At 38.9% G+C, this 72089-nt stretch overlaps 1 protein-coding gene across 1 annotated transcript; it reads right to left on the bottom strand.

The window, feature by feature from the left end:
- Nucleotides 1-33112: 33112 nt before the first annotated feature.
- Nucleotides 33113-57909, bottom strand: GORAB (golgin, RAB6 interacting). Its single transcript, XM_043485575.1, has 5 exons — nucleotides 57732-57909; nucleotides 49729-50077; nucleotides 47446-47547; nucleotides 44736-44876; nucleotides 33113-34872 (listed from the first exon to the last, which is right to left on the bottom strand). Exons 1-5 carry the CDS (start codon nucleotides 57865-57867, stop codon nucleotides 34413-34415), a joined length of 1188 nt encoding a protein of 395 aa, XP_043341510.1. The 5' UTR covers nucleotides 57868-57909; the 3' UTR covers nucleotides 33113-34412.
- Between the last annotated feature and the right edge of the window lie 14180 nt (nucleotides 57910-72089).

Below are 72089 nucleotides of genomic sequence, written 5' to 3' on the forward strand. Positions count from 1 at the left end.
CCTGTGTCAGTGATGCTTGTCTTTCACCTTGTAAGCTATGTCAATGTTGCAATATTATTAAAAAGAAGCAGAACAAAACACCAAAGGATTTTAATTTTTCCCTCTTTCCTCATGTTTCTACTTCTTCATGTCCCACCTACACTGGTATTAAGTTGATTTGCTCCAGGATCCTTGTGAGTGTATGTCTTCATTCTAAGTTTTTCTCTCCCCTCTGCCGGACGACCCTGTGGTATTGACAAAGTCTGTGTTTCAGCCTTTTCTGATTTGCTTGTTTGTATTTTCCCTGCCTGAGGTTGGACTGAACTGTAGGGCTTTCTACAGGAGAGGTAGGAGTTTGGATAAGTGAGCAGTTTAAGCAGATTTTATGACCAGCCAGTGTAATAAAATGCATTCAGGGGTCACCCGAGAAACTTTAATCAGCACCAGGGGTCACTGGATAGCACTTCTAGACAGGGGAGACAGAAATGAGGAACAGAGATTCAAAAGAGAGGACGAAGAGTTGGGGGAGGGGGCTAGGGATCGAAGGTTCTCAAATTATCAGAAATAACTGGTTTTTTTTTCTTTAAATCAATGTGTTTCGCAATCAGAATTGGTAAGAAGAGCCGTAATTGCCCAGCGGAAACTAGGGATCTGCTGCAAATTTAGATGAGAATTTTACCCAAAGACTTCATTTTTTTCCCTTGTGCAGTTTTGCATGAAAGTTTGGCCTTATGATTGGTCTCGGGATGGATATCAGATATCTCACCCTGAAGGGAGAAACATTCCCACCAAATCCTTCTCCCCTGAAATGGGGGGAAAAAATTCTGTATCCAATAATCAGAGCCTGGGCAGACAAATTGGCACCACTTTTTTTTTTTTTTTTTTTCTCTCCAGCCTCCCTTTTATTTTCTGCTAGAAATAAGACTGCAGACTTGAGTCACAATTCACAAATATTTGGTAGTATTATGTTGCAAGGAACTTCGGGGAAAAAACCCAGAAGAAGGTAATTCTTAAAAGCTTTGCCCTCACTCATGCAAACAAACTTTATGCTTCTCAATAAATCTCCTGTTTTGTAAGTGGCCATTAAAATAACAGATCATTTGATTAAAATTCTGTTTTCTTTTCACAACGGTCATTTGGAGTTTTGAGGAACCTCCAAATGTGGTCTTGGCCATGATGTCATTAGCATTTTATTAATGCATTCAAAAGGTTAAAAGCTCTTACTTTTTATAGGGCTTTTAAAAGCAAACATTTGATTGTCTCTTGCATAAACTGACTATGAACCCATTAAAATGTGACAACAACTTCAGAACTGACCCTGTTTAAGGGTAAAAAATTTGATCAAGGATTTGCCACATTTTTAATTGCTTTGAATGAGATGGAAACTGAAGTGAGGCCAATATTTGGGAATGGAAAGAATTAAATCCAGTCCAACACCTTTCCATATAATCATGATATTTTTTAAATTAGGATTTTTTTTCCTTTTAGAGTTGAATGATTCTTTATGGCACAAAAATAGTTTATAGTTTGAAAGGTTTATTTTTTCCTCTTTAGTCATAATGCAGTCAGTTTGTCATTAAAAATAAGACGGAAACATTTTTCAAAAAATATGTTTCAGGTGTCCTAGCCTAAAAAAAAAATATGCTCAGGGCAGCAACCATAAATCTACCTTTGTTGTTTATTTGGATGCAAAGGCACATGTGTTTGTGCAGATCTGAAATGATGTTACCCAAAGTTGAGCTTCTTACTTATCAATTAGGCACTTTGGGGAACTATGCTGTGATCCACAATAAAATAACAAAATCAGTGGTGCTACAGCCATTTACTGTTATTTTCCATTTTGTCTCATTCTCATCACATATATTTTTAGGTTGGAATACCCTCATTTCATTGAATGATATTTCGTATACAAAAGAGAAAATTTTTGCTCCTCCTTTGTCCTCTAACTGAAAAAGTACATGCTCCATTCTTATTTTTTCCTACTTTTACGTCACTGATTGTGAATATTGTTTTATTCCTTTATTTTTTTAGTGATTGATCACATTTCTCACTCTAGTACATTGTTTTTATTTTTTTTCAAAGTAGTAAGGTCTTTATTTTTCCCTCCTTCACAAATGAACTACTGAGAAAGCCTCCCTGGGCCTTTCTTTTTTAATTGCTTCTGTGTTCTGAGGCACTGGGAGAGCTGCATAACTAGCAGAAGCCGATCAGCAGATAAGCTTGCATAACACGCACTTAATTATACAAACAAGTCTTTCTGGAGAAAGTCTTCTGACAATTACCTCCCGAAGTAAATATACCTCGATGACTGTCAATAGTAATAAAACCCTCACAATCATTTCTTAAAGCTTTTATTGTTTGCCTATAATTAGCATGCTGATGTGATTAAAGCTACATTTGGCTTTTGATAAACCCCAGACTCCTACAGATAACATTTCCAGTGGTTCAAAGCTGCTTTCATTAGAAGCGATATTTATCTGATTTGTAACCAATCAATTGGAAATAAAACTTTCCTGTGGCATGCCGTTAAAACAGCCGGCAGCAGCCCTGGTTTCCCAAAGCCCCTCTCCTCATCTATGTCCTTGAGTGAGATGGATTCCATATGGTTAGGCTCAGGAGAAGGCAAAAGGGATTGGAAAGGTAGGGAATGCAGCTCTAAGAAGTGCCCCTCCAGACCTCCTGCCTTATTTCTACTTGCTGCTATTCGAAGGCACGCTAACTGCTGTAACCAATTTTCTTGAAAAATATACTTTTGTGTGGCAGCAGAAAAACCTGAAGAATTGGGGTTGGTTAAGGTTATTTTGCGATGTTTACTCTGCCTCTGTATTTTTAAGTTTATATTGGATTCTGTTATTAGACCCTTTCAATTCTGATTTTAACTTTGTCCCCTTTGCCCTCCTCTAAAATTATTTCTCCCTCTGTTTCCATATTATTCTTCTTGTTTTCTCTTTTCTTTTTTGTGTATGTGTGTTTGTTTTCCACAATAACATTCAGTTTGCAACCACTTTAAATTTCTTTGTTCAAAATTACAAAGCACTAAATTTTGAAGTTTTGAAAAATAGACAAATAATGACTTTCAGAAGTTTATCTGACCCAGCAAACACGCTGAGTATGTTCTAAATGTTCATAAGCAATGGAGGAACATGGAGCTGAGAGTATTTATACATTATTGCTGCAGTGATATCTTCCATCTCAGTTTCTGTATAATTTCTCCTCTGCACTAAACTACTCATGTATTTATCCTTGTTCTCAATAGAAAGAGGAAAAAGAAAGAAAGGATAATGCACCTTCAAAATCTATGTTTATTTAAAGCATTTCTTCCCTCTTATTCTCCACACTTCCCAAACATTTCATATTTTTAGAAATAAAATAGAGAAAGGAAAATATTTTCTATAATGGAGCCAGTGTTGACATGCAAACTTTTATGGATTTAGAGTCATGGCTCATTAAAATATTTAAATATATGGTAAACATGTGCATAAATGCTATATATGCCATGCTTTTCAAATTTTAAAGTGATTGTACATTAAAAAAATATTTTATTGCTATTAAAATGAAAACATGAAATCTATGTCTGTGAAACCATTTACACCAATCTGGACATGTTCAAAGGCTTTCAATTTTTATTTAATTATATGGTTTCTCAGTGCCCATTTCAAGTGTTTTCTTGAACAATGTGTTTAATTAATAACTTTATAAATGATTCTACACAATTCCAACCTTATTTAAGCACGTGGGTGTCTCTGCATAGATAATTCAAGTACACTGTCTTGAAAACACTGATTCTTCTAATCTTAAAATGACCTGACTTATGACATTTAATGTCTTGAAAAGGAATGCCATTTCATGTATATATTACCTATAGGCAGTTGCATTTTAAAACTGAGAAAATAGGAAGAGGAACTTTTCCTGTACAATGAATAACAAGACTGGGTATGATAAGCATGTCTCTACTGGTCTGGCATTTATGAATATGCTTTATAGTCAGGAGAATTTTTGGAGAATGGAAGGCTCAGGGAAAAGGTTAGTGGCATGGCATGCGCCTTTTGAAAGCAACTTTTATCAAAAAGTTTAAACACTTTCTTTACCATTTATTTTAGAAAATATTTTAGAAATCATTAAAAACTCATTTTAAATAAGTCAACTATAAAGTGCTTCTTCATTTTAAATACATTTCCTCATTTCTTCATCTCCTAATTAACAGACATTAAGTCAGTCTGTTGGCAAATATATTATGCTACCAAAACACAAAATATTTATTCTCATCTTGATTTTGGATCTTTTATTTAACATAAGAATATTAATCACATGTTCTTTGGATACAATTTTTGTTTTTGTTAAAAAAAACAGTAAGTATATTTTATATTTTAGAAGCTGAAGCTGTATTTCAGCAACCATATGATCACTAAAATAACAGAGAGGCTCAGAGCATTCTGGGTTTGAGTGGTGACTTTAAAATATACTCTGTGCATAACTGAAACCACAGTGACAATATTTCAAGTGATAGAAAGAAAAATGGTTTGCAGATTTACAAAGAGAAATCATGTACTTCTGCAAAGTTTTATTCTCGGAGGAATTGTTAGGCATATGGATTAATAAGACTGAGATAATATCACATTAAATAACTAAAGGTAGAGGGGAAAGTCTCACTTAACTGGATTTTTGAAAATTGGTGCTTGAATGTATGTTTGCACATGTGTGTTATGAGTTTGTGTATAATAAAGACACACAGGTGACCATGGCATGAAGATTTAACTGTTTATGTATCTTCAAATTTCCTTCTCTTGCATTACTGTGTATATTATGTATAAATTTTCAATTATTTTACTGATAAACATACACTTATCTAGCCATTGACTATTGCTACACAATAAAAAAAAATCAGAATGAAAACTGAAAAATCGCAGTTGTATCCCTTTACAATGCCAAAGATCTGAGTGTCTGAAAATCATCAAGGAATTGGTGAAATGGTTTCAGTTTTTACCCAAGTTTTCGGCAGCATGTAGACATGGCCACAGGCTGTGTTCCCTCTCTGATGAGGGTGCTTGTCGTTGGTAGATACAGGATATTTTCAAAGTACTTGGTAGAGCAACTACAAAGGTGATTGAAATGACATTCTCCAGGCTGCATACTTGAAAAGGGTAAGGTTTGATCATTTTCTCTTGCACACAGCCAAGCCAAGTCATTCCAATTCACATCTCTCATTTCATACTTAAGATGATTTTCTTTCACATCCGTCTTTGCATTTGGATGTGTTGATTATTTTTGTTTCCTGAAATGAACATGATTTTTTTTTTAATTCTATACATGACAGAGATTTAAATTTTGTTCACATACCCTACGCACACCATGAACACATGCCTTGATGCTTCTATGTCTCCTTAAAAAAACTGTTGCTAGAGAGGGAAAGAATCTTCTTATTTCAAGTTTTACCTAAAGACAGAGTGGGCTTCATGCGTCTCAGTTAAGTCATTCAAAGAAGCTGTGTCCATGAATTTGGTAATAGTTAGACAGGAACAAATAGTCCAATTTCCACTGTTTCATTAAACTACAAGGCTGACTTGAGTTTAAAAAAAACCTCTCAATTTATTAAAGGCATTGACATGTCTTTCTTTCTTCTTACATTCCTGACCCAAAGCACGCCTATGAGTGTGTTCTGCTATTGTGTCCTTTTCAATGTCTGGCCACACAGTGCTAGAAACAGTAACACCAGCTAAATCCACTCCAGCTCCCTAGACAAAAAGAACAAGGACAAAGATGTGCCCTGACAGTGTGTTTCAGTTTATATTCTGTGTATTCATGATGCTTTTTAAAACTTACTCCATATTCATATAAAACTTGTTTGCTTACATTTAGATGAAAAACAGCATCTTTTCAGTTCTGTATGTGGCTGCATGGCTAGTGTGATTCTACTTTTCATTTTCCCACAACTTGAAACATATTGTGATGAAACCAGTCTTTTAAAAAGGGGTTCCAATGTAATGGAGCTCTGTAAGTAAGTGAATACAGTAACCCTTACACTTTGGGACTCAAGAAACTAGTTCTTAAAAGCAAAAGCAATTTGGAGGATTCCTCAGCAGGAAGTCCCCGGCACAAAATGGCGTCGCTGGGCAAGTCCGTCACGAGGAAGGTGGTGGGGGAGCTGCACACTCTCACAGAGAAGCGAATCAGGGACAGAATGTACTTGCCTCCGTGAACATGTCTCTGTGCCCCTCCTTGTACGGCTCTTTACATGTTGTGTGAAGGCCTGATGGAGGTGGACAGGCTGGGTTCTAGAGACCCTCCTATTTGCCCTGGCCGGAGTAATTATTGCAGAGTCACTTCAGAGCCCAGGAGAAAGAACACTTAAAAAAAAAAAACAGTTTTAAAAAGAAAGGAAAGAAGAAGGAGAAGAGGGAGGGGAAAAAAAAAAAGAAAGAACAGGCACTCTCTGCTCCAACGGAAGCTATGCCAAGAAGCAACTAACTAAAAACAGACAGAGCAGAGAGGAGAAATGAGGAAAGAATAAAATGGTTTGGAGTCAGGCTGACAAATGCACAAGAGAAAAATTCACATGGCTTCAGAGCAGTTCTTGGCGTCTGTCTCAGAAATTTATGCATGTGTATAGTTTTTCATTTTTATTTCTGGAAGAATATTTTGCAATTTCTTTTTACTGAAAAAAGATGAGTTATTTTCATTCTCCTAGCATAGTGGAGAGAACACCTCTATCTTCCCTCCAAAAGCCTACCTCCTCTAGCTTAACAGTTTAAAAAAATGCCTGTGTGTGTGTGTGTGTGTGTGTGTGTGTGTGTGCACGCACACACACACACACAGGTGGGTAGGTGCTGAATCACTAGATGACTTCCTACTGTGTCTAACCAAATAGAGTGCTAAAACCCAAATGTCTGAGCCTACTATCTTTCAGCTAGTATCCTGACACCCCCTTATGAGGAGAGAGAGGCCCATTGGCTTGTTTCAAAAGAAGGCAGGGTGTAACTCAGGCCCATTTGACTTTCCATTACTGTGAATAGTCCAAGCAGCCCGAGGGCTGAGGTCTGCAAGTGTTTGGCTTATTAGATCTAATCCATTGATGGCTTGTGTGGTAATGAATGTCTGAAATGCTTGTCTATGATTAGGAATTTTTAATGCTGTCCTCATGGGCTCTGCTGAGCTTTCCTGCTTGTAAACGGAGGCTTAACACACTACAATCACCCGTGGAACTGTGTGAGCTGGCAACACCCAGAGAGAAAACTTGCCATTGTGATGCTAATTTCCCTCACCTTTGACCAGAAGTGGTAATTATATATAATTTGTAGAAACTGTTCCTCTAGAGTGAGAAAGCCTGAGGGAAACACAGAAGTGTGCTTAAACTAAATGGAATACTTCACAGATAAGAAATACAAATGTAGTTAGAACCGGCTTGTTCCTCCTTTCTGTCCCAGGATCAAAACTGGGGAATTCGGATGCCTGTGAAAATCAGAGCCCATCCTATGGGTATTCTTATTTGGATTTCTCTCTACAAGGCTTCTCTGGTGGCTCAGAGGTAAAGAATCCGCCTGCCCATGCAGAATATGTGGGTTCGATCCCTGAGTTGGGAATATCCCCTGGAGGAGGGGCACAGCAACCCACTCCAGTATTCTTGCCTGGAAAATTCCATGGACAGAGGAGCCTGGTGGGCTACAGTCCATGGGATCACAAAAGAATTAGACAGACATGACTTAGTGACTAAACAACAACAACCGCACAGCTACCAACTTGATCAGAGACCCACAGAACAACTGCCAGGGCTTTTGTTCTTTTGTTTTCTTCTAGAGCAGACATGTTCTAAAGGTACTGATAGTGATTAATCGTGAATGATTGTCCAAAAGGGTGGCATTCAAGCATCTATTTTCCGTTCTTCCTTGCCACTCTACTCTCCCCATTTCCCCGACATCAACCTTAAACTAGTTGTATTGTGATAGACACACCTGCAAAGTCACTCTGGAGAAGTGTGTGTGTGTGACTCCCACCTCTAGGGTGGCCACCGGTGTTGCCCCAAGAACACTGGAGTAGCATCCTCTAAGAGAAGTCTCCTGAAGTATGTTTCAACTTATGGGTCCCAATTTCCAGTATTTCTTTTCATCAGAAGTGAGCTCATCAAAAGAGTGAGTGTTTCAGTGGTGCAGTAAGAAGCAGTGCCCAAGCAGACTGTGATGATGTGGATAGTGGTGATGACCCATAGGTGGAGCAGGTAATCCCCTTTCCAGGTAAATGGTGGTGGTTGGGATATATGTATTTTAACCACAGTCAATTTAGGAGCCAGAGTGTTGGTCTTTTAGTATTGATTGAAAGACTATTTCTATCTGTTTCTACTACTGATTGAAAGTGGCAGATAAGTGAAAGTCAAATCCAGACACTTCCATGTAGTGGAAATAGCACAAGCTTTAAAGTTGGACAGGTCTGGACTCATATTTTAATACACTACATGTTAACTGTGTACCTTTGATTTCCCAGATCCTCAGTATCCTCAGTCTTTAATATGAACACCACCTCGAGGGATTTGTAAGATGGGATGCAGAAAATAGTTGTTGCACTTCAGGAACAAACAGAAAACAGGGGGAAAAAAATAAAAAACAAAACCCTCAACATTCAATAAAAGTTAGTTATTTCCCCCTAAAAATGTAACAAAATCACGGTTTTAGAAGTGAACCATTTTTGTTGCAAATAACTATGAAGTCTAGCGATTTAGTCTTTAACAAATGATGACCTTGCTATATCATGATAGATTAGAGTAGCTGAGAAGTTAAAGGAGATATGACGCCTTAAATATTTAATATTCTGTGTTATCCATCTTTAGTACCAAATATCCATAGGCAGTTTTCTTATGCTGTAATACTCATATTTTTTTAATATTGTGAGAGCTATAGATTTATTCTTTAATTTTTTCACATAACAATTTTATGAAGTCATTATTCCTATTTTACAAATAAAAAAGAGAATTAAGTCTCAAAATGCTAAAATTTTTGCCACAATGCAAATAGTGGAGATGAGATTGTAACCCAGTTCTGTGTGTATATGTGCTAAGTCACTTCAGTCATATCTGACTCTTTATAACACAATGGACTGTAGCCCTCCAGGCTCCTATGTCCATGGGATTCTCCAGGCAAGAATACTGGAGTGGGTTGCTGTGCCCCTCCTCCAAGGGATCTTCCCAACCCAGGGATTGAACCCGTGTCTCATGTCTCCTGCCTTGGCAGGCAGGTTCTTTACCAATAGTGCCACCTGGGAAGCCCAATCCAGTTCTACTTGGCTCTAAATACCAAGCTCTTAACCACTGTGTATACTACCTTATACAGAATTTAACCATAGCATCACTGCAGATAATCATTTAGATTCTGCTCAGACACCCTGATGACTCAAAATTCACTTTTCCATCTAGGTAATTCATTCCACTTTTTAATAGTTCCATTTTCCTGTGCTAATTACTTTGAATCTGATGATCATCACTGTGAAGCTGAGAGGGACATTCAAACAATTACATGAAAATAAATGTAATACAGGGTAAAAAAGAAAAGAAGTCATTTTTCATTTGTTGAAATATTTTCATGACCAACATTTTAGAACTCTGCTTGCTGTATATGGATATTAAGAATCTGAAATGTGGCTAACTTAACATGGCTAGTCCAAACTGAGATGCACCGTGAGTGCATAATATATGCTCGATTTCACATAAGATTTCTCATGAATTGCTTACACATCAAAATGATAATATTTTGGACATTAATTAAACAGATGCATTATTAAAATTATTTTTACCCATTTCCCTTTACTTTTGAAAATGTGGCTACTGGAAAATTTTAAATTACATATGCATAGACTTACATCAGTAGCTTGCATTACATTTCTGTTGGACAGCAATTGTTCTGTACCCTCAAGTGGGAAGGTATCAGATGTTTAAAATATAGCAAATCCACACTTGCTGCCCCAAACAGTCAGAGAACAGAGGGAGGTGGGAGCAGGGTGCAGGATGATGGACGGCACAGATGTATGCCTATGGCCAATTCATATTGGTGTATGGCAAAAACCATCACAATATTGTAAAGTAATTATTCTCCAATTAAAATAAATAAAAAAGAAAAGCAAATGCTTATTTATCTTCCACTCAACGCTGTTTTAATGCCCTGAGTACAGGGTACTTTGTAAGCACGGTGTGTGCATGTGTGCGAAGTCACTTCAGTCGTGTCCAGCTGTTTGTGACCCTATGGATTGTAATCTGCCAGGCTCCTCTGTCCCTGGGATTTCCCAGGCAAGAATACTGGAGTGGGTTGCCATGCTCTCCTCCAGGGGATCTTCCCAACCCAGGGATCGACCTTGCATCTCTTATGTCTCCTGCATTGGTAGGCAGGTTCTTTACCACTAGTGCCACCTGGGAAGCCCCCTTGTAGGTACAGAGAGATCATTTTTCTTTTGGCATGTAATTAGTACTAAGCTGAATATCCCTCAATCAGCCTTAAATTTGACAAAAGTTATTTCTTTATTTACACCAGAAATATTGGTCTTTGTGTTATAGAGAAATGTAAGGCCTCAGTTCTTAAAATCTATGGAGTTAGCATTGGAAAAATTGGGTCATTGGTCCACAGCTTTGCTAGGTGTGTGTAAGTGGGTATGGAAGGAAGGTGTGGAGCAGAGAACAGATGGAGAGCTCTCCTAAACAGATGCTATGAAGAACAGAATGGTCTTTTCAGATTCTGAGTGCTCCACTTGAACACAATAGAATATTACCCAGGGTAACCAACCATGCTGAAGACCTGTGTTGGCTCTGATAACTCTTCCCTGGGAAATCAAATGGTATTATTTTCAACCGCCCCACCTAGAAATGGTTTGTTCAGGTTATAGAGAGGAGGCTTCGGCTGACTTCCAGCCTGGAGGAAGGACTTCTTCCCATCAGCCTGCCTGTCTCCCTCCCACCTGCCCTCCCGCCTGCCTGCCTGGGATTGCAGCTGAGCCATATTTAGCCTCTAACGCTAGATGTTTTAGTGCCTGGCTCTTTTTAACTGGCATATGTTAAGAGCTTTGAATTAACAGGTGCATAAAAACTGTCAAAAAACACTTAAATCTCAAGACAGACTGTCAGTCGTATTAAAAAATATGGTGTTACATAACCATGCACTCTCAACACGTCCAGCATATAACAGCTTGGAAAGTCCTTTCTCCCTCCAAGCAATCCAGCAATGTTAATCCATCCCATGAACAAAAGGCTATGGTCCTTTAACCTCCTGATGGAGGACGGTGTGTGTGTGTTTGTGCACACAAACACGTATGTACTGGAGACATCAGAGTCATGCACAAAGTTTTCCCTTCTGCAACTGAATCTTCTTTCAGTTTCCAAGATCCCCATATATAAACTAATCCAACTGAAAGGAAAAAGAACTCCCAGAGCTCTGGCACAGTTAAAGTTGTTCCTTTTAAGGAAAATAAGCAGTTTCTCATGTAATATGGTGAAATTTAAATTAAAATTATCACAGGATGGCCAAGAGAGAAACTGCATCACTTTAAGCCATGTGAATTATGTGTAAAATACAATAATTGGTTAAAACAGGTAGAATCAAATAATATCCAGTTAAAGCAGAGGGTAGTGTTTGCTTCCATGATGTTAAGTTGCTTTATTATATTTGTAAAGGCAATAGTTATGTATCATAACTCTAAAATTGGCATGAAAGAACCTGGCATTTCTGAGTTAAGTACTTTCTTGCACATAATAGGTACCATAAAAACATTTTAATTTAGTCAGATTAAAAGTTTATATTACCTTGGCTTCATATTTTGTAGTGACATCTTACATTCAGCATTAGCCCTCATCTGCCAAAGAGCTGGGTGACCATAACCAAGTCAGTTACTTTTTCAAAGCCTCATTTATCAATACTTTTTAATCGTAAAATCAAGGTGATTGGGAGTAGGGGTAGGGGAGGACATCTCTTTGACATTCATTTGGTTTCTGAAAAGAGTAAAATCCTATGATTTATAACATTTTTCTTGAGATAAGTGTTATTTCCAGATACCCATGTGTAGAATCCTAGGGCCACTCTACTGAAGCAATGAGGCAGGGTATGATTTGTTTCTTTTTCTGTTTTTTCTATGTTCTGGCATTTAAATCGTTTATGTTTTTGTTTATTCATTTTTAACATGCATTCCAGAAGGCTGTCACAGATCAGCCTTCCCAGAAAATAGAATCTGGGATGGAGATGTGTGTGCCAGAGTTTATTGGCGAGTGTGCGAGATGAGGACTGTAAGTGGTCAAGGGAGCAGGCCTGGGCAGGGAGAAAGGCTGGGTGTGACACAGACACAGCAAAGACTTGAACTGATCCTGTGGGGAGTTCTGGCCCCAGTTTTTCCCAACTGAGGCATGGGGACCAGTTGTACCCCCATAACTCCTGGTCTTTGGTTGCAGGCTGCCTCCCAAAAGGGGGGCACAAATATAGGCCGGGCCACTCTCTCTCACCTCTGGCAACTCCTGGAGAGAGATTCTCCAGTGAGGTGATCCATTAGCAACTAATGCTCCCATAGTTCGGGGGAGGGGTGCCTCAGTCCTGAAGGGGTCATCCTGAAGGGTCATGGCACCACCATGACCATTACCAAGACAAATAGAGGATCTGTTCTCTTGGGTTCTTACTGTAGTTTCTCTCTGACTAGATATATGACCTTAGACAAGATGCTTAATTTTTGTGTTTCTTAACCCGTACTTTGCATGCATGCTCAGTCAACTTAGTTGTGTCTGACTCTTTGAGACCCCATGGACTGTAGCCTGCCAGGCTTCTCTGTCCATGAGATTATCCAGGCAAGAACACTGGAGTGGGTTGCCAATTCCTCCTCCAGGGGATCTTTCCCATCCAGGGATCAAACCCACATCTCTTGGGGCTCCTGCACTGGCAAGTGGGTTCTTTACCATTGAGCCAGCCAGGAAGCCCAACCTATACTTTGCTTACTCCAAAATTGTGGATAATAACAGAAATGGATAAAGTTATTATGAAGACTAAAAGAAATAAACATTCCAAGCATCTAGCCGAGTGAAAGTGAGTTTCACCTTCCTTTTTTATCAAACGATAATCCTTTTTCATTTCTAAGGATAATTTCACACAATAAGGAAGGTCTAACAAATAGCAGCTTGTCCTTGAGGTTAATCAAGAGATGAAAATGTCATCCTGTCATAAACTGCCTTGTTTCAGGAGGAGTGCTGACATTTTGGATCAGGGTTGTGCTTTCTGCCCCTGGAAGATGTCACTCTTATCAGAAAAATGCAATCAAATGGTGCAATCCCTTTACCCCACCACCACCTCCTCCCATCTCAACACCATCACAACCTGGGATTAGCATTACTCAGCAGTAACTGTTAATACATTTGTTGTTTTTGTTGTTTAGTCACTAAGTCATGTCTGACTCTTCTGCAACCGTGTGCCAGTTTCCTGTGTCCATGGGATTCTCCAGGCAAGCATACCTGGAGTGGGTTGCCATTTCCTTCTCCAGGTGATCTTCCCAACCCAGGAACTGAACCTGTGTCTCCTACGTTGCAGGCAGATTCTTTACCGCTGAGCCACCAGTTAATACATTAGGGATTGAGATAGGAAGTGTCCTCCAGAAAGGCTATTTATGCCCTACTTATACATTCATTTGAGGGGCTATCATGAAGGACCCTGCCAAATTCCTCCGACATCAGTTTATCAAGCTGCATAGGGTTTGGGTAGGATAGAAGGAAGGTAGACAGAAGCAGTTAGTTATTTTGCCAAATCCCCTTTAAAATATGAAACCAAGCCAAGAGCAGATAGCATGCACAGTTCCCAACACTGTTTTCCTCTTGGGAAATGTTAACATTCTTGTTATTGTTTTATCCTTATTGATTGGCAAGGACAAGTTCCCTTCTGTAATGAGAGTAGAGGAGAAAGCTTTTTTTGCCAAAAAGAGCTACATTCTAAGAAAGATCAAAGTGTGGGTGTTTCATCTGATAGACGTTTCCTCTCTGTTTGGATGCTCGGCCTTGTGGCCTGTGTTGAAATTCCTGTGTGCTTGTCAAATAGTCAGAACTTGTTTCTCTTTCTTGTTCACTCTTCCCTTCTTCTCTGACTACAGAGGTTTCCTCCTGGCTTTTCCACTGCTCCTCACCACCCCGTCTGATGTAGCTACCCCAGCAGGCCAAAGAAGGAGATGCAATGCCATAAAATCAAACCCCATTGGTAAACATTTTCATTTCGGAAAAGCCAAAACACAATTATTAATTCGGAAGTTGAAGTGCCAAGTCCAGGAAGGAAATTCCTGAAAAGGGACCTGGCTCTGGCATTGATAATCTCTTTAGCTGGGAGATATTTTTATCTTTGAATATGGAACAGGAAGATCATTTTCTCTAAACATTAGAATGAGATCAAATCATGACCAGCCTGCCAGCAACTTATAATAGAAAAGAAAATTACTTGAGTCCTAACCATGGGGAAGTTAAAACCATAACAATAAAACAAACTAAACAGACTCAAACAAACAAAAACCACTTTTCATTCCACTGTGTGAGCTAAACAATCCCATCCCTCAGGGTGAATTGGTTTTTATTTTAGTTTATTTATATTTGGGCATCCATTTTGCCGCTCTTCAAAGGAAGCTGAGGTGTCTTAGGAATGGAAATTAGGTTTCCTAGGTTATTTATATTAGCAGTTTTCGTTGTGCTATGTTGATGATTATATAAGACATGAGGTACTTCTTTTCTTCATCTTTAAAGAAAGTATGTAACAAGTCCCAGAGAAATAGTATTCAATTAAAACTATATTCATATTAGCCCTTAGAAGTGACCAGACAACACCATGACATCAAGCTTTCTTGTCTCAATCTTTAAAATTATATACTCAAAGCTAAATGCTCCTTAGAATATATCTCTGGGCAAAACGAGATAGAGAACTTGGCCCTTGAAAAGATACTAGGTTCTAAGTGTAGAGCTTCTTATCATTAGTCCTCTATTTATAATGAAAGGCAGCTTCCAGATACTCTCAAATTATGCTTGGGAAATTACTAGTAATTATTAAGCTTAAGAAACAAAGTGACTACAGGAAAGAAAAAAATCAATAAGACAGGGCAGAATCAATGACTATTTTCCTTAAAATTTTAATTATCTATGTCACAATTTCTAAGTCCGAGAACAACTGAAGGGTCTGCCCAGTTGATCAGCATAAATGTCACCAAAAAGGGCAGTATAACTATAATTGTCATTATAAACATATTCCCCATAACTTAGTTAAAATAGCTCAAAAGTCCATACCAGCTAGACTCATCCAATTTCTGTTTTGGGATCTTATGATTTTTTCCCCTTTAATTCTTTCTTTGAGTAGATAGAGTAAGGATGATTATTTTAAGATAAAAATAATGAATAATAACAAAATAATTTCAGAATATCTACATGACAGAAGGTTTAAGATTCAACATGTATGTTGTCAGTAGAGCAACTACTACTGCTTTATTCTAGTTGATATTCAACTGTGAAAGATATTTGTATATATATTATTATGGATATGCACAAGTAAAAATTGGATATTGTGCATTGCTGTTTATTTATTGTCCCTTCTTTCACCTATCCCTTCCCCACATATCAGTATACTTTCTTTTATTCAATCTGGAGATCAAATTTTGTTGATTTTCACTGATATATCTCCAGTATCATAACCCTTATTATATGGTAGGTATTCATGAATTATATGTTCAAAGAATGAAATCTCTCAAAGGAGATCACTCTAGTGGATTAAATCTCTTAGTTTAAATCTTGATTAAACCTCTTGAAATCATCTCCTCTTCTGAGAAATCTAAACAGGCTTTAGTCTTCCACCACACCCTAAACTATATGAAGCACATAATTTTGAGACCTAACATTTATTCATCTTTGTTCATTTACCCTGAAGAGTACATCTGTTAATCAGACAAAAAAAGAAACCATATATAATCATAAGGTGGGGGCAATTATATAACTTTCCATAGGAAAAAAAATATGCACAGCTTCTTTGAGCGTGTAGCAGGGCATTATTCCTCCTCCTCATCAATGTGATTATCCCCATCTTCATCATCCACTGTGGGCTCACAAACACTGCAGGGAGAAGTAGGGACAGAGGCAAAGGGTATGCCCAGAAGAAAACTTCAGGAGACAGTAGCATGTCCTTAAAAAAGCACCAGAGTAGGAATCAGGAGACTGGGGTCTTTGATAAATTCCATAACCTCTTGATCCTCCATTTCCTCAGCTATAAAACAGAAATCACATTTGATTTGTCAGTCTTAACTGATTGTTAGGATTATCCAAGGAAATCAGTATCTGAGACCTCTGAAGTTCTGTATGGCTATAAACAGCTATAATTTTTCATGTAACAATCTATTTAAGAGATAGCAGGGCATTAGAATCAGACAGACATAAGTTTAAATCCTGAGTCCTTTATACCAGAACTATGTGATTTTGGATGGGTTACTTAATTTTTCTGAACTTCTTTTCATTTTTTTCTATGTGGCTAATATTAGAATGGATATAACAATAAATTAACTGCCATGTTGCTAGACATAGCACTTGGGTACCTTGTTCATGTAAGCTTGATTTTGAAATGTGATAATTTTAAATGAACATATACATGTGGAGGATTTCAAGAGTTTGACAAATTAAACCTTGTCATTTATTTAGTAAATAAATGGAAACTTTGGTGCACTATATAAAATATATCATGCAAAATGATGAGCTGGATGAAGCACAAGCTGGAATCAAGATTGCCAGGAGAAATATCAATAGCCTCAGATATGTAGATGACACCACCCGTATGGCAGAAAGTGAAGAGGAACTGAAGAACCTCTTAAGGAAAGTAAAAGAAGAAAGTGAAAAAGTTGGCTTAAAACTCAACATTCAAAAAACTAAGATCATGGGATCCGGTCTCATCACTTCATGGCAAATAGATGGGGAAACAACAGAAATAGTGACAGACTTTGTTTTCTTGGGCTCCAAAATCACTGCAGATGGTGACTGCAGCCATGAAATTAAAAGACGCTTGCTCCTTGGAAGAAAAGCTATGACCAACCTAGACAGCATATTAAAAAGCAGAGACGTTACTTTGCCAACAAAGGTCCATCCAGTCAAAGCTATGGTTTTTCCAGTAGTCACATATGGATGTGAGAGCTGGACCTTAAAGAAAGCTGAGCACTGAAGAATTGATGCTTTTGAACTGTGGTGTTGGTGAAGACTCTTGAGAGTCCCTTGGACTGCAAGGAGATGAAACCAGTCAATCGTAAAGGAAATCAGTCCTGAATATTCATTGGAAGCTAAAATTGCAATACTTTGGCCACCTGATATGAAGAACTGACTTACTAGAATAGACCCTGTTGCTGGGAAGGATTGAAGGTGGGAGGAGAAGAGAACAACAGAGGATGAGATGGTTGGATGGATCACTGACTTGATGGACATGAGTTTGAGTGAGTTCTGGGAGTTGGTGATGGACAGGGAAGCCTGGCGTGCTGCAGTCCAAGTGGTTGCAAAGAATCGAACATGACTGAGCGACTGAACTGAACTGAATTGAACTGATGCTGAAGCTCCAATACTTTGGCCACCTGATGCAAAGAACTGACTCTTTGGAAAAGACCCTGATGCTGGGAAAGATTGAAGGCAGGAGGAGAAGGGGATGACAGAGGTTGAGATGGTTGAATGGCATCACTGACTCAATGGACATGAGTTTGAGCAAGCTCCAGGAGTTGGTGATGGACAGGGAAGCCTGGTGTACTGCAGTCCATGGGGTCACAAAGAGCTGGACATGACTGAGCAATTGAACTGACTGATCTAAAATATATAGTGCAGAATAAATTAATTTTCTGAAGATGAGGCCATAATCTGTTTTCCTCCTAGTGATGTGACTCAGGAGAACTCAAGAAATTTCAACCAATTAACTACCTTGATTGTATGATGCTCACAAACAACATAATTGTTTTACATCAGATCTCAGAACTCAGTAACTAACTTGAGCAGGAGTTGCTATGGAATATTAAAATAACATCAGTCAACTGGAAAAATGAATTACCTGTGATGAGTTACAAATAATAAAAGTAAGAAGATTTTACTTATAAAAATGTTTATGAATGGCATATAACATATGGGGAGATAATTTAAATCAAATTTTAAAAATAGATGAAAGACTGAAAATAGACACACATACTCCCAAGACCACTGAATTTGGTGAACAAAAACTTTCAAACCTATTTGACCAGTTTACCATGTAGGAAAGAGGACAAAATAACCCTGTTGTCTTTTTTTCAGTGTTATGGTTCTGTTCCTGATGCAACTTGAAGAAGAAAGTCATTTGCTAATGGAAATAAAGCATTGATCAATGATGAGACCATTGTTAATCAGATAGCAATAAAGAAAAAAGAATCATGAGAAAAATATACTAAGGTCAAAACTCATGATTTAATAGGAAAACAAATATGAGGATCCATGGATAAACAAGAGTCACCTGAAAAGATGGGTAGCTAGAATCTCCTGGACCAAAAGACTAGAGGTCAAAGAGTAAGAGAAGGAGAGAGATGAGGCTTGTGTGTCCCATCTTGGAAGCCCCCCCAGAACAGCAGTGTGGGGCGCCAGCTACCAGGTGATAGCTGATGTCAGCTCTTGGACACGATGCTGGAATCTAGGACTTCCATGACCCACTGTCTGAAGAAAAGCTTTCCTGTGTCCTTTTCTACCTGGTCCTGGCCCCCTTGTTAAGACACGTGCAGTCACCTGTGACCTGTACTCTGGACTTGAGTCATTCTAGACTCTTCTATTCTCTTTTGAGGCTGAGTACAGCCTGTTTTTTTTCTTTCCACTTTCCTGGTTGGGAAAAAAAATGTGAATAGAAGAGAAATAAGAACGGGTGGATAATGTGGAAGGGCATTAGACCTACTTGTAATCACAGGTGCCTTGTTAGGACTGATTTATGTTTGGCCAACTTAGAAAATGTTTTTACCAACACAATCCAGTCCTAATTCATAGGGCTATGTAGTCCTTCACCCTCAATTGGACTTAAACTACTAACATGATTTAAACTCTGAAATGCACACATTGCCCAAGGCAAGGATTTAAAGTGAGAGTCAAGTTTGCAGTCTTCTACAAAGTATACTTTCTCACCCCCTGTCACTTCTCTAGTTACCAGATCTTTTCCAACCTGTCTGGACCTTCTGGGGCTCAGGCATAAATCAGAAGAAATGTAGTTGGAAATGGCTTCCTTTTCTTCAAAGCAACGTGTACCCACCTCAATGGCGCATTAGAAATCCATAATAGTGCATGTGGTTTCCATTATGCCAAGGGAAAGCCTGTCTTAACTGCTCTAAACTGTCTCTCCAGTGTATGACTTCAGAGCCCAGGCTGATTTAAAAAACTGTGGAGAAGTCCTTGGGTTAAAATCAGGAAGAGATCTTCTAGGATCATAGATCTAGGTTCTTATTCTGAGAGACACAGGGAGTGTCTCTGATGTATGTATGGTGGCTTGGCATGCTCTTTGAAGAAGAGAGTATACTATGAGATTTCTGGACTCTAAATACCACTAGCCTTTTGGGACTTTAAAACTCTTCTGAAGCTGTTCCCAGCCTGAGCCAGAATGATCACGAGAGGCCTGGGAACAAACATAAGACACGCAGCCTTGAGGCAACAGCAAAATGCTCATGGCATTTCCCCCAACACACACACTTTTTTTTCTCTCTTTCTTTATCTTCCTTCCTCTCTACCTTCCTCTTTCCTTCTCTCTTCCCCTTCCTTCTTTCCTCTTACAATACTTTTGTTGTTGTTTTTTTGACTTTCATGGTATATTTCTTGGCATGCTGGACAGGTGGAAAAGGTTAATACATGGTACATATTTGTCAAATGTCTTCTGGCTCTCATGATTTTTTCCAAGATGGTTATTATTTTTAATCTGTTACTGCTTCCATCAGTGGAGAGTAGCACTGAAGTCCATATACAAATGGGTTAACCACCATTACAAATGGATCATTATGGGCCATTGAGAGTCATCTAATAAATAGGGAGACCAAGAACTGAGAAGCAAACTGAGGAGAGCTCCTTCAGTGAGTATACCAAGAGATACAGTCACAAGCCTTGTCCACCAGGCTAGTGGAGGAGAGAAAAATTGTTGAGAGCCAATGCTTATTGCACACTGATTATTCATTCACTTAATAAACATTATTTGAGCACCGTCTCTGTGCTTGGAAGTCTTCTGGGTGCCAGAGACAAAGCAAGGAACAAAAGAGACAAAGATCTGACTTACTTTGTAGTATAAGGGACCAGTTGGGCTTTCCTGGTGGCTGAGATAGTAAAGAATATACCTGTTCAATGCAAGAAACCCAGGTTCGATCCCTGAGTTGGGAAGATCCCCTGGAAAAGGGAATGGCTACCCACTCAGTATTCTTGCCTGGAGAATTCCATGGACAAGGGAGTCTGGCGGGCTACAGTCCATGGCGTTGCAAAAAGTCAGATATGTCTGAGTGACTTTCACTTTCACTCCATATATGTGACTCTATCTGATGTTCCTAAGAACTCTGTAAGAGAGATATTATTTCCAGATTACACACGAGTAAACAAAACTTCAGAGAGGTCAGATTACCAGTTTATTAGGGAAAGATCCCAAATCTCCAACTAAGTCTATTTGATTCCAAAGCCTGTGCACTTTCTATGTTCCCTCCTGGCTTTCAGAGGCGAATGAAATCATATGAGATATAGCAGGGTTAGTACCAACTAGGCTAAGAACCAACTGAGAATAATCTAGATGAGAGAGACCTGGGAAAGCCTGGAGCAGCCCATGAGAATTTCATAGACGCATCCAGTCTGAAGGATGGGAAGACAGAGCTTAGGTGAGAGAAAAGAGAGGAAACAGAGGACATGAAGGTACAGAGGCACATGTGTGCATGACCTTGTTTCAGAAGAGTAGAAATGGCCTAAATGAAATGAAAGAGTCTCATTGGGAAGAGTTTGGAAACAAAGCTAAAGAGACAGAGCCACAGTGTACGTCCTCTAGCTCCATTACTGCTAAAAGATTTTTTACCTTTTCAAAGTTATCATTTCTTTGTCAGTGAGATAGGGGGAAATCATAGACAGTTTTTTAGGTGACTTCAACAATGACCAACTAATAGGAACATTTATTAATTTCTGGACAAAGGGTTAGCCCATGATTAGACTCCTATCCAGGACATATTTTTTAATACCCACTCAGATTCTTCCTTGAGAGGGCTTGGTGTTCATATAACTGGATACATGCGTATTTAGCCAATAAAACTGGTTGAAGAATGTGAGAAATTTATCTACTACATGAAGTCATTGTTTCATATTTGTCTGAAGCTCCCAGTGGACTCTGAACACCAGATTTTCATTCCCCTCTGCTTTCCACATTGCTCTTTCCCATGAGGAGATTCTTTTGATATCAGCATGGGGTATATGGAATTCTTTGGGGGTGAAAGGTGTTCTTTCTATTATAGTAACTTTTTATTTAACCAGTTCATTTCCATGTAAAAGCTGCTATGGATGCAATAAAATTAGAAGGGGCATATCAGATTTGCTTTTTAATTTTACTCTGGTAGGGCAAAGTTGCTGAGCAAATTTGTTGAGCAGCTGGAATGGCTAAGGTCACACTAACTTTGAAAAAAGAAGGTCCTGACATCAACATACCCAAAGATCTGAATAATTCTGGGCTGCCTCCAATTCTGAAATCTTTTTCTTCAGGATGTTCATTTCTCCTTTCTTTCTCCCACACTGGTCTCTGGCTTTTCCCCTTTTCCTAATGAACCCAATACTATGTGGATGTTTTAATTTTACCTGCTCTAATGCAAACAGTTCCTATGGTATAAACTTTAGGTCAACTTTATCAAGTATTATGTGCTTGGTCAGCTCAGGAAAAAAAAAAATCACTTTCTTCTGCCCAGATTTCGTGTAATTGCATGAATTCTCTGATTTAGCTATTTAGTTGGCTCTGCAAATCTATCCCAAGGTGCATTGACTGCAGAGATGGAAGGGAATTCATTATATACTCCCTGCTGAAATGGTGACCTGCAAATAATGATGCGGAAATCAACCTTGATCGCTGTGCTTTCCCTTTCGTCTAATTTCTTCTGAACTTTAGACTGTAACTTGTTTTTGGCTGGATAGCCCCAGGACATACTGGAATCTGACCAAGGGGGTGCCGAGACCTAGATTTTCACACCATGAAGCTGGTAACAGTTTTGACTTCAATGCCTTGAAAAGTAGGTGATTTCAATTGCCCTGTTTCCTTTCAGGGGAAAACGCTTTCTTTGCACCTAAACAATCTTCCGGTGCTTTTGACTGACAGGCATATTGTTATGATTATGACTGGACTTCTTGACTCCTGCAGGGATAGCATTTAAAACTGCCTGAGACTGGCACAAATCAAAATATTCATCAACTTAAACTATGTCAGCTAAAATGGAAAAGCCAAAATTGTAGTGTTTTATATCATGTCAGAAGTCCATGAACACGGTGCAAAACCGCTTAACTCTTTCCCTGCCCAAAGAAAATTGTAGCATGTAATAGAAGGTATCTGGATTTTTTTTTCAAAAATACATCTATCATATTAATGCCTTATATTTCTCCTCTTGTAATACCCATTGATTTGGGAAGGAGGGGGCTTATTGATTCAATTAACTCTTTCCTTTGTTCCCATTCATTGATTCATTTAATTCTTCAGTGGATGCTTTGGAATCCTATATTCTGTAGGACACGGTGTTTGCCTTTGTTGGGAAGAGAAACCAATTCTTGCCCACAGTTGCTGGTCCAAATAGAAGACAGAGAGACTGCGTGTGTGTGTGTGTGTGTGTATGTGTGTGTGCTCAGTTGTGTCCGACTCTTCGAGATCTCATGGACTGTAACATGCCAGGCTCCTCTATGTGTGGGATTTTCCAGACAAGAACAGTAGAGTGGGTTGCTATTTCCTACTCCAGTGGATCTTCCCAACCCAGACATCGAACCCGAATCTCTAGCATCTCCTGCATTGGCGGGTGTATTCTTTACCACTGCATCACCTGGGAAGCCCCCAAACAGAAGCTAGACATACCCCTAAATGGCTATGAAATAAGCAGTCTGGTAGGTACTACATGATAGATACAGATAAGCTGCCAAGATAAAGGTGAAGTCATTCCACCCAGGGAGCAGTAAACTAGACATCTGAAGAGTTATCTGTCCAACCTCCTCTTTTTCAAGAATTTTCCTTTCTTCCATTGGAAGTGGGCACTTTGGCTGTCTTTTTGTAAAATGAGATTTTGTTCTTCTGTACAAGTACTCTCTCAGCTATTGTTGCTTGATCATTGACCACACTGATCAGTCAGTTCCCTTAGAATTCGTATATTAGAACAAGAAGATTTCAGTTTCAGCACAGTAGCAGGGAAGAATTCAGATTCAGGGCCAGAGAAAGCCATGGAGTAAACAGTGGCAACGTGAAAACAGAGAAAGATGGCTTATAATAGAAATCTAGGTCCTTGGTGCATTTGTGGAGCGTGATTACATTTCTGTCTCAGTCTTCAGCTCTTCTCCATTACTCCCAGCACCTGCATTTCATTTTCAGGGAGCCAGTGGGCAAGAAGGAGTTGATCTGTATTACTTACATCCCAAAGAACCCTCTCTAATGCAGAAGACTAAGAAAGGAGGAAGACAAAAGACCGGTTCATCATTTAACAAAGAATAAGAGAGAGAATAGGAATCTTAGTGTAGCGAGATAATATTTTTATGTATTAACAAATGTGTTTTTCCCCGTGATTTCCTGTTACCCTTGACCCTCCCCCACCGGGGCAGCTAGACTGTGAGTCATTCCTTGCCTCAAGGGAGGGTTGTCACAGCAGAACCAGAGAACAAAAGAGCCAAATGCTTGGCTTTTGAGTTTAAAAAGCTGAGCTTCAGGCTTCAGACAAAAAAGATTTGGAAGAATATTTGATCAACATGAGCCAATTTTTTTCTGCCCACGTAAAATAAAAATTCCCCTGGCTGGGAGACAAGTTTTCTAAAGCTTTTCTAAAGGGTGAGATGCTGGTGAGTCCCGGAAAGAGAATCTTGCACTCTATTCTTACGTCCTCCACAGTCAGGCTGAACCCTGACTTGAGCATGAGGTTCTGAGAACAAAGAGGCTTATGCCTTATTTCCATGTTGCAAGCCAAATGATGGCAAACTTCCAAGATCCCCTCTCCACAGCTTTGTACCAGAGACACTACCTGGAACATCTAAAGCAAAAGAGTATGGGTCGCCTCAGAGAATTTTCCACGGCCCTAGAGTGGCAAAGACACTGTGAGCCTCATATTTTCTTAGGTCCTGAGAAAGGCATAGAAGCAGTCAAGAGGGAGGCAGACAGGGAAGAATTCCACAGTCTGGTCCAAGGGATCCTGAAGATATAATCCACATGGATTGAGTTTGAAGGACAAGTGGCACCATATACAACTTAGAGGATGCCAACCTGGACGTGTAACAACCAGACCCTGAAACATGTAAAGTCAACTCTGGGAAAGTAGCTCAGCTTCCCTTCAGGTAACAATCTGAACTTGACCCACAATTCTTTCTTTGCACTCTGCACTGCATGCTTTCCCAAACAAAGGAAATGATGTAGTGGTTTAGGCATCATTTAGATTTGGCACACTAATCACCCTAAGGGATGCTGACCTTCCTCATGGCCAACTTGTATTTTGTTGTCTCATATAAAAGCAAGGCTTCCCTGGTGGCTCAGTGATAAAGAATCTGCTTGCAATGCAGGAGACCTGGGTTTAATATCTGGGTTGCGAAGATCCCCTGGAGAAGGAAATGGCAACTCACTCTAGTATTCTTGCCTGGGAAATTGCAGGGACATAAGATCCTGGTGGACTACAGTCCATGGGTTCGCAAGAGCCAGATACAACTTAGTGACCAAGTCACCATATAAAAGCAAGAATTCCTGATTCAATCTACTACTGCACCATATCAATTACTTATTTATTTATAAAAATATTTATTTATTTGGCTGCATTGGGTCTTCATTGTGGCACATGGGATCTTTGATCTTCGTTCTGGCATGTGGGATCTTTTTTTAGTTGCACCATGAAAACTTGGTTGCAGCATGTTGGATCTAGTTCCCTAACCAAGGATCAAACCCAGGTCCCCTGCATTGGGAGCTCAGAATCTTAGCTTCTGGACCACTGGGGAAGTTCCTTAATTGTTTATTGTTGCATAAAGAACCATCCCTAAAATTGAATCCATTTAAAACAATAATATTTTTATTTGCTTCTGATTCTGTGTATAGAACATAAGGACTAGCCCTCTGATCCTCGTCCAAATTGACGACACACAGAATGGGGTCAAAACAAATAACACAATTGTTTTAAGTCACTATTTTCCCTCAAAGTCTTGTTTATTGAGTCATGTTTATGTAGAGTGAGATTCATCCTTTTTAAATGCTTAGTTTTAAAAGCCATACCTGATTTAGATGATATTTAGATAACAGTGGATTTAGACTTTAGATGCTGGAATGAGTTAAGAGTTTTGGAGCTATTGGAATGGAATTTGTTGTAATAGCATCCCACTTCTTGCTGTCAAAATGTGTATTAGTCAGCTTGGGTTGCCATAACAAAATACCACAGGCTAGATGGTTCAAATGTTAAAAATGTATTTCTCATAGCCCTGGAGGCTGGAATACCAAGATCAAGGTTCCAGCTGATATGATTTCTAGTGAGCATTCTCTTCCTGGCTTGCAGATGGCCATCTTCCTGCTGTGTCCTCATGTGAAGGAGAGGAAGGAAGAGACAGCGCGAGAATATGAGGGCTTTCTGTTGTCTCTGATCAGATCAGGGTCCCATCCTTATGACCTCATTTAACCTAAGCTACCACCTAATAAGTTTCTGTAGTGTAGTGGTTATCACGTTTGTCTCACACGCAAAAGGTCCCCGGTTCAAAACCCAGGGGAAAAGCGTTTCTCTTCGGAGTTTGCATTTGGGCTTCCCTGGTGGCTCAGAGGTTAAAGCGTCTGCCTGCAATGTGGGAGACCCAGGTTTGATCCCTGGGTTGGGAAGATCCCCTGGAGAAGGAAATGGCAACCCACTCCAGCATTCTTGCCTGGGAAATCCCATGGACGGAGGAGCCTGGTGGGCTACAGTCCATGCGGTCATAAAGAGTCGGACAGGACAGAGGGACTTCACTTTCACTTTCACTTTCACCACCTAATAAGACCTGTCTCCAAACACAGTTACATTGGAGGTTAGAGTTTCAACATAACTTATTTCAGAAGGACACAGTTCAGTTCTCAGTGGAGGCACTGGGTCTTATGAGGCATTGGGAGGCTTATGTTGGCTCCCTAACATATATAAAAGAGGTTTTATAAACCTCAAAGAGGTTTTCATAAGAAATAATTGTAAATGTGACTGTGGAGTTATAAGTGATCACCACTAAGATTCAGAGAAACCTACAAAGGTTTAAGAGAATTGAATTGACAAAATCACCACCAGTTTGAACGAAAAGAGACTAAGACTTTCCAAAATGAAAAGAGACTTCCGGACCCTTAAGAACAGGAAGCAGGCTCGAGAAAGCTACTCATTTGCAAATGTGGGTCATTTCATACGGAAAATGTAAGAGATCTCAAAGTGTGGAGCTGAGAATGTGAACCAGGGAGCCACTCCCAGAGAGTAGCACTAGGCTCTCATTACATTCCCTGGTCCCAGAAGAGGGAGACCTGACAACATATCCTGGGCTTCTGTTTGCCTTTTGTTTCAGAATGCCTTCTATTTGCCTCATGTTCTTCTTCTTCTTTTTTTTTTAATTTTTAAAAAAATTTATTTATTTTAGTTGGAGGCTAATTACTTTACAATATCATAGTGGTTTTGCCATACATTGACATGAATCAGCCATGGGTGTACATGTGTTCCCCATCCTGAACCCCTCTCCCACCTCCCTCCCCATCCCATCCCTCTGGGTCATCCCAGTGCACCAGCCCTAAGCACCCCATCTCATGCATCGAAACCTGGACTGGAGATCTGTTTCACATATGATAATATACATGTTTCAATGCTATTCTCTCAAATCATCCCACTCTTGCCTTCTCCTGAAGCTGTCCTTCCTGTTTCCCCATTGTACGTTGATGTGTAGTCAGGACAGGTAACTTTTCAATTTAGTTTATAGGTCTTCAGATTGTGAGGAGCCACGCTGGGGGGATACACCTGAGAAGCCTCTCCTGTGTGGCTGAACCACACTGACTCCATTTTGTCAGCTCCATCTTAGACCTGCAGTCCTGCCCTCTCCTCTTTCTGCATGACTGAGCTTTAGCCAACTCAAAAGGAATGCACCCAAGTTAGATAAGTTCTCTATCAACTTTTACTCTTGCCCTCATCTAATACAAAAACTGGAAGAATGCATTTTGCTAACACAGATGAGATGGTTAGTGGTCATGAGACCCCCAGGAGTTGGGGGGGAGGAAAACCTCCTGGTTCCTGCCAACACAGACATACTTCTCCCTAGTAGTCAGATTCTATTTTTGGCTTTGACCCCTTTAAATTCCCCTGTATCCTTTTTGGTGGTGTGGAGGAAGGCTGTGAATGTCTCTGGATCATCATCCTCCTGATCCTGCCTGTGTAGAAGATACCCACAATAAACTTCATATTTGCACTTAGTGGAGTCGCCTGCTTCATTTCTTGGTCTCAAAGTTTCTTAGTTTGGAGGATATTATTCAATATATCAGTCTTCCCATATTCATTCATATCTGCATTTGATCAAATGATAAGATCCTGAACTCCATGCCTGAAACCAGAATGGGAGAGGATGTTTGGGGGAGGAGGTGAGTACATTTTGTATGTGGAATGATTGAAAATTATAGTAATGGGGGGTGAGGGGAACAGACTGTGTTACATTGTTTGCAAAGATGGTGACAACAGTTCCTCCCATTCCTATCTGATTGACCCTGTGCAACATACCTTTTCTGTTCCTCCCTTCAAGATGTAGAGTCAGTTTTGCCACCACTTGAATCTGGGCTAATTTAGTGACTTGCTTTGACCAGTAGAATGCAGCAGAGATGATGAGTGTGACTACTAAGTGTAGGTCTCAACAAGTATTGCAGCTTCCGCTCTTGCTATCGTGGACCCCTGGGACCTTCATGAGTATAATTTCAAGCTATCCCTCTTGAGGATAGGAGGCTAAATAGAGAAAAAAAAAGCCCAGGGTTTAGGCATTTCCAATAACCAGAATGTGAGTGAGGCATTCTTAGACTATCTAGCCCCAGGAAAGTCATCAAAATGCTGCAACCAGATGAGTGTTCCCCAGCAATAGCTGTAAACTTCTCTCCACAGCCTAGACCAAAGTACTGACATACGGAATCATGAGCAAAGAGAAGCAATCGCTGTTTTAAGACACTAACTTTTGGCTGATACATGTAGATAACTGATATATGTAGCCTGAATGACAGCCTTGGTTTCTCTTCTTGAATAGAATGTTGCATTAGCAATAGGAAGTTGGGGGAGGACAGGTTGGGGTAATTTTCCTCATCTAAGGATTATTGCAGCATGGGCAATAAAGGCTTTGGGGACTCATTCCTCAGCTCATACAGTGGGGTCTGATTTCAGAATTTCCTCAAGTCCTCTCCAGGCAGCAGCACTATTCTCACACCTGCTCTCTGCTGCTTGAAATTCCTTTAGCTGGGGGTTAAGACTTACACTACACAAATTAAAGTACATTACTTTAAAATATTCCATTCATTAAAATGCAGACACCCTGGGGAAAACTAACCTACCAACTTAAAGTTTCCCCAAGATGTAAGTAATTTTGTCTTAGTCTGTTAGGGCTGCTGTAACAGAAAATTACAGGACATTTGGTCCTGTCCAGAATGCCCATAAGATACTTGGTTCATAAGACATTTGGTTCATGCCAAAAGGTCCTTGATATTTGGTTCCATCCAAAACCATTCGGCATGGACCAAATAATGCTCATAGAAGCTTTGGACAGGACCAAATGTCTGAAAACCTAACAGAATAGTATATAGATGGGATAACTTATAAACAATAGAAATTTACTTCTCAAATTCCAGAGTCTGGGAACTGCAAGATCGAGGTGTTGGCAGATTTGAGGTCTAGTGAGGACCCGCTTCCTGGTTCAAAGATGATTTCCTGTGTCCACACATAGTGCAAGGGATTAGAGATGTTTCTGCTGTCTCTTCAGTTCAGTTCAGTTGCTCAGTCGTGTCCGACTCTTTGCGGCCACATGGACTACAGCATGCCAGGCTTCCCTGCCTATCATCAACTCCCGGAGCTTGCACAAACTCATGTCTGTTGAGTTGGTGATGCCATCCAACCATCTCATCCTCTGTCGTCCCCTTCTCCCCTTTCTCTGCCATCTCTTACAAGGACTCAAATACCATTCATGAGGACTCTACCCTCATCACCTAATCACCTCCCGAAGGCCTTACCTCCTAATAACATCACAATGGGGCTTAAATTTCAACATAAGAATCTTGGAGGAACTGTATTCAGATTGTTCCTCAAGAATAGATTTTGAGAGAAAGAGTGAGAGTACTGGTCACCAGAAGGAGGGCCTAAGCTATCTAAGATAAACGATTGCTTGCCTAGAATTTTGTCCAGGGGATAGCCTGAGACAAAATCTACTGACATAGGGGGATGCTGAGGTTCATACATACAAAAAATCTTACCCTCTGACTTTGGTTCAGATTTGTAGCTATCTTCTGAAGTGATAAGAATCATAGAAACATGGAGAGACATCTGGCAATAAGATACCTACCTTTGTCTGCTGGGCTTTTCAGGGCATGCCAGTTTAGAAACTGTTTATCCGCCCCCGCCCCCTCCCCGCCTTATGGCTACTGAGGATGGAATAGTTCTCATCCTGCGGAGGCCTGCCTCCATCATATTGTGGGGTTCAGTTGGTCACTAGCTCTAGAGTTCTCCCTCACTCCCACTGGTAGCACAGCAGTAGAGAAGGGAAAGCTCAGATTAGAAGGCTGGACATATTTCTGGATCTACGTGATACTTGGGGCCAAGGCTATTGGTAGTTTCTGAGGGAAATGTACATGAGATAAATGAGCCAAGATAATAAAAATAACTTGTGGTTGCTTCAATTATTTTTCAGTTATAAAAATCCGGGTCTAAGCAACTGTAAGTTCTACCAGGCTGGGATTCCTTATATATGGCTATGAACTTTCAATCTGTGACTTAACTGCTTGTTTCTGCTCGGTTAAGAAAATGAGAAATGGACAATTCTGCAGGGTTTTAAATTAGATGAGGGCTCTGGTGTAAATAGTTTCAGGATGCTGGGTACGGCTAATGGCTACATGCAAAGTACACATGGCAGTATTGCCCAACAACTGAAATAACAGCTCATGAAATGACTCTTCTAACTCCCCTCATTCATTTCCTTCTCCTTTTCCCTCTATGAGCTTGATACTATACATTGCAAGGTTATTATTTCACTCCTCATATGGACCTTTGGCCTAGTGAATTATCCCTTGAGGCATGCTATAATCACTGAGAAATGTGCTCCCTGTCACGTCTTATTGCTTAATTATGGCTCTATTTTAGACACCCAGGGACATTTGGCTTGAAAAGACCTCTCTTATGTGTGTAATCTTTGAATGTACATCCATGCTGTTATCCTTGAGTTTATACGACCGTTCCATTTCCATCTTGTTCTGGCTTGGGCAATAATTATTGCCCCCTGGTTCAGCAACACCTTGAATTATTATAATAAGCTATTATATTTATGCTCTTCGCCATATAAGATACTACCAACCCTTTGTCAAAAAGATATGTACTTAAATTTCATTTTTCCAATTTTGATTTTTTCTTAACTGATAAATCTCAGTGGGCCCCCCATTTTAAATCATGTCATGCAAAAAACTTCCCCGTTTTCCAATTCACTTTTGCTCTAGTGACCACAATTTTTTTAACTCAAAATCTGGACATGTTGTCTAGCAGAGGTTTTTTGTTGTTTTTTCTGTTGTATATATATTGTTCCTCAGTGCTAAAGACAAACTAAGATACGGTAGTTTCTAAATATATTCAGAGATTGCAGAACTGGATAGACTATTTAAAATTAGAAGTACTCTAAAAATTGGGGACTTCTGGAGGATGCATCACTGGTCACTTATTTTGCTTCCCCAAAATTATACATTATGTTTTGCTACCAGCATTTGTTTTATGCAAGTAAATCTTAGACCTTCAAGCAGACTATAAGCTTAAGGACAAAAGGCACAGAATGTATACCATACCATTTATATAGTTCTACATGTATCTTACACAGTTGTTTTTTGATCAGCTGCATGAAGAGATAATGTTGTATTTTCAAGAAAAACTGGGATTAGGAGCTTGCAAAAGTGGCCTGACATTAAGGTAAAGACAGACTGGAAAATACTGTCCTGCTTCATCCCTCCAGAGAGTAGTTCAAGTCTGGCCTGGGATAGATCTATGTTGAGAAGGGGTATAATTACCCTGATCCAGAGTGGCCCCAGGTCTTGTCTGGCAGACTGAGTTATATCTATCAAGGCCTTTGGAAATGCTGACTTAGCTCCTTAGAAATACAAAACCCATAACATCATTTATAAAGGTCAGGGGGAATGGCCTGGGTCAGAATAACTTGAGTTCGTTTTGTGCCAGTGCCTCAAAAGAGGAAGTTGCTGAATACTTAAAGCTCCTTGAGAGTACTATGTTGCCAAATCCAAACAAAGAATGAGAGAAGTTTACAGCTGAGTTTTTTTACTCTGTAATTCAAATGGCAATCCAGCAATGAAATATGTTCTAGGAATTCCAATCAGAGATTTTTAACATCTGACTTGGAAACCAGCTGTGTTCTCAGTGAGTACGAAGATTTACCACCTGCAATTGTTATAATTCAGGAGAATTATGCAGACGAGAAACACTTGAAAAAACTCTTCATTTTTAAATGCAATTTTAAAAACCATGCTTTAGGGAAGCTGGATTCTCAGAAACCTATAAAATGGCTCATATATAAAGAGAGTAGGGCCTCAAGTTGCAAGAACCTTTAAATTCAGGAATTCAATTTTACTACTCTTCAAAGTATGCTTTTTAAAGATAATGAGTGAAAATTACTACAATTTTCTAAACACTATCTTTTAAATAGAACAAGTGAGATAACAAAGCAGTTAACTCTGAAATTACATATCACATTATTAAGAGCCTTGGTAACAGCTAACTGAGCCGTGGAAGGAAAAGGAGTTCACCACCAGAGGAACAGTTCTATGAAGCACCCCAGTAAACTCATGGCAGTAATTTTGAGCCAACAGTTTCATTCATAGAAAATAACAATTATTGTGGATTTCTGAATTCATATATCAAAAGCCTTTCAAATGTATTTTATGATTTTAAAAGATACCAGGGCTATCCTGGAAAAGCCAGTGAATGTGGTCCTCATACCAATAAGCCCCCATTCTCATTCATTCGCTCTGTTCCTCTCACACATGGGAGACAGCTGCCTTGTACAAAACTGATGCAATATAACTTTGTCACTTATATCATCACCTGAGCACTTGGATACCACCCTGGGAAAGTCAAGCAAGGTAAAATAATGGTTTCAGGGACTTTTATAGACATATTTGAAAGCATTTCACATGTACAAACACAAATCCTGAATATGTTATAAAGCAAAATTTTCAAGTGGGAAGAATGCAGTGAGCTTCATGGCCTTACATACGTAAGAGATATATCACGAGTTTAAAACTGCAACTTTACCAGCACTTTAATATGAGGAAGTTGGCCAGCATACCGTAAGCAAAAGCTCTGACTCTCATATTCCTCAACTGTAAAATAAGACGATTAAACTGAGTCATCGCTGAGGTCCCATCCAATTCATTTATTTCATGGTTCTCCTTCCTCCTTGTACTTTTAAGTATGGTACAGGCTGAGAACTAGACTGTGTGTGCTCAGTCGCTCAGGCATGTCCGACTCTTTGCAATCCCATGGACTGTAGCCCGCCAGGCTCCTCTGTCCAAGGAATTCTCCAGGCAAGAATACTGGAGCGGGTTGTCATCTCCCCCTCCAGGGGATCTTCCCAACCCAGGGACTGAACCCACATCTGTTGCATCCCCTGCATGGGCAGGCGGATTCTTTACCGCTGAGCCACCTGGGAAGCCCCTACCACACGAACAAACAGGATGCATTCATTACTGCCACAGAGTGCTTAAGAATTCACACTCAACTGTTTAAACTTGTCACATTATAAATGCATTAGAATCATTTATTCATTAGAAAAATAAGTGTTTTGAACAATGAAGCTTTCAGTTTTTATGTATGTAATTCATGAATAAAAAACCAACTATCTAAGTGTTTCTGTTCAGAGAAGTCAGTAATGGAAAGCTATAAATTCAACTCAAATTACATAATATAAAAAGCTCACCTGCATTACTAGAAGGTAATATCTTTAAACAAATTCATTTTAAAATAGGATGTCCCCAACTTTTTCAGAACTTATAATGGATATAATATTACATTTGTCATTATCTTCTTTTATAATAGTTCTTTAGCCTTAAAATGTAATATTTGTACTTTCAGAATTTCTGATAAATAGATCATAATTTCATGTGATAGTTACACATTCACATATAGTACAATGTAGTGGTCAAGTATTAGTGATGGTAATTAACAAATTATTGAAGTAATAAAAAACCATCATTTAAACAATTTTAATGTTCCACGAGAGGATAATTTATATCCAACATATAAAACACATACAGGTAACTTTAAGAAAAAAATTATATATCACCTTTAAATAATCAAAAGTAGCAGTAAGATTTTCTGGATTATTTTCAGCCTGTAGAAGGGTTTTCACTGCCTAAATTTAAGCAACGTGCTGATTAGAAAAGAGACAATATATTAATAGTAGTTATATATACCGTGGTATATTTATACATATCTGTTTGTATGTGTGTGCATGTATATCAACAGCCAACTTAAGGTGTCTGGTTCTTTTTGTAAACTATAACTTCCAAGTTGTATTTTACACGAGTAAGATCCGAACAGATAATTCAATCTAGTACTTTTGTTAGTTTTGTCTCTCATTCTCTTTTCCACATGTTAGTTTTTGTGTCTCTTTATTGATTACATGAAATACAACTCTCATTTCCAACATATCTCCCAGGAGAAGTTAAATAAGTTCCATTAGGTACTGATTATCATTTTTCACTTTACATTTCTGTATTCACCTGGTCTGAAAAAACAATTAACCATGTAGTTTTTCTTCCATCCTTTTAAATTACTTGTTTTCACCCAGTAATAAGGATACAATGGAAGACCTGGATTAAAATCAAAGTGAACTATGCCCCCATATAAAAAACTATCATAATCTGAGATTTTTCTAGAACCTTCAAACATGTTACACTAAAACTAATGGATTTAAAAATTAATATTGTCTTGAAGGGGCATTTATCAGAGGTCATGGCATAATCTACAACAGAAAGTTTACTGAATACCCTATTTAATTGTAAAGAACAAACACGGACACTTCACGTGATGAGAGAAGCTGAACTGTCTTTTACTGCAGTTTCAACCTCTTGGTTTGGCCGTTCTGGATCAAGAAGGGCAATGCTATTGGAGTTTTGCCCCTGTTCGTCTACCTTTGTGGAAGCAGTCTGGTCTTGGGGCTTTTTGTCCTCTTTAGCCAACTCTAAGGTCACACTCTCCCCAGACGGCTGAAGTGACCTCTCTAAATGAACCACTTGTTTCCTTGCTTCGGCTTCTTGTTCACACAGCAGTCTCTCCACCTCCACCTCGAGCTCCAGAGTCTCCTCGTCGGCATGCACATCCAGCTGCTGCATCAGCTCCTCCAACTTCCTGGCCTTGCGGAGCTCGTTCTGCTGGATGATGGTGCAAAGGTGCTCAGTGAGCTGCTCTTTAAGCTCCGTCTTGCGCTGCAGCTCCAGCTTTGCCGTCACGTACTCTGCTTCAGCCCTGTCAAACCGCTTCCTGCAGGAGCAGACACGAACACTGGTCTATTAGCTAGCTACTGAAGGAGATAGTCAGAGGGCTAGACACAGTAACTCCAACACCAGAAAAAATGATATATGAAGAAAATATGGCTATTAATACTTTACAGACACCTGTCTACATGTTAGACCAAGTAGGGTACTGCTGCTGAAACTTCCACAACATGCACATCTGGACTCTCCTGACCTAACCACATTTTCCTGTACCCATTTCCTCTTTCCAAGGCTGTGCCTGAATGAAACCAGGTTGAAAGGTTAATTCAGTGGTGTGCTAGCTCCAGTGGGGGAAAGCCCTAATATGTAGTGTTTGTCAATTTCTGTAGTGAAAATATGATTACCATGGTCAATTTCAAGCTACTGATGTGATATCCCTGAATGCACAATTGGGAAGAGATACACAAACTCTCTCATGAACCAGGCAAAACCAGCTCTAGCATATAGTCAGTTAAATTTATGAGAGGTAAAACAGTAAGAGATGGAGAAAGCAGAAAAATCTGTATCTCTTGACTAAATGGATTAGAAAAGGGAGAAACCTTTTGGTGGAGAAAGACATGGACAGTAGCACCTATTGCTTGTGAGAACCAAAAATGTCTCCAGATATTACCAAATGTCTCCTAAGGGGCAAAACTGCCCCCAGTTGAGAAGCGCCAGATTGTTTTCACCCTGTCCACTCTGCAACAGACTACCGTGGGACTTTTACTAAGAAAAGTCAATTATTTTTATATAGAAACTCCATAGGTAGATAATGCCAGTCTTATTTGATGTAGGGTAATTCTACTGAGGATGTCAATTTACAATCTCCCTTTTTTTTTTATTTGCCTTTCCATATAATGTGTCAGTTTTCTTTTTGTCTACAAGAGGTTGATCCCTACCTACCAACTAATTATTCTATTTAGTTACTACTAAGATCATGGCATCTGGTCCCATCACTTCATGGGAAATAGATGGGGAGACAGTGGAAACAGTGTCAGACATTAATTTTCTGGGCTCCAAAATCACTGCAGATGGTGATTGCAGCCATGAAATTAAAAGCCGCTTACTCCTTGGAAGGAAAGTTATGACCAACCTAGACAGCATATTAAAAAGCAGAGCATTGCTTTGCCAAGAAAGGTTCGTCTGGTCAAGGCTATGGTTTTTCCAGTGGTCATGTATGGATGTGAGAGTTGGACTGTGAAGAAAGCTGAGTGCCGAAAAATTGGTGCTTTTGAACTGTGGTGTTGGAGAAGACTCTTGAGAGTCCCTTGGACTGCAAGGAGATCCAACCAGTCCATCCTGAAGGAGATCAGTCCTGGGTGTTCATTGGAAGGACTGATGCTGAAGCTGAAACTCCAGTACTTTGGCCACCTTGTGTGAAGAGTTGACTCATTTGAAAAGACCCTGATGCTGGGAGGGATTGGGGGAAGGAGGAGAAGGTGATGATAGAGGATGAGATGGTTGGATGGCATCACCGACTTGATGGGCATGAGTTTGAGTAAACTCTGGGAGTTTGTGATGGACAGGGAGGCCTGGCGTGCTGCGGTTCATGGGGTCGCAAAGAGTCGGACACGACTGAGCAAGTGAACTGAACTGAACTGAAGAGTTGTGAGGGCTATGCTGCCTTACCTGCTATGATTGCCTCACTTTGCATGTGTGCATGCTCAGTCGCTTCAGTCCTGTCCAACTCTTTGCGACCCTGTGGACTGTAGCCTGCCAGGCTCCTCAGTCCACGAGATTCTCCAGGCAAGAGTACTGGAGTGGGCTGCCATGTCCTCTTCCAGGGGATCTTCCCGACTCAGGGATCAAACCCGGGCCTCCTGCATTACAGGCGGATTCTTTACTGCTGAGCCACCAGGGAAGCCCTGCCTTACCTTATTCAATGTAATAGTAATTTCCAGCACTAGAGTTACGGCAAGAAAGAAATAGGTATTATCTCCTTATGCAAGAGTCTCTGTCTCAGAAGGAAATACAGTGAAAAATAAATAAGTAAAAGGCCTTACTTTTAGAGAACCCAGGGTTCAAAACCTATCTTTGCCATTTATAATGTGTGTACGTGTTTTGGCAAAACCTTTTCTGGATGTGAGTCATACTAGCTCAGGGACAGAGAGGGTTTTACTGCAGGATGTAAGAGGCAGTCTCAAAGGCATGTCATCAGGATAAAGGGCTCTTCTCTTCAATGGTCAGAAACCAGAGTTTCTTTCTTTGAGGCTTTCCTATCATATTCACAGCCCAGTATGGCCACCAGCTGTGTGATATCAAATTTTCTTCAATCAAACCCTCCATGTTCCAAAATTCCTTCTGGCTGGGCTGGTTTGGCTTGACTTATATCAGTTTAAACAGAACCCTTAATGCCAGGTCATGCCAGGCCCCTCAGTTCAGTTTATGGATTAAATGTTCTGGGGTTCCCATTTTTGTTATCCAGTGTGCCCCAGGATCAACATCATGAAAACAACACACAGCCAGGTTCCAGTGGAAGAGGCTGAAAAGAAGGCATGCAGTGACTCAATATTCCAGTGTGGTGAGCAGGGGTGGCTTCGTGAACTAAGTCTTGGTTCGTCTATAAAATGGCGATGATAATACCTCATAGGAGTGTTAACTAAGCGTTAAATAGAAAAAGGAGGGCAAGTGTCTAGCCCAGTGCCTGGCAGGCATTCAAGGAACAGAAGTTCCTCTTCAGAGCACCAGAATTAAAAAGTACTGTTAGTATATCACTAAACATGTATCTGGGCTTCCCTGGTGGCTCAGATGGTAAAGAATTTGCCTACAATGCAGAAACCTGAGTTTGATTCGTGAGTGGGGAAGATTCCCTAGAGAAGGGCATAGCAACCCACTCCAGTATTCTTGCTTGGAGAATCCCATGGACAAAGGAGCCTGGCAGGCTACAGTCCATGGGATCATGACTGAGCAGCTAAGCACACAAACAAATACTTAAAATTAAACTTAAGTACAATTTAAGAACTTAGGGTTTATATTTGAAAACTCTTATTTACATAATGTTCATTTCTCACATTTAATTTTTTTACTGTCATCTAGTAAATATAAGAATGAGAACAAGCTGTTTTTCAACTACCCCTATGTTAAAAGAATTGTTACAAAGGAGGGTATGCTGGGTATCTGGATCCCTTATTCTCATATAATATCCTACCTATGAATGTTCTTTCATCAAGCTTGAGAGCTCTGACAACAGCCTCTAGAGGTACATGTATCTTGTCCCTCCCTTTGACTCAAGCCCCCCTTCTCTGCAAGTCTGTGGTCAGCCTCAGCCAGTCAAAGTCAGTTAGTAAGGATTTACTGACTAGGCTCATGAATGCTGAATTGAAATAAAATTTGCAAATCGGTCCCTAGGTTTCCATTGATCTTTCACTCTGAATAAATCATTGAAGATTCAGCATTTTGTTTATTTATTTAAAGTCCTCTGGCCAGAAACATGCATATATATATATATACACACAGACTTTTTTTTTACACAGTGATTTATGTTAAAAAAATATTGATTAGTTTCACAAACTGCACTACAAGTCTGGGGGTCAGGTGGATAATACCAAATCAGACTATGAAGACATACTTTGGAACAGAATAATAAGAGCATTATACATAATACAGTAAGACAAATTGAACTGGAAATGTAATTATAGAACCATTTTGTTATTTTAAAGGAATCTTGAATGATTTAATGAATGTTATTTAAAGGATTCTAGAAACTATCTCTTGGTTTCAGTATCCCTGAAAATTTTTTAAAACACCATTAACCCTTGGCATGCATTAGGTCCCACTGGAACTAAAAGTTTTCTTAGAACTTTTAGTTCTCTAGTTTCTTTTCTGAACAGTTCTAACTATTTGTAAGTATCAACATATCATAGTTTTTATTATTTCTTAGAAGTTTTCCAGAGAACAAAGAGAAAATTTATTTATATTTTGAAAAATACACTAATTATATTTTACAATTACTTTATCAGTCCACTGGGCCCTTTTAGAAATCTAAGATACATTATGGGATTGTTGAAATACAGTTTTTCTTGTATCTTGAAACATTTGTCATTTCCTCACCCTAGGAATTACTTCCTCATTACTCATCTATTATTCCCATGTATGCTGAAAAATTAAAATAATAAGAAAACAGAGAATGATGGAATGACCTAAAAGGATGATACAATAATGAACTGCTTAGTTTCCTTACTGTTTTGCCAAAGTATTACATCACCTTTTAATAAAGCATAAAATTAGACTGGAAACATCATACTTATAATCTGCTTTTAGCTTTCACTAAACACAAGTGAGGATTACTTTTCATTTTCTACCCAGAAGAGCAAAGAAAATTTACAGAAGAAGACATTTGCAGTTACTGAATGTGAAAGTGTTAGTCACTTGGTTGTATCCCACTGTTTGCAACCCCATGGGCTGTAAGCCCTCAGGCTCCTCTGTCCATTGACTTCTCCAGGCAAGAATACCGGAGTGGGTAGCCATTCCCTTCTCCAGGGGATCTTCCTGATCCAGGGTTTGAACCCGGGTCTCCTGGACTGCAGGCAGATTCTTTACCATTTGAGCCACCAGGGAAGCCCATTTTGCAGTTATGAGACAAATCATAATGCAGAGTTCCAAAGAATGGCAAGGAGAGATAAGAAAGCCTTCCTCAGTGATCAACGCAAAGAAACAGAGGAAAACAACAGAATGGGAAAGACTAGAGATCTCTTCAAGAAAATTAGAGATACCAAGGGAACATTTCATGCAAAGATGGGCTCAATAAAGGACAGAAATGATATGGACTTAACAGAAGCAGAAGATATTAAGAGGAGGTAGCAAGAATACACAGAAGAATTGTATAAAAAAGATCTTCATGACCCAGATAATCATGAAGGTGTGATCACTCACACTCACCTAGATCCAGACATCCTGGAATGTGAAGTCAGGTGGGCCATAGGAAGCATCACTATGAACAAAGCTAGTGGAGGTGATGGAATTCCAGTTGAGCTATTTCAAATCCTAAAAGATGATGCTGTGAAAGTGCTGCATTTAATCTGTCAGCAATTTGAAAAACTCAGCAGTGGCCACAGGACTGGAAAAGGTCAGTTTTCATTCCAATCCCAAAGAAAGGCAATGCCAAAGAATGCTCAACCTACCATACAATTGCACTCATGTCACACGCGAGTAAAATAATGCTCAAAATTCTCCAAGCCAGGCTTCAACAGTACGCAAGCCACGAACTTTCAGATGTTCAAGCTGGTTTTAGAAAAGGCAGAGGAACCAGAGATCAAATTGCCAACATCCGCTGGATCATCGAAAAAGCAAGAGAGTTCCAGAAAAACATCTACTTCTGCTTTATTGACTATGCCAAAGCCTTTGACTGTGTGGATCACATAAACTGTGGAAAATTCTAAAAGAGATGGGAATACCAGACCACCTGACCTGCCTCTTGAGAAACCTGTATACAGGTCAGGAAAGAACAGTTAGAACTGGACATGGAACAACAGACTGGTTCCAAATAGGAAAAGGAGTACATCAAGGCTGTATATTGTCACCCTGCTTATTTAACTTTTATGCAGAGTACATCATGAGAAACGCAGAGCTGGAGGAAGTACAAGCTGGAATCAAGATTGCCGGGAGAAATATCAATAACCTCAGATATGCAGACGATATCACCCTTATGGCAGAAAGTGAAGAACTGAAGAGCCTCTTGATGAAAGTGAAATAGGAGAGTGAAAAAGTTGGCTTAAAGCTCAACATTCAGAAAACTAAGATCATGGCATCTGGTCCCATCACTTCATGGAAAATAGATGGGAAAATAGTGGAAACAGTGGCTGACTTTTGTTTTTCTGGGCTCCGAAATCACTGTGGATGGTGATTGCGGCCATGAAATTAAAAGACGCTTACTCCTTGGAAGCAAAGTTATGACCAACCTAGACAGTATATTCAAAAAGCAGAGACATTACTTTGCCAACAAAGGTCCGTCTAGTCAAGGCTATGGTATTTCCAGTGGTCATGTATGGATGTGAGAGTTGGACTATAAAGAAAACTGAGCACCAAAGAATTGATGCTTTTGAACTGTGGTGTTGGAGAAGACTCTTGAGAGTCCCTTGGACTGCAAGGAGATCCAACCAGTCCATCCTAAAGGAGATTGGTCCTGGGTGTTCATTGGAAGGACTGACGCTGAAGCTAAAACTCCAATACTTTGGCCACCTGATGTGGAGAGCTGACTCATTTGAAAAGAGTGTGATGCTGGGAAAGATTGAGGGCAGGAGGAGAAGAGGGGGACAGAAGATGAGATAGTTGGATGGTATCACCGACTTAATGGGCATAAGTTTGAGTAGACTCCGGGAGTTGGTGATGGACAGGGAGGCCTGGCGTGCTGCGGTTCATGGGGTCGCAAAGAGTTGGACACGACTGAGCAACTGAACTGAACTGAGACAAATCAAAAGATGCATGTTGTGGCAGGCTAAAAAATGACCCCCCCCAAAGATATTCGCTTCCTATTCCCAAGAATCTGTGAACATTACCTCAAATGGCAAAAGATGTGACAAAGTTTAAGATTTTAAGAGGAATTTATTTTGGATTATCCAGCTGGGTATTAAATGTAATCACATGTTTCCTTTTGAGAAAGAGGCAGAGTAAGTTTTGAGAGAAAACAGGAGGAAGCAATGTGACCTTGGAGGCCCAGACCTGAGTAGTACAGCCACAAGCCAAGGTATGCCTTCAGCCACCAGACACCAAAAGGGACAAGGAATATATTTTTCCCTAGAGTCTCTGACAGAATGGCAACCCTGATAACATCTGATTTCAGACTTCTGGTTTCCAGAAGCACAAGAGAATAAACTTCTATTGTTTTAAGCCACTGACTTTTTCATAATTTGTTATGGCAGTCCTACCAAATCAATATGGCTTCTCTGGTAGCTCAGCGCTAAAGAATTCACCTGCAATGTGGGATACCTGGGTTTGATCCCTGGGTCAGAAAGATCCCCTGGAGAAGGGAATGGTAACCCGCTCCAATATTCTTGCCTGGAGAATTCCATGGACAGAAGAGCCTGGTTGGCTACAGTCCCTGGGATTGCCAAAGAGTCAGACACCACTGAGCAACTGAGAACATTTATGTGTGTGTGCGTGTGCGTGTGTGTGTACACGCATGTGTGGACATACACATGGCAGTGTCTATTAAACATGGAAGGCAAATAGCACACATTGTTTTTCCTGGTATTTTGTTGTTCAGTTGCTCAGTCATGTCCAACTCTTTGCAACCCCATGGACTGCAGCACACTAGGCTTCCCTGTCTTTCACTGTCTCCCGGAATTTGCTCAAATTCAAGTCCATTGAATCAGTGATGCCGTCCAACCATATCATCTTCTGACGTCACCTTCTCCTTCTGCCTTCAATCTTTCCCAGGACACTGAGGGTTAAAGAAAAGTTCTACTGGGAGCCACTCTCAGTTTTACAAGCTGGTCTGCGCAGCACAGGGCAGCACTGTAATCACAGCTGTGAACAGCAGCAGCCGTGACAACTCTCTCCAGCTGGCTCACTCCAAGTGTCGTCTTCTCAGAGGTGTCTACCCTGACAGTGCTCTACAGGAACCAGTTTTAAGGTGAATTCTGGCCTATTTGTATGGAAGAATCTTTTGTGGGCAGAACAACAATATTTTTATTTAAACAAAGTCAAGGAAATCTCCCACAGAACCAATGAAACTGACTACCTTCAGTAGAAGTCTAAACCACAATACTATTATCACCAATCTATAATTGCCTAACAACCACAGCTGTAAATTTAGAAAATGTTGTCTTAATCTTCTGCATGACCCTAGTTCTAGGCTAAATACAACCCTGGTTCTAGGCTAAACTGTCTATGGCTCTCTTTGACTTAACTCAAGAGCTGATGTTTTTAAAAATAATGTCACACATACAATAAGGATATTCACAAACATCTATATCAGTGTTAGTACCATGACAAACTGTCATCTTTAGCTTGTTAAGAAATGCAACAATTTATCATGTAAAATCTTTTACTATATAAAGTGTACAAAAATGTCATGAAAAAATACTCATATACTGTGGGATATTGTCTCCTTTAACCAGCAATCCCACCTTCTTTGTGGTTCTCTGAAGGCTAAAACAATGGCATTTCTTATATAATGTTCAATGTACAAAGGCATCCTTCTCCAGCCCTCCCCTAGGACAGAATTAAAACATGATCAAATGATTTTTCTGTTGAGACATCCAGAATAATCAGAATTATTCATTTAAAAAGCTAAAAAGGCATAACAACATTCCTCTGGCAAACTTGTTACAGAGGAAAAATGTGCTAAAAATCTAGGCTTAGTCTAATCTTAGTAAAATCTTGGTTACCTTCTTAATGACCTTATTAATAGAAATGGAACCACCAGTTATCAGCTACTGATGGCATTAATTTATGCAGTTACTTAATAAAAGCAACCCATTAGGTCTAATAGCATATGGTCAAACAACAATTACAAAAATCACAAGGACACCACAAACCTCTTTCTTAAACAATAAACAGTGAATTAAAAACCACAATCAAGCATTTCCGCTTTATTAAATTGTTATATAAACATTCTGATGCTGTGGTTTACCCTGGACTAATGAGGCATTCTGATTGATTTCTACTGTTACAGAGAAAGATGCAAAACTGAGTCATTAACACAGCATTCCCTTGTGAAAAAAGACAAACCAGGATGATTAAAGCAATGTTGAAAAGACTGAAAACCCTGAAATTGGACTTAATTTTTTTGCTCTTTTATCTGTTTGCAAAGTTCACGTAATTCTTTACATGTGTTAGTTTGTTTTGAGAACATGCAATGATGATTTTTTCTCTTAAAAAAAAATGCCAATCATTGAAACCAAGGAAACATGTGATAGCAAACTATTTTACACAGAGCATAATTGAAAAAGAAAAAATCTTCAAGCTTTCAATACAGAGTGGTATTTTCTTTAAAATACTCAAATGCCTTTAAAAAATAAACTAGACCTTTCTTTGATGAAAACTGAAATGAGAACTAGTCTAATCCTTAGACCATCTCAGATAATCAAAATTTCTTAAAGAAAGAACACAGACTTGGTGTTAGAATAATATAGAGTTCTGGAGCAAGTCATTCAGACTTTCAGAGTCTCAAATATTAAACAGCTGATGGCTTAGCAGGAAAGACTAAAACATAAATAAATAAAGCAAGAAATCCTCTAACAGGGGTATAACAAAGTTAATGAGTAGGGCAGATTTAAGAGTTAATGAAGACTTCAAGAAGGAAATAATTTGATTAGACAGCATATTAAAAAGTGAGACATTACTTTGCCAACAAAGGTCCATATAGTCAAAGCTATGGTTTTCCAGTAGTCATGTATGGATGTGAGAGTTGGACCAAAAAGAAGCTGAGCACTGAAGAACTGATGCTTTTGAACTGTGGTGTTGGAGAAGACTCTTGAGAGTCCCTTGGACTGCAAGCAGAAAAAAACCAGTCAGTCGTAAAGGAAATTAGTCCTGAATATTCACTGGGAGGACTGATGCTGAAGCTGATGCTCCAATAATCTGGCCACCTGATGCAAAGAGTTGACTCACTGGAAAAGACCCTGATGCTGGGAAAGACTGAAAGCAGGAGGAGAAGGGAATGACAGAGGATGAGATGGTTGGATGGCATCACCAACTTGATGGACATGAGTTTGAGCAAGCTCCAGGAGTTGGTGATGGACAGGGAAGCCCGGCGTGCTGCAGTCCATGGGGTCGCAAAGAGTTGGACACAACTGAGCAACTGAACAGACTGAAAACCGGAATAGGTACAGCACCTAATACTATTGTTATGAGGCTTAACGATGATATACATAAATGCCTCTGGCCCAGCTAACAATATACATCAACTAAATCAGACTCCTAACTCACCGAGCATATGAATAGTCGAGGCTGGCCTGATCAATCCGGTTCCTGAGGATTCCAATGTCAGCTGACACCATGTCATCTAAAGCCTGTAACTCCTTCTGGATCCTCTTCAGTTTCATGGTTTCTGCCTGAGTTCTCTTAGATCTATAAAATGAAGAACATGAGTGGAAAAATAAAAATATTTTAAAATCACATGTCCACATACAACTGAAAAAACCAACCTACTGTATATACAATATGATTACAGTATATAATTTTTAAAAGCTAGAAAAAAAACAGAAAAACTGAAATTAATGCTAGTAATATTTTGGTATATCTCCAAAACTGCATTTGCGCTTTTTCCTCTTACGATTCCAAATTTTATTAGTAGTATATATTGTTTTCAGACACAAGAGAAAAAGTAATATTAAAAAAACAATAAATCGTTCACTCATAGGTCTATATTCATTCCCTAAGCACTAAAAGGATGTACCTGTATAGAGAACTGGATATATTAAGAGTATCGAACACAGCTTTTCAAATTCCTTAAACTCTTCTTGCAAAGCCCATTTTCATTTGTCTGATACTCAGCGGACACTGAGAACACATGCCAGCATTAAACATCATTTCTTTGTATGTCTGAGAATGTCTACGTGGTTTTAATTTTTAGGACTCATTTCTTCAAACTTTTATTATTTTGACTCCTCTTCTCTAGGTAATACTACAGGTCCTCAAAATTTTTTCCAGGGCTCAAAACCAAACACTCTATTTGCCCCCTTGTTTAAGGGCAACTTCAGCCCTTTCATCACTCCCAAGTACATCATCTATCTCAGAAACAATAAACAAATACAAAGCCAACCTTTAATTATGATTTCACTTGTTTCAAAATGTCATACACATTCTCAAAGGAAAATAAAACTCTTAACAAAACCACCATACTGAGACTTGATTTCTACTCCATTATGCATTCACTCTTGTTTTCTGTCTACAAAAGCTAACCAAATGATTTTTTTTATTTCAAATATTAATGATTCAGGCTTCCCACATGGCTCAGTGGTAAAGAACCTGCCTGCCAAACAGGAGAGGCAATAGATGCAGGTTTGATCCCTGGGTTGGGAAGATCCCCTGGAGAAGGAAATGGTAATCCACTCCAGCATTCATGCCTGGGAAATCCCAGGAACATAGGAGCCTGGTGGGCTATAGTCCATGGGGTCACAGAGTGGGACACAACTGAGCACACGTGCTTTAATAATCTATTGTCCATTTATTAGTAATCTAATCAGGTACATTTCCTTACATTTCTGTCTATAGCAGTGCTGTCTTAAATCAAAATCACATAAAGAAAAACAAGTACTGAGCCTGTAAATCTTTTTGTAAAATCCCCAGTAAACAGCCTCCCTAACCTCTTTCAAATTGAAGACTACTAAAACGCATTTCAATAATCACACTGTTTTCCTTCTTGAAATGTAAGTCAAGTTGAAATTCTCTATTCTTCGTGAAAGATCAAGATGTACAGTAAGAGAAAAATAAATCATTAGTTTTAAATACATATATCCCTTTGGCAGATAAAATCCTGAATTACTCTAATACCTACTTACCTTTCTCTCCAGCCCTATGCCTTCCTCTCCCCCTGACACATACCCTAGCTTTAATGAGAATTAGTTCTGCCAGACTTTTCTGGAGATCTAAAAAAAAAAAAAAAAATGCCACTGAATACTTGTTGGCATTTAGTTCGAACTATTCTCAAACACTGCTTTACTGACTGAGTTTGGTTTCCTAAGGCCATAGCATACCGGAAACTATAAACTAAAAGGGAAGAGTGGTAAGGGATGGGAAAGTGGCTCAAAGGGGACTGTTGCTGTTCCAGGCCCGTACAGGGCAGCAAGGGAACAGCGACTGCTGACAGACTGGTCCTGAAGGTGAGGGAAAAGCATACATATTGCATATTGCATACACAATATGCAACAGTGCTCTTAAGGGCGACCCAGAGTCATGGATAAAGTTAAGTTACATCATCTATCTTTTATCAGTGGGGGCAGGATAAAATTTTAAGAAAAATGGCCATAAAAAATACAATTAAGATTTGTGGGAGTATAAGTCACTTACTTGGAATAATCTTATTCCTCTACATGTCAGATGATTAAGGCTTAGGTCAAAATTAAAACCTGCATTTGTTGCTAACTTACTTATGAAGAAAGAAAGTGAAAGTGTTAGCCGCTCAGTCATCTCTGACTCTTTGCGACCCCATGGGCTGTAGCCCGCCAGACTCCTCTATCCATCGGAATTCTCCAGACAAGAATACTGGAGTGGGTTGTCATTCCCTTCTCCAGGGGATCTTCCCAACCCAGGAATCAAACCTGGGTCTCCTACACTGCAGGCAGATTCTTCACCATCTGAGCCACCAGGGAAGCCCAATTTACTTATATCGACAGCTATTTACTGCTCTCTTATGAGTATGTAGCTGGTTAAAACTAAAAAACACTGATGATGATCTTAAGTTTTAACTGCATCCAGATTCATAAATACATTATAATTTATGCTTTAAAAGCCTTCCTTAATAAATTAAGACTGGACTCTCTGTATCACTTGTGAAGCATAATTTGTTTAATAGGTCTTAAAAGTAATGACTGTAGAGAAAATGTCATTTATTAGAACAGACATAGGAAAATAGATACAGAACACGACAAAACTGATTGCAGGTTACAAATAACCTCTCCTGGTTCAGGTGCCTCACCTTTCTGCAATAGCTTTAGCCAAAAGAGCTTTCTTACGTTTATTTTTCTCTTCCATCAGCCGCTGTTCTTGCTGGAGGACTTCCCAACGAGATTTTTCTTGCCTTGGGAGCAAAAGTATAAAAATGAGCTTTTTATACTTTTCCACACCTTGCCAGTCTCAGTTCCTAAGTATAAAATTCAATCAACCAGATTATTTATATGTATATATATATACATTTTTTTCCCCAAAAGTTCTCTTAAAAGGAACCCATCTGTAGTTCATTATTTTGTTCTAATAGGAACAAAGACCATGATTTGAAGTAAAGGCTTAGATAAATTGGCCCTTTGAAATCCACTATACGTATATAATCTAGAAACCCACAAACTTGAAGCCAGAGTACTATGGCATCTTTTAGGAGTACAAAGAAACTTGTTTAAGTTAATCATGTATTATATGCAAAATAGATAGGACTATAAATTGTTCTATAGCTAATGTCAAATCTTTTAAGAGTTTTCTATAACAAACAATAACCAATGTTTATTTCATACATTTTTCTTTCAATTTATTCACTTCTTTCTAGCTCTCATTTTTAAAGAGTGAAACACTACGAAATAAAACTTGAATGCTGGGCTCAAAAAAAACTCCAAAGATCTACAAACATGAATTGTCTTCCAATCTATCCAATTCTGAAATACATTAAAATTTTCTGTAAACTCACAAACTTAATGTCAATGCAAATTAAACAAGGTAATGACAAAGCTGTTTGTCCCTATTACTGTCAACTTCTCATAGCCATTGTATCAAAAATCTCCCTTCTGAGACCTAGTAACCACTTGCAAAATTATCCTTTTCTCTTTATTCCTACAACCTCCACCTTAGTGCTGCCATTGGTCATTGCTCATTTTTACTGTTTGTAGGCTTCTCCTCCCCAGATATCTCAGTTGCAGCTGAAACCAGTACCCTCTGCCAAATGATCCGCAGCACCAACACCTGGATGTTTTCGGTTAGTTTTATCAGAGTGTCATCTCCCCTTTGGGGTCAAGGAACTCACTAGACAGGCATCTTCAGCTTCCAAGCCCTTCTTCATACTTCTTTAATTCTCTACAATTTTCTGGGCTATCGTGTGCCTCTTTCAGAAAAGTGAGATGTCATCTCCGAACATTCTCTAATGTATAGCTTTCCTTTTCCTCTCTTATAGCCTCAGAATTTCTCCTTTTCAACAACCATTCCTGAGATGACATTTCTTCTATGAAAAATTTCTCAAGTACCTAAAATGATAATAATAATTTTCCTAATGACATTCGACCTCAGTTTTCCAATTTAACACCCCCGCCACTTGTTTCAGGACTACGAGAGTTGACTACATTTAAGACATTAAATGTAGACACATTTAATTTTGGTTCCATAATTCATATGGCTTTATATCTCTTGTCAAAATGATTTCTTGGCTGTAAACCCTGGTGGGCAGGAAACACTTTAAACTTAGTAGAGAATCTGGATCAGCAGAGATTGGAAAAAGAGCTGAGATTAGATAAAACATATGACACTTTGAAAAAGAGTGACTCAGAAAATGGAAAACAGAAACAGAGACTATTCTTTCTTCCCTGTGAGTGATAAATCAGGAGAAACAAAGAAGGGCTATTCATACATAAGTCATATAATAGAAAAAAACTGATTATAAGAATTCACAAGTCACAGAATGGCAATTTCCACAAGAATGTGGCTAAACTAAATTTAGGAGGTGGTTTCTAATACCAATACAACAAATAAAGAAATCTAATGACTAATTATTTAATTTGTCCTCTCAATTCCCTATACTCTTTCCTTTGATCTTCATGTCTCTTCACAAGCACCCTTTTCTGAGTCAATGAAGATGCTACCTGAAAGTTGAAAGAATGGATTCAATCTGGGGAGGAGTATCATACATATAAGAACTGGTTTTGGTGAGTGTAAAGCACACAGGCTTTGGATCCAGAGACTTGCATGTGAACCCTAACTCTACTACTTATTAGCAGGGTATTCACTTTGCGAATACAGTATCTTTTCTAAGATATCACATCCGTAAAGTGAAAACAACGAATATGCATCCTAAGACTGTTGTGAAGACTAAATAACATGAAACATATAAAATGTTTAACACTGCTACTTATATTTAGGTATATTTTTCAACAGTTTATTCATCACATTTTTAGGTTAGACTATCAAACAAACAAAATATTAACACTGTATTTCTTCAAAGTTCAATGGGGAAAAAAAAAAGTAAAATGAAAAGAAAGTCTCATGGATATATAGACTTACTAACAATTCCACTTTCTTTTTTTCCAGTTGGCAATCTGGTTTTGGAGGCAGAACCTCAGCATTTTTATGAACTTCATGGGAATTCTTAAGTCCCAGTTCCTTTTGTTGACTTTCAGTACCCTGTGGTTTTCCATCACCAACAGGAGAGGTGAGTGTAAGGGGAGTAGGAGGAGAAGAACATGGTCTCTGAGTATTAAATCTTTGTTTTGGTGCAGAAAGCAGCTGCTCTGGAGATAATGAGGTTGACCCATCTTGAAGCCCAAATTTTTGACTTTGCTCTTGAAGTGCTCTTTCTCGCTGAAGTTGCTGTCGACTTTTCTTCCCATGGAGACGCCGCTGTGGTTCAAACGGATCTATATATTAAAAAAAAAGAATGGAGAAAAATTCCTTTGTGTGAGCAGCAATTAATTTTAACCTCTCTAAGAAAATAAAGCATTAACATTAAACTCAAGTAATTCTGCAGGGTTTTTCTTCCCTTGTCTTCCTTAAAATCCCAGGGGGAAAAGCTGCCATCTTCCTGCAGAATTTGACAGTTCTCTGATCACACTGCTAATATTTAACAAAAACTAACCTATTTCTCAATTTATCTTTAAGGAAGTCCATTTCTTTGTGAGTTAGGCCTTAGAATACAAAGCAAGGGTTCACCCTGATTTACTGTCAGAAGAATCTAATATGATCGAAGTTGGTAGACAAATGAATTCACTGATATGTCTTAAATTTGACTGATGGTTCTGTCTATTCTTCTGAAATAAAATGGTGGCTTTTTTCAAATGGGCTTCACCTTTCTTAAATTTTAACAGGTCTTAGGGTAATTTGATACATAGGTAGACACAATACACAAAGTATTACCAAATGAAGTCTTTTAATTTTAGGGATGCTAGTTAACCCTAAATTGTTTCCTTTCATCTTCCAAACAGCCTGGGACTATGTTCCCCAAAGTTCAGTTAGCCTTTAATCAATGTATGCAAGCTAATTTTAATAGCAGCCTGAGCAAAGCAATAGAGGAAGACAAAATAATCGGGAGAAGTCTTTTTTAAGAAGTATTATGAATTAAATGATAAGAAAGTAATTAAATGTACTTTTTGGACTGTCCATACCAGTATTAACCTTGTAGGTCAGACAACTGGAGACTCTGACTCACATTCACACTATACTTAAGATCAATAAGTGATACATTCCAATTAGTGCCCAGGAAATAAAACTGATAAGTTTTTGTAAATGACCTAAATGGGGTTTGTAAAACCTAATAATGACCTCTGAAACAACATAAGCTTATTATTTAAATTTCCCAAAGGAGAGTTAAAGCTTGGGAGTCAAATTTCCATTGTTGCTTTTCTCCACCTCATTAACCTTAGGCAAGTCAATTGATTATTAATACTCTATACCTCAGTTTCTTCATCTGTCAAACTGGTTGAAAATTTACTTGCTTTACTTAACTCAAGGAGTTGGTGTAAGAATTAAATGAAATATGGAAAGAAAATATTTTCAAAAGACATATAATCAAAAGTAAAATGTCATTACTATTGACTTTAGCCAGAAACACAAAGTACTGTACTATATCTTGCAACAGAAACTTATTCTAGGCTACTGATCTTTATTCACACCATCAGAAAATGCCACTAAGCCTGCTTACCTTTCAGTTATACTTGTTAGCTGAATTATTAATATCCCTCTGAAAGTCAGTAATGCAGCTTCCATTTTATTTTGCATTTTCACAGAACCCACCTATGAGATTAAAAATGCTAATTTTTAAACTCCCAAACAACAAATCAGGTCACTTAAGAATTAAACAAATGACAAAAAAACCTTTTGGAACTAGTAAGTCATTATAGCAAGGTTGCAGAATATAAGATTAATATACAAAAACCAATCACTTTCCTAGCAGCAATGAACAAGTGGAATTTGATATTAAAAAACCACAGTCACATTTATGTTAGCATTCAAAAAAAGAATTACTTAGATATAAATCTAGCAAAATATGTACAAGATGTAAGAGGAAAACTACAAAACTCAAATGAAATCAGGGAACTAAATAAATGGAGAGATATTCCACACTCATGAATAAGAAGACTCAACACTGTCAAGATGTCAATGTCAGTTCATCCTAAACTGATCCTATAGATTCAGAGCAATGCCAATTAAAATCCCAGCAAGTTATTTTGTGGATACTAACAAACTGATTCTTAAGTTTCTATAGAGAGGCAAAAGATCCAAAATAACCAATAAAATATTGAAGAACAAAGTTGGACTGGCACTGCTTGACTGTAACACTTACTATAAAACTATAGTAATCATGACAGTGGGAATTAGCAGAAGAGTAGAATAGAGATCAATGGAATAGACTAGGGAGCCCAGCAATAGGCCCACTTTAATACAGTCAACTGATCTTTGACAAGGGTGCAAAGGCAATACAGTAGAACAAAAATATTCAACAAATGGCACAAAAATAAATCTAGACACAGACCTTATACCTTTCACTCAAAAGGGATCATAGACCTAATGCAAAACTCAACTATAAAACTCCTAAAAGACAACACAGGAGAAAATCTAGAAGATGTCAGATATAGCAGTGAATTTCAGATATAATACCAAAAGAGATAAGTGATAAACTATACTTGATGAAAATTAAAAACTTCTGCTCTGTGGAAAACAATGTCAAAGAAAGAGAAGACAAGCCACAAACTAGAAGAAAACATTTGCAACTGACACATCTAATAAAAGACTGCTATCTAAAATATATACAGAATTCTTAAAACAATAAGAAAACCTCATTAAAAAATGGGTCAGAAACCTTAACAGATACCTTGTCACCAAAGAAGATATACACATAACAACTATGCATATGAAAAGAATCTAAACTATATACCACAGGGAAATGCAAATTAAAATGAGATACCACTACACAAATAGCAAATGGCAAATAGACGGGGATCCAATGGAAACAGTGAGAAATTTTATTTTCTTGGGCTCCAAAATCACTGCAGATGGTGACTGCAGCCATGAAATTAAAAGATGCTTGCTCCTTGGAAGAAAAGTTATGACCAATCTAGACAGCATATTAAAAAGCAGAGACATTACTTTGCCAGTAAAATTCTATCTAGTCAAAGCTATGGTTTTTCCAGTAGTCATGTATGGATGTGAGAGTTGGACTATAAAGAAACTTGAGTGCCGAAGAATTGACACTTTTAAACTGTGGTGTTGGAGAAGACTCTTGAGAGTCCCCTGGACTGCAAGGAGATCCAACCAGTCCATCCTAAAGGGTATCAGTCCTGAATATTCATTGGAAGGACTGATGCTGAAGCTGAAACTCCAATACTTTGGCTACCTCATGTGAAGAACTGACACATCTGAAAAGACCCTGATGCTGGGAAAGATTGAAGGTGGGAGGAGAAGGGGACGACAGAGGGTGAGATGGTTGGATGGCATCACCGACTCAATGGACATGGGTTTGAGTAAACTCTGGGTGTTGGTGATGGACAGGGAAGACTGGCGTGCTGTGGTTCATGGGGTCACAAAGAGTCGGACATGACTGAGAGACTTAATGGAACTGAACTAAACCACTACACAATCATTAGAATGGCCAAAAATCCGTAACACAGAGAACATCAAACATGGGTGAGGATGTAGAGCAACCTAAACTCTTTCATTGTTGGTGGGAATGCAAAATGGTAGTCACTTTGGAAGACAGTTTGGTGGTTTCTCACAGAACTAAACATTTCTTAACATATGGTTTAGCAGTTGTGCTCTTTGGTATTTTTAATGAGATAAAAACTCATATCCACACAAAAACCTGAACATGGACATTTATAGAAGCTTAATTCATAACTGCCAAAACTTGGAAGCAACCAAGATGTCCTTCAGTAAGTAAATGGATAAACTGTGGTACATACAGACCAATGGATTATTATTCAAAGCTAAAAATAAAAGAAATCAGCTATCAAGCCACACAGAGCATGGAGAACCTTAACTGCATACTACTAAGAGAGAGAAAACAATCTGAAAAGGTTATATACTATATGATTCCAACTATATGACATTTTGGAAAAGGTAAAACTATGCAGACAGTAAAAGAATCAGTACCTGCTAAGGTTTAAGGAGAGAAGAGAATGAACAGACAGAGAAAAGAGGATGTTTAGGACAGTGAAAATACTCTGTATACTATAATGATAGATACATGACATCATGCATTTGTCCAAACTTGTGGAATGTATTAATACCAAGAGTGAACCCTAATGTAAACTGTAGACTTCGGTGACTATGATGGGTCAATGAAAGTTATAACAAATGTGTCATTCTGGAAGAAGACGTTGATACTGGGGATGGCTATGTACCTGTTAGGGCAGGGACTATCTGGGAAACCTCTGTATCTACCTGTCAATTTTGCCATCAACCTAAAACTGCTCTTAAAAAATAAAGTCTTTAGGAAGAATTGGGGGAGGAAAAAAGGAACTTGCTCTTTTGCACACTTTTTTGGGGGGCCACAAGTATCAAGGAGGCTGTGGTAAACTGGGAGCACAAGTATTGTTTAAAGCGGACAATCCATTAGCCACCTCTAACCGACCCCATGGACAGTCCATGGAATTCACCAAGCCAGAATACTGGAATGAGTAACCTTCCCCTTCTCCAGATCTTTCCAACCCAGGGATCAAACCCAGGTCTCCCACACTGCAGGCAGATTAATTACTAGCTGGGCCACCAGGGAAGCCCTTAAAGATGGCAGCTGTCACTAAAAAACTTAAGTCCAAGTTACCAGACAGTTTGATTTTTCACTAGAAAAATTCAGATTTTTTTGTCAAATATAGAGAACTGTATCAATCAAGAAAATCTAGATTATGCTATAGGGGCAAAGAACCCTGGAAACGTCATGGTTTTAAACAACAAAGGTTTATTTCTTATTAACGCCACGTGCCAACTGAAGGCCAGAACGGGCTTCCTGCTGATCGGCCTCTTAGGGCTCCAGGCTGACTGCCCAGTCAGTGTTTGCTAGCCCCCAGGGCAGGTGAGAAAAGAGCTTAGGAAGGACTTGGTTTAGCAATTAATTGCTCTGACCCAGGAGTGACTTAACACTTATGCTTACAATTCAATGCTGAACCAGCATTAGGCCTGATCCAAAAACAAGGGCAACAGGAATACACTGGGAAGAGAAGTGAACCGGAAACAATTTCCCCAGTATTAATTTAAAAGAAGTTTTAAGATTCGATAATCCAAAAAGGGGGGAGGGGATGAAAAGACAAACATTTGTGGCTTAAATCAGGCCAGTGGGCTGAGTTTGTAATCTTGTTCTACATCTTTTAATTAAGCCCTGCTTTCCCCACCCAAGACAATTTGAATCATATGTTGATCATCCCCTTCCTTTGCTTTTTATGTCATACTGTGTCTACAAATACTTCTTTTAAATGTTATATTATTTAGTTATTTTAACTTTATATAAAGGATATCATGCAGGATATAATCTTCTTCAACTTAATATGATATTGCCATTATTCATCCATGTTGTTCATGTCGCTGTAGCCATTTAATTTTAACACTGCATAATACTGTATTGAGAATATTCTCTAAGAGTCTATTGATCTTCTACTGATGGAAGCATTTATTGCCAATGCTCACTTCACAATCTTCTCCCGCTATAGTGAACTATGACAGCACCAAATCATGGTGTGCAGTGGCTATATGGAACAATCACCTGTCAGCCCATGTTAGACATGAAACTAGAGTGAAAAATAAACCTTTACTATTTCAAACAACTGATATTTCAAGGCTATATGTTACTGCAGCTTAACTTGGCTTAACCTGACTTCACTATTATCAGTACTTTTGAAACTGCATTTGCCCCTTCTTGATCGTATTTCCTTGCCTTCTCATCATCCTAAATTTTGTGTTTCATTCCTTTAATTTTCTTTATATATTCCCTATATTCCTAAATGAATATACGTGCTTTGTATGATTTTGAGCTTCTATTAATGGTAGCAGACTGTATATATTCTTCTGCAATTTGCTCTCTTCACATATTAAGTCTATGAAATTTATGCATGCTAATACACGCTGCTTGTAATTCAATTCCCACTAGCTGTATAGTAGCCCAGTGGATGATTTTACCACAATTTATTTATCCACTCCCTTGTTAATGAAGACTAGGTTGCTTCCAGCTTTTTAATATTACAGACAATATAAACAAAGACCATTAGGAACATGTTTGACTTTCCCAGATGCCCATATGGGCTTCTCTAGACTATTGCTGTCTTTATTTTTGCTGGCAACCAACTCCATCTTCATAGATATTTAAATATATTTTTAAGGCTGGAGAACAGCTGGAAGGAGCCTTAAAAATTAAAGATTCAGCTCTTTTAGTTTTACAAATGAGAAATCCAAGACAAAAAGATTTAGAGGCAGAGCTGCGAGATCTACTATTTTCAACCACTGTGGTTGGCTGAGTATACAAAATGCTGAGATGTTTTCTTAAGATAGTCAAAGACTAGTTGGTGTCTATGTTCTAACATCTCAGTGAAATGATAGGTCTTAAAGTTAAGGTCCTTCATCCCCTCTCTATCCCAATTATGGAGATATTTAGAAATGTACTTCCAAATAATGAATCCAGTGTTCAATTTAGCATTAAGTCTTCCTTACTGGGGCAAACTCACCTCTACTAACACACAATCTCTGTGAAATACTGCCAAGCTCCATCCAACCACCAGCAGAGTAACATTTCTGTTAATTCTGTAGCAAGCTCTGGTACAACATCTACTATCACATTATATTATAATTTGTCTCCTCAGCAGACTATAAGCTCTTTGAAGGCAGGGATGAAACTCTGATTATATCAGCATCCCTAATGCAGAAGCTTCCCCCCCTTAACTTCGGGTCAGATAAGAAGCAAGGTACTAGTACCAGGAATGTCAGTTAATTACAAACTTTAGTGTAACTTTTAGGATTCAGCTTTTAAAGGTCTCTGGAGCAGTCAAAATTTTCCCGATCCATATAATCTACACTGCTATCACATTACAAATTTACTTCCTTTTCCATTCCTCAGGCCTAGATTATCTTCACTGCCACGCTAAAAACAAACAAGCTGACCTGAGCAACATCCAACATTCTCACACACTCTAATAAAAGGCATAGAAGGGATTATTAATTTCCCCCCAGAATGTGTAAGTTATGGTACCAAGAGTGGTGTAAACTCACAAAAGTAGCGTGCACTAGCAAGATCACTATACACAACTTTATGAAATTTCAATCACAAAGCACAGTTTATATTACGAGTTTCTCACCAAATATCAGCAAACTTAATTCCCTCATTAAAAAAATAACAAAACGGTAAAAGTCCATTGAGTGATTACACTATAAAGATGGAGAAGCAAGCACAAAACTTTAGCTTACACTGAAGTCAGCAGATGTGCATGTCTATAGATTGATAGGTAGCTAGATAGCTATACATTTCACACCTAATCTCTCAAAGACCCTTTTGGTTTGCTGACTCTCAAGAGTTGGAAGGAACTGCAAAAATCATCTGGCAACCAGAAGTGAATGCCAAGACTCCAGATGTATCATGACAAACTGCAACTTTCTGCATTTATTTAGATCCCTGTGCTTCCTTTTCCCAATCACAGCCTGCTTCTATGAATATACCACAATTTAACGCTAATACGATGTGTGCACCTCCTTCCTTTACTCTGACCCCAACCCTCCATCCACTGATTTGTGCAGCAAGCCTCCTACAGGTCACTTCCTCTCCCAAGTCCCATTCCTTTCTCAGGAAAAAGTCAAATCCCTGAAATAGATGCCTTAACTCTCTCAGTCTCGTGGGTCTGCCACACACCCCCCACCGCCACCTCAGCCGTGGCTCCAAGTGCATCCAACTCCTGAGCCCCCTCAATCCTGTACTCCGACTTACAGCTCCCTCTCCCTAACACAGGTAACCCTTTTCCCCGCCCCATTTCGCTCAAAAACTGCAGCCCCGCCCCTTCCCTTCACAGATCGAAGAATTAAAGCTCTGCAGACCCGTCCCTTTACCTTTAGGCTGCTTTAGTCGCCTCAGCTCCTCCTCAGAGAAGCCGGCCCAACCCTGCGCCATCCGCCTTGGCTTGCCAGCACGCTTAGTACCCCAAACCTCGGAGCCCCGACTGCCAACACGACTACCCAGGCACATCCGGGTTCTTCCCCGCCGCGGCTGACCAACCAATCAGCGCATCGAATTCTGGACGCAAGGCCCCCTTCTCCCTTGCCGCAGGACCCGGATCTCTTTCAGGCTGTCTCGGGCAGTGCCTGACAAAGTGCATAAGGAAATCTTGGCTTTGCAGACATTCGTTCCCCTTGACTTGGCTTTTCTCTTTCTCCCTGTCTCCTGTGCTTGTTGGATTATCGCTTCAAGAGGAAGAAGAGGAACCACCGATGCGAGTAGGCTGGAGATAAACAGGCAGTAAGAAAGTGGCTACGAGTCGGTGGCGGAGAAGGGAGGACAGACCCTGCCTCTAGGGGCCCTTTGTAAATTTACTGGAGCGGAGCCCTGTGCGTGGTGGTCTTGCGAGGCTTCACTGCGCGATTTGTAGAGGGTTCCTCTAAAACTGCAGACTTTATCCTGCAGGTTGACTCAAGAATATCCAGGTTTAAGCTTTTAAGTATAAAGAATCATTTCAGAAGACGGGTGTAATAGTGGGAAAGGAACGGACACGTGTAACAGCCTGCATGGATAGGTCTCCCACAGGCCGTTGCGACTCCCAGATTTCTATTGATTGCGGGTCGGTTTTTTGATGTTGTGTGAATGATTCTCTCTAACCTGTCACCTTTCTCCTAAGGGATGCCTAAGTCCCGCCTGTTAAAAACGATCTTTCCTCTCTGTTTATGTTCAGTGAAGGCAGTGTAAAACGTGGACGAGGGGGGATGGGAAAATGTTTCCTAGGCTTCTCCTGCCTGGAGTCCTGATCTCAATGTCCTGGTACTACCTTAAACATTTAACCACTCTGGGCTACCGTTTCTCGTTTTAAGCAAGATTTCAGAGATTAAAAGATGCAAACTTTGTCTAAGTACGTGTAGATCAGGATGATTTAAGTGATAGCACATTTAATTTTTCCTATTTCTGTTTTCATTGTTTTGCCTTTTTAAAACCAGTTATTTTAGCTTACATTTAAAAGTTACATGTATGGCTTTTGGTTTTAATGTGTCACGATTTTTAAACAAATTGAAATTAAGGAGTAGACTAAAAGTACTACCCCAGGAAAAGAGTTGGAATGAGTATTTCAAGCTTAACTAGGTGATTAGAAGGTGAAGGGTGTTTGGAATTCTTATAACCTAAACTTCAAAAGCGATTTCATAGATTTAGGTGTGTACAAACGCTTCTTTTTAAATAAGGGCACATTTCCACATTTAATTTAGAAATTAAAAGGCCATCCCAAAGGATTGGAGGAGTCATATTCATTCAGTTTTTGAAGATAGACTAAATACGTTAAAATGCAGTTAAAGATTATGTAGCTACAGAATAGTAGTTGGGGATCAGTACATTCTGGTAGTTCAGTTTGCTGTTTACAGCATCAGCCATCTAGTGCCATCTAATAAAAATGAACCACCTTGTATGATAATTTTGAGAATTATCAGTAATCTTAATAGAGCTGGAAAGTAAGGTATTTTAGAAGGTTTTGCATTAACCCTGAATGAGAACCAAAGCTTGAGTGAGATGGTAAAAGATCTGTATAAAGTTATAATTTCCAATTTGCAAACTTCAAAATGTACTGTTTCTTGTTTCTTTTGGCTCTCCCTCATGGTTACTTCCCTGGTGGCTCAAATGGTAAAGAATCTGCCAGTGATGCAAGAGACTTGTGTTAGATCCCTGGGTGGGAAAGATCCCCTGGAGAAGGGAATGGCTACCCACTCTGGTTTTCTTGCCTGGAGAATTCCATGGACAGAGGTGGGCTACAGTCCTTGGGGTCGCAAAGAGCCAGATACAGCTAAGTGACTTTCACTTTTCTTGGTGCTTCGTTTCTTCATAAAATATAAAATAATGAATATTTTCCTGGGAGTTTATCTTCAAAGTTCTTTCTGTTGAGAGCCCTTTATATCTTGGATTGAGAGACTACAAATTGGTTTTACTGGTTCCTAGAAGTTTCATTTTATACCAGATTTTAAGATAATTTTTAAACCAGATTTGAAGTAAATTTTTCAGCTTATAACATAAGTTAGGCTTTTACTCCAGGTATGATACAGGCCTCAGATATGTTTGAAAGTGAAGTCGCTCAGTCGTGTCCAACTATTTGCGACCTCTTGGACTGTAGCCTGCTAGGCTCCTCCGTCCATGGGATTCTCCAGGCAAGAATACTGGAGTGGGTTCCCATTTCCTTCTCCAGGAGAACTTCCTGACACAGGAATCGAACCCAGGTCTCCCACACTGCAGGCAGACTCTTTACTGTCTGAGCCACCAGGGTCTCAGATATCTTTAGGTGCCCTTAAAAACCACAAGCACGTTCCTTGCTGCTTTTACAAGCAGTAAGCTGAGTTTTGTTTTTTCTTAATCCTCTGTTACCATGTGGACCATCCTTTCCATGCTCCGAACTTTATTTCGTGGATTTTGCCTTCAAAAGGGTTTAGAAATCCAAGTCACCAGCACATATACAGGTAGAGTGCCTTTTGGATTTGCTTTCTACATCACATTTTGCTTTCTTTTAAGTTCTGTGTTAAAAACATGTTGTATCATATACAGCATTTTTGGGTTTATGGCTAAAGGAGACCATCTGTGACAACTTAGACTGTCATATTGGCTTCAGTTGGTTCTCTGCCATAGCAACTAGAATACCCTTCTAAAAAAGAAAATCTGATGTCTGTAGTCTGGTTAAAACTGTAAAACAGCTTCCTGTTGCACTTTGAATACAATCGCTGTTTCTACATGAGCCTCCATGGATCTGACCCCTGCTTACCTCTTACTTGACCATTAAGCTATCTTTCCTTTTATTCCACATTCCCTACACTCCAGCCAGATTGGCTTTCTTTGGAGTTTTAGAAAATCCCAGTCTCTCCTCCCATTCCCGTACTGCCCTACCCAAGGCTTTCCCAAATGCTGTTCCATTTGGCTGTAACGATCTTTGCCTTGTCTGACTGGCTCTTTCTACTTCAGGTTTTGACCTGAATGTCCCCTTAGGTGACCACCCTATCCTATACAAATAGCACCCCAGATTTCCCCCTACTTTTTTGTGTTCTTTATTATTTTCATAGCACCGTTATAACTCCTAAATTATCTGCATTTGTTTATTTTCTATTTTGCTTTACTCAATAGTATCTCCACAATTTCAGGGGATTCATCTTTTATTTACTCAGTGTATAACAGTGTTTGACGCCTACTGAGTACTCACATAAATATTGAAAGAAGAAACCTTTCAAAGTTAAGTATTGAGTTGAAACTTTTCCACATCTTATATATTCTGTGATTCCTTTCTAGTATGAATTTCTGTAAACCCCGTTTGTTTCTTATTGCTAGTTGCAACCATGGACTTGTGGGTTAGTAAATAAAAGACATTAAAAATAAGCTGAAAAGAATCAAGATGTCATTTTATTTTTTATAAGGCCTTAAAATAGCATTTCAGCAATACTCCATAGTTTTCAGTATATGTCTTGCACATCTGTTAGATTTATCTTTAAGTGATTAATAACATGATCTATTGTATTAATAAATAGCATTTTTTTCAATTTTTTGTGTCTACTACATAGAAATGTTTGTTGATCAGCCATGATTAACACACTTAATAATAGTTGTTCAGTTGCCCAGTCATGTCTGACTCTTTGTGACCCCAGGGATTTCAGCACTCCAGCCCTCCCTGTGCCTCATCATATCCCAAAGTTTGCCCAAGTTCACGTCCTTTGCATTGGTGATGTCATCCAGCCATCTCATCCTCTGACACCCTCTTCTCTCTAGGCATGCAGACTAGAAAGAAGTAAAACTTTCAGACAACGTGATCATCCAGGTTAGAAAATTCAATGGATTCTACTTTTAAAAATGTTGGTGTAACTATTAAGTCTTTTTATATGCTGACTTAATAGTTACAGCAGATTTTAAAAAGTAGATTCCATTGGGTTTTCTGCCTGGATGATCATGTTGTCTGAAAATTTAACTTCTTTCTAGTCTGCATGCCTTTTTTTCTTTTCTTGCCTTATTGCACTGGCTAGACCCAACATTATAATGTTGAATAAAAGAATGAGATTGGGTACCCTGTTGTTTCTGATCTTAAGGAAAAAGTGTAAAGTCTCTCACCATTTAGAATGATGCTAACTTTAAGTTTTTTTGTAGATGCCCATTAGCAGGTTGATGAGATTTCTTTCTTTTCCTAGTTTTCCAAGAGCTTTTATCAGAAATGGATAATGGATTTTCTTGCATGCATTTTCTGGGCCTAGTGATGTGATAATATGAATTTTCTTTATTAGATTTTTAATATGGTGTATTGCATTGAACACTTAACCAGTGTTATACCAATCTTGCATCCTGTGATAAACTCTACTTAGACATAGTATATTATGCTTTTTGTATATTGTTGGATTTGATTGGCTAAAATTTTGTTGAAGCTTGCATTTATTCATGAGAGAGATTGGTCTGTAGTTTAGTTTTGTGTAAAGTTTTCCTCATTTTGGGGTCAGCGTAATACTGGTTTCATGAAATAAATATTTTCTTTGATTTTCTGAAAGACTTGTGTAGCATTGCTATTAATTCTTTCTTATATACTTGGTAGAATTAACCAGTGAAGCGATTTGAATTTTCCTTTGTGGGAAACTTTTTTTTTTGTAGTTTGTGGCAAACTACAGATTGAACTTTGATAGATGTTGTTTAGATTATTTCTTCTTGAGTGATTTTGGTAGTTTTTCTTTCAGGGTATTTGTTTGTTTCATCTAAGTTGTTGAATGTATTGGCATAAAATTGTTCCTAATATTATTGTCCAGAAAAGGTTAGCTCAGAAGGTTTATGATGGTCAAACTCTGCACATTCCAAAGAAATAACTAGCCCTTAACTGGCTCCTGGGAGAAAACCTCTAAGCCTTTGAAATATCCTTCATGATAAGTTTGTCTTATTTATATCTAGGGTCTTTGTGCTTATCAGATAGTTTATACTAATTGTGCTTTTTGGTGAATGCCTATTTTTGTTTACCTGGACTTCTGGGCCCTATTTTATCAATTTGATCTCTGGAGGGGCTGGAGACTATATAGCTAAAGTCAGTGATATTGGCAGTCCATGCTTGTATTACTGACTCCCAGTAAAAACTCTAAACAAAAACGTTTAGATGAGCTTCCCTGGTTGGCAGTACTTCACATATTTTACTACACATCATTGCTGGGAGAATTAAGACATGCGCTTACAACTACACTGGGAAAGGACAGCTAGAAGCTTATTTCTGATTTCTTTTGGGCTCCTCTCAATGTGTGTTTTGCCTTTGTTGATTTTAATATGTATCTGTTCACTGTAATTAATAGTAGTGTGTGTTATAATGAGTATAACAGCTTTTCTGAGTTCTTTGAGTCTTTATAGTGCTACTTATCAAAACATAGTGGTGTGGGACCCTCGGCACTTACTATCCTTTTAATATCTGTGGATTTTGTAGTGTTATCGCTTCCTCTCATTCCCAACATTGGGAATGTGTATTTTGTCTCTTATCTGACCACTTTCCTTAGAGGTTTATCGATTCTGTTTTCTCAAACAACCAGCTTTTGGTTTTACTGAATTTCTCTATTGTTTTATTAGTTTTCCACTTTGTTGATTTCTGTTTTCATCTTTACGATTTTATTTCTTCTGCTTACTTTGGCTTTCATTTACTCTTCTTTTCCTAGTTTCTTAAGGTAGAAATTGAGGCCATTGATTTAAAACTTTACTCTTTTCTAGGTAAGTGTTTAGTGCTATAAATTTTCTCTTAAGTGCTTTAGCAGAGTCCCATGAATTTTGATATGTTGTGTTTTCTCATTCAGTTATTCCTCTTTTGACTTTATCTTTCAGTCATTGATTAAAGTTACATTTGGAGATTTCTAGAGTCCTCTCTTACTGATTCCTAATGTAATTTCATTGTGATCAGATAAGTAGTATGTATAGTTTGAATCCTTTTGTATTTATTGACACTTGTTTTATGCCCCAGAATGTAGTCTCTCTTGGAAAATATTCTGTGTGCAATGAAAGGAACATGTATTCTGTAGTTGCTGGATGGAGTATTCTGTTAGTGCCAATCAGCTCAATTTTGGTTGGTTGTGGTTTTTAAGTCCCCCATATTATTACTGATTTTCAATCTACTTATTCTATCATTTATTGCAAGATGAGAATTGAAATCTTCTATTATAATTGTAGATTTGTTCATTTCTTTTTGCTGTTCTCTCAGTATTGTGTCAGTTGTCTTAAAGCCGTATTATTAGGTTCATGAACATCTAGGATTGGATGTCTTCTTGATTATTAGACCCATTTATTATAAGATTTGTCCTCCTTTTGCTTGAAAATATTTGTTTTAAATCTATTTAGTCTAGTATTAATATGCCATCCTGAGTTTTCTTTTGATTAATGTTAGCATGGTATATCTTTTTTTCTTTTAACGTGCTTGAACATTCCTTTTAGGTAGCATTGGCCCTGCTTTTTATACAATATAACAACCTCTGACTTTTAATTAGTGTTTATACCATTTATATTTAATGTGATTATTATGTGTAATTCTTAAACCTCTAAGCTAAACCTTAAACCAAAACAGTCCAGTCTTTGATTTCTCTTTATATCATCTATTGTTTTTTTCCCTTTTCCCATTTTCTTTTTCATTAAAAAAAATTAATGATTCTATTTCCTTTGGTCACTTATTAGCTATAATTCTGCTTTATTTATTCAGTGATTGCTTTAAAATCATAGTATATATCTTTAACTCATCACAGTCGACATTCATGTAGTATTATACCACTTTACATAAAAGAAACTTCCAAGTATTTATTCTCCTTCTCTTCTGGCCTTGGCTATTATTTTCAAGCATTTAACTAATACATGTTATAAACCTCACAATGTATTGTTATTTTTGTTTAAAAATTATTTCTTTAGAAGATTTAAATAAGAAAGTCTTATATGTTTATTCATATAGATACAGCTTTCTGTACTCTTCATTCCTATGTGCAGATCCATAATTGCATCAGACATAATTTTCCTTCTGCCTGCTATAACACTTGTTACAGTATAGGACTACTCTTGATGAATTCTTTCAGCTTTTGCATATATAAATAAGACTGGGGGCAACAATCCCTATTCCTTGTCCTTTGTGGGTACGTGTACTGTATTCTCTGATGCTTTGGGTAGTTCTTTCCCTGGCCTCACGTAGTTTCGTCACATGCACGTGCTGATCACTTCTCTGCTGCATTTTTGAGGGGATCCTCTGCTGATCTCCATCGTTCCTTTCCTGTTCAGCTCTTTCCCTTCTGGTATCCTGAACTTCATCTTCTCAACCCAGGGAGTCCCGCTGGCTTTGATTGGATTCTCCTCTCTCCCTTACCCCATGTGGTAGCCTGGGAACTCTCTTAAGGAATTAAATTGGGGCAGTCATAGGGCTTGCTTCATTTGTTTCCCATGTCTCAGGGATAACTATCCTTCATTACCTATGTCTGGAAAATCATTGTTTCATATATTCTGTTTCTTTGTTGGTGGTTGTCTTAGGAGAGAACATAAATTCAATCCCTCTTACTGCATTTTGGTCAACAGGGCAAGTCTCAGCACTGTTTTAAATGCTTTATGTGTATTAACTAATTTAAACCTTTCAACATTGTAGAGTGCATTCAACTGTTATTCCTGTTTTGCAGACAAGAACACTGAGGCACCAAGAGATTGTGAGTTACCCAAACTTGCATAGCTTGTTGTGTGTGTGTGCTAAGTTGCTTCAGTTGCGTTCAACTCTTTGTGACCCTGTGGACCATATAGCTCACCAGGCTTCTCTTGTCCATGGGATTGTCCTGGCGAGAACACTGGCATGGGTTGCCACACCCTCCTCCAGGGGATCTTTCTGACTCAGGGATGGAACCAGCATCTCTTACGTCTCCTGCATTGGCAGGCAGGTTCTAAACCCCTAGGGCCACCAGGGAAGCCCTACATGGTTTGTTGATGATAGAGCTAAGACTTAAACTCAGACAATATATCTCTTGAATCTATTTTCTTACCTACTTTGTCATTCTGATTTTATAGTATTCCTCAGTTTATAAAGAACTGTGGCATACATCTTATTAAATTGTTATGTAGTTCATATGAGCAGAACGTGAATGACTGAGAATTCTTAATGCCATGTTATTTGCATTTTCAAAAAAGTATGCTTATTCATCCAGAGGAATCTTTAGTAAGGGAAATATCATGTATACTCACAAAGAGAAATGAGAAATGTTCGTGAAGTACAACAGAAGCACTTTTTAGTCATTTAGTTCAGTTAAGTTCAGTCGCTCAGTTGTGTCCGACTCTTTGCAACTCCATGAATCGCAGCATGCCAGGCCTCCCTGTCCATCACCAACTCCTGGAGTCCACCCAAACCCATGTCCATTGAGTCGGTGATGCCATGCAGCCATTTCATCCTCTGTCGTCCCCTTCTCCCCCTGCCCACAATCCTTCCCAGCATTAGGGTCTTTTCAAATGAGTCAACTCTGTGCATGAGGTGGCCAAAGTATTGGAGTTTCAGCTTCAGCATCAGTTCTTCCAATGAACACCCAGGACTGATCTCCTTTAGGGTGGACTGGTTGGATCTTCTTGCAGTCCCAGGGACTCTTTAAGAGTCTTCTCCAACACCACAGTTCAAAAGCATCAGTTCTTCGGTGCTCAGCTTTCTTTACCGTCCAATTCTCACATCCATACCTGACTACTGGAAAAGCAATAGCCTTGACTACACGGACCTTTGTTGGCAAAGTAATGTCTCTGCTTTTGAATATGCTGTCTAGGTTGGTCATAACTTTCCTTCCAAGGAGTAAGCGTCTGTTAATTTCATGGCTGCAATCACTATCTGCAGTGATTTTGGAGCCCAGAAAAATAAAGTCTGACACTGTTTCCACTGTTTCCCCATCTATTTGCCATGAAGTGATGGGACCGGATGCCATGATCTTAGTTTTCTGAATGTTGAGCTTTAAGCCAATTTTTTCACTCTCCTCCTTCACTTTCATCAAGAGGCTCTTTAGTTCCTTTTCACTTTCTGCCATAAGGGTGGTGTTGTCTGCATATCTGAGGTTATTGATATTTCTCCTGGCACTTTTGACTCAGGTAGCTTGTGCTTCTTCCAGCCCAGCATTTCTCATGATGCACTCTGCATATAAGTTAAATAAGCAGGGTGACAATATACAGCCTTGATGTACTCCTTTTCCTATTTGGAACCAGTCTGTTGTTCCACGTCCAGTTCTAACTGTTGCTTCCTGACCTGCATACAGGTTTCTTAAGAGACAGGTCAGATGGTCTGGTATTCCCATCTCTTTCAGAATTTTCCGCAGTTTATGTGATCCACACAGTCAAAGGCTTTGGCATAGTCAATAAAGCAGAAGTAGATGTTTTTCTGGAACTCTCTTGCTTTTTCACTGATCCAGCGGATGTTGGCAATTTGATCTCTGGTTCCTCTGCCTTTTCTAAAAACCAGCTTGAACATAGGGAGGTTCACAGTTCACGTATTGCTGAAGCCTGGCTTGGAGAATTTTGAGCATTATTTTACTCGTGTGTGAGATGAGTGCAATTGTATGGTAGGTTGAGCATTCTTTGGCATTGCCTTTCTTTGAGGTTGGAATGAAAACTGACCTTTTCTAGTCTTGTGGCCACTGCTGAGTTTTCCAAATTTGCTGGAATATTGAGTGCAGCACTTTCACAGCATCATCTTTCAGGATTTGAAATAGCTCAACTGGAATTCCATCACCTCCACTAGCTTTGTTTGTAGTGATGCTTTCTAAAGCCGACTTGACTTCACATTCCAGGGTGTCTGGCTCTAGGTGAGTGATCACACCATCATGATATCTGGGTCATGAAGGTCTTTTTTGTACAGTTCTGTGTATTTTTGCCACCTCTTCTTAATATCTTCTGCTTCTGTTTGGTCTATACCGTTTCTGTCCTTTATTGAGCCCATCTTTACATGAAATGTTCCCTTGGTATCTCTGATTTTCTTGAAGAAATCTCTAGTCTTTCCCATTCTATTGTTTTCCTCTATTTCTTTGCATTGATTGCTGAGGAAGGCTTTTTTATCTCTCCTTGGTATTCTTTGGAACTCTGCATTCAAATGGGTATATCTTTCCTTTTCTCCCTTGCTTTTCGCTTCTCTTTTCGCAGCTATTTGTATGGCCTCCTCAGACAGCCATTTTGCTTTTTTGCATTTCTTTCCATGGGGATGGTCTTAATCCCTGTCTCCTGTACAATGTCACAAACCTCTGTCCATAGTTCATCAGGCACTCTGTCTGTCAGATCTAGTCCCTTAAATCTATTTCTCACTTCTACTGTATAGTCATAAGGGATTTTATTTAGGTCATACCTATATGGTCTAGTGATTTTCTCCACTTTCTTCAATTTCAGTCTGAATTTGGCAATAAGGAGTTCATGATCTGAGCCACAGTCAGCTTCCGGTCTTGTTTTTGCTGACTGTATAGAGCTTCTCCATCTTTGACTGCAAAGAATATAATCAGTCTGATTTCGGTGTTGACCATCTGGTGATGTCCATGTGTAGAGTCTTCTCTTGTGTTGTTGGAAGAGGGCGTTTGCTATGACCAGTGCGTTCTCTTGGCACAACTCTATTGGCCTTTGCCCTGCTTCATTCCATACTCCAAGGCCAAATTTGCCTGTTACTCCAGGTGTTTCTTGACTTCCTACTTTTGCATTCCAGTCCCCTATAATTGAAAAGGACATCTTTTTTGGGTGTTAGTTCTAAAAGGTCTTGTAGGTCTTCATAGAACCGTTCCACTTCACCTTCTTCAGTGTTACTGGTTGGGGCATAGGCTTGGATTACCGTGATATTGAATGGTTTGCCTTGGAAACAAACTGGAGTTTTAGTCATTAACTCTCCCAATTTCACTCAATCTTGGAATTTTCTGGCTTCCTTTCCCTTAGCCAGTCTTGATTTTTGCCAACTTCCCTCACTTCATTCTTTCAGTTGTTACAGATGATGTAACAGCTTCTCTCTCTCTCTGTTTTTTTAAACCTTTGTATTCATGGCATCAGGTACTAGGAAAGATGGTGGTTATCTGTATGTAAAAGACTTTTAAAAATGAAGTGCTACAAGTAATTTAATGGCTTGCATTTTCCTTTAGGAAGCATTCAGAGTTCTTTCCATCAGTTTTGGTTTCTTATCATTACTTTGTATTAGAACTGTTGTCTCTCTCCAAGTGTATAACCATTAGGCAGCTAGGAGAGCTAATGTGGGAAAGTATACTGTTTATGGCTACATTGTTGTTGTTGCTCAGTTGCTAAGTCCAATTCTTGCAACCCCATGGATTGGTAGCCGGCCTGGCTCTTCTGTCCATGGGATTCCTCAGGCAAGAATACTGGAGTAGGTAGCCATTTCCTTCTCCAGGAGATCTTCCTAGACTAGGGATAGAACCTGCGTATCCTATATTACAGGCAGATTCTTTACCGCTGACCCACCAGGGAAGCCACAAATCAAAGCATGCCGGTGGCCAATTGGAGGAGCCAAAGAGGGGCCAGAGGGCAAAAAATATGTTGCAGACAACATATTCACTATAAAGTGAATACCTAGCACAAAGGCAGTTGAGTCTTGACCACAGGATGTCCAGACTTTGGAATGTCTTTTCTGTTTGCATTTGAATACAGCTGTTTTTTGATTTCAGAATTCCTTACCCTTAAAATAAGAAATCAATATTGAATCTAATAAGATACTGGAAGACTGAATTTCTCTTTCCTTTTCCATATGTTCTCTTCACTGGAATCTTTTAAATATGTTTCTTAATGAAAAGGCAGTTCCTTTTCATTACACTACCATTGTAAGCATTTTTGAGAAATGAAAATGCATTAAAACCATTAACTAGAACTTCTGAGCAAAATAGCTCCCCTGTTTAGTCTTCAGTTTAATTACTACATTATTCTGCCAGCCCTCCCTAGAAATAATTGACTGAATGAAGTAATTTCCTTGGATATTTACAAACACTACAACTTATAAAGGTCTGTCAAGTCCCATTTGGCTTGGAAATGACTGAGACTGAGCTGGCAGCACCCAGCAGTTATTTCGGGCTTAGCATATTTTCTTAGTCACCAACTCAGGAAGATAATGGGAAAAAAACAGGAAGGTAAAATGTTTGGCATTTATGCTCAGGCTTAGTTTTGTAATTTTGACTGTATCTTGAAAAATGAGAGAGTAAAGCATGGACTTGGTCTAAGACACAAGTGGTTGGATAGTGATTTCTGTACGCGTGGTTGTTAGAGTATCTTACTAAATTGTGAATAGTCTGGAAGAAATTTGCAAAGCTTTGACTATCAATAGTCAAAGCTCAAACACTGGCTTATCAATCATGGTAAAAGTGAATCACCAAAGTCAGTTTGTTAATGTTATTGATTTAATATTTTGTAATAAGGTGTTTTTGTTTTGTGTTAAATAATAAGATTTGATTTTGAAGGCATAATGTCAAACTAGAGAACAGACAAGAGGAAGATTAGACTGGAAATTATATTATCTGAGGCAGCCTACAGGAAATTCCAAAAGACAAGATCAATGTAAATGAAACTTTTAAAGAATTGAAGTGGAATGCCAAATTGCAGTACTGCAGATTCAAGTTTAAAGATGTCAGTCCCTACTCTTGGAAAAAAATGATGCAGAAACTTCAGGTGGTCTTCAGAAGGAATTCCAACCGTGGTGATTATTTACAAAGTGATGATTTCAAAGTGGCTGTTCATATCTTAAAATATTGAGAGGTGGGGAGAGCAGAAGTAAGACTATTGGGTAAGGTGCTTAAAAAAAAAATAGACTAGTAGAGATTTGATGAATGTCCTAAGAGGAATTCTAAAAAGGAAGATGGTTTAAGCTAATGTACTTGCGAAGCATTTAGAGGTAATGAATCTACATTTAGTTCTTATTTGAGTCTACATTTTACCCACACAGAAGGATGAATACTTCTCTCTCAAAGGTGACCTGAGAGTAAGCTAAAGTGAATTTTTGTGTCATATCATCAGTAATTTAAGTTCAGCTGTCTCAGTCACAATTTATTTAGTGAAAACCTAGTGAACCATTTTCATCTTACATGGAACAACAGGTTTTGCAAGACATGAAGATTATTTAGTTTTGTGGGACCTCCTTAAGTAAAAGGAATACACTACTGTAAGTGCACACTTGCTTTCAAGGACATGGAAGCCTCAAGCAAGTGGAAGGCCCTCAAGCTTGGGCTCTGATAGCCTCAGGCGGTCAGTCTACTTCTAGTAATCAAATTTCATTTTGTCGACATAGGATAAAAAGATTCATGTAAGCTAAGTGTAGCTAGAATATCAGTGTAGTGGAAAGAGGAGTGGTTTGGGATTTAAGATTTGTGTTCTAGCCTAGGCTGATTCATTTCATTGTTTATTTACTGAGTGAGTGTGTGTACTCAGTCGGGTCTGACTCTTTGTGACCCCATGGATTGTAGCCGACCAGGCTCCTCTGTCCATGGAATTTTCCAGGCAAGAATACTGAAGTGGGTTGCCATTTCCTCCTCCTTCCCAACCCAAGGATTGAACCCATGTCTCCTGTGTTTCTTGCACTGGCAGGCGGATTCTTTACCACTAAGCCACCTGGGTGCTGCATTTTAAATGGCATTATGGAAGTGGCTGTGAATATAGAGAATCTGTACTTAAGGAGTAAAACATTGCATGCTCAATTTGAATTTGGGAACTAGTATAAACACTGCCCCTCTTAGTGAGACACAATAGACTCTGACATATTAATGACTTTGAGAGGTGTTACTATTAACAAACACATCAAGTACATAGACACAAGATTTAACTTTGTTTATTCCAGTTTTAAGCTCTTTTCTTTTTTTATTATTCATATATGTAACCCATAGTAACATCACCTGGAAGATATTTTGGGAAATGCTGCTATAAGGAATTATCTCTTTCAGCCTCCTTAACTGTTACAGGTGTTCTTAGATTTTTCCTCTAGCTAAGTGGAAACTGTCATCCTTAAAGGAGTCAACATACCCAGCAGTGTATTTTAGGCAGACTTGCACACTTGGGGTCAGTCAGCAGCTCTTATTAAATAGTACCACCCATAAGGCAGAGATTGGCTGTGGGGTGTGAATAGGTGCTTAACAGGGATGGAAGAACTGGCCCTACACAGCCCAGGCTTGTTCTTCATGATTCCCAAGAAGACTTTCCTTTAAGCATCCTTCAGCCTTCTTAAGTGGGCTGTCTGCTTTGGTAGTGTTTCCTTCTGTGTTTGTTTGTAGAGGTTCACTACCCTTGAATGGGAATACCAC

Source organism: Cervus canadensis, chromosome 13, assembly GCF_019320065.1.
Source record: "Cervus canadensis isolate Bull #8, Minnesota chromosome 13, ASM1932006v1, whole genome shotgun sequence".
Taxonomy (NCBI): Eukaryota; Metazoa; Chordata; class Mammalia; order Artiodactyla; family Cervidae; genus Cervus; species Cervus canadensis.

Coding starts and splice junctions, on each gene's coding strand:
- GORAB (XM_043485575.1), bottom strand. CDS start 57,867: ATGTGCCTGGGTAGTCGTGTTGGCAGTCGGGGCTCCGAGGTTTGGGGT. Junction 44,877..47,445: donor GCTAAAGCTATTGCAGAAAG/GTGAGGCACCTG, acceptor TTCATTTTATAG/ATCTAAGAGAACTCAGGCAG. Junction 34,873..44,735: donor CTCGACTATTCATATGCTCG/GTGAGTTAGGAG, acceptor CTGCTCCTGCAG/GAAGCGGTTTGACAGGGCTG.